Below are 72089 nucleotides of genomic sequence, written 5' to 3' on the forward strand. Positions count from 1 at the left end.
TATTACAATATTTTACAATAAAATAAAGTTTATCCAAAATGATTTGGATAATTCTAATTGATACAACTCAAAGTAGAAATTCTGGAACTGATCTGTTGTAATTTTCACACTATTTGAGGATCTAGTTTCTAATTGTTGCCTTTAAATCTGGTTTTGTTGTTGTTTCTTGCTCAAATCCTGCCTTTAAATCTGATTTCTATTCACTTTATAAGTTTTATGAACTTATCTCACTTATCATCATCTATACATGAAAATTTAATCACTTTCTTGTATGCCTCATCTACCTCAGTGTATTTTTCAAAAGTAGGCTTAGTTACAAAGAGATGGTGAATTTCATTTGAAATAAATAAATCATTTTCTATGCCTTGGAGGAAAGTTCTTCCATCAATAATTCCTTTTACTTTAGAAAATTTCGAATTGTCTATTGCTATGTCATGTAATTTCTACTAATAATCTTCCTGTTGGATCAACTGCTGTGAGAATCCCTCAGCGATGGGAATCCTTTTTGTTGGAGAACATAAAAATTTCTATAAAATATTTTGATATGAACTTCTAGGTTATGACATTTATTCTATAATTGTGGCATCTAATTTATCTTTGTTATCACTTTTCTCACTTAAAGGACTGCATCAATCTCGTCTTCAATTCCATTGTCTTCAAGCTCGTCTCTAGTTTTTGAGTTCAAAACTTTTATAATCCTTGTTGCCTTTTCAGGTCTATGGTCTAGCTCCTCTTTGATCTCTGCAATGTCTTCTTTTTCTTAATGTACTAGTTGTTCCTATTCAAATATAATCTCTATAGATGTCCAAAAATATGAAAGGGATGAATGTATATCTAGCCAAATCTTTGCCTTAGCTTCTGACAGATTCTTTGCATTGGTTGAATCATCCATGTATTTCTCAAGCTATTTTGTAAGATTGAAATTCTTTTGCACCTCTGAAATGTATGCATTTTCTAGCTTTAGTTTACTATCTTCTACCCTCTCTTGTGCTTCTTTAAGTTTCTCAATTTCAATATCCTTAATGATAAATATCACATAGCTTTATAAATCTCCTCAGTGGCATCTTGGTTGGCTGACCCTATTTTTGCTACAGAAGTTCCAACAAGGACTTGCTGCTCTCTCTCTCCTTCAGATTTTTTTCCCTCTCTTCTTCCATTTTCTGAATTTTGATGTTCTGATAAATGATCATACCCAACATATTCTCTTTTTCCTTCTCTAATTTCCCTACTTCCTGAGCTTGAGGATGCTCTGTTGTAGGAAATCTCAATTGTTTTCTTAATGCTTGAATGCTTGTGTTTCTATTCTTAATAATTTCTTGAGCAAAATTAACATCATTAGGATCTAATCCTAATTTGATCACAATATATTCCAAAGATTTTATTCTAGTATCATTTTCTAAATATGGCATATTTTCTAATTTAAGATGAGAATGAAGATTATTTAAACAAGCTTGTAACTTTGAAGTTGTCATGGTAGAACTTGTCAAGGAAGAATAAATCATATCATCAACTTGTTTGTGTAGATCAATCTGATCTATGGGATGAATTTGTTTTGTGTCAAAAGAGAACACCAAAGTATTTTAATCCTCTTTTGTTCTTGGACTTAGGACCTTTGTATCAAGAAATTCTAATTGAAATTATCCTCTGTGAGGGTCTAATGCAGAAAGTAGCCTAGTTTGAGTAGTTGAGGTTGCTTCCAAAACTCAGAATAGGTACAATCTTTAATATTTCATTATTTTTCTTCATTTATTTGAATATAACAAAGATAATTTTCTCACTAGAAGAAGGGGAAGCATATGTATCATGAATTGTCTCTTCAGTTTGTCGCAGAGAAAACACAGGCTCGCTTGATAACATAACTGTTGTAGATACCTGTTGGCTCGATTCGGCTTGACCCAGTTTTGGCTTGTACTTCGCACCAACAAAATCCTTAGACACCAACCCTTTCGGTAAGGACCTACAACCAGATGACAGTCTCACTCGAGGTGCCTATGGGTGGTTGCAGAACCTACTTTCTGTAGCCTTGAGGGACTGTGCGAGGTGGCTTTTACTTGACCTTTCTGTATTTTACTTAGTCTTCTCACATACACATCACTACTGCGTGGTATAAATTAACCACTTAATTCTTCATAATCAGTCTAACATAAACATATCATAGAACAATATAAACTACACTATCATAAAATTTACTTGCAATCATTACTTCACATAACAGATAGAAATAAAACATAACAATACATATGAATACAAAATATTGCCTAAAACTTATTCTTATTTATTAAGATGAATCTCTACAATACATTCACCTTCTCGGCCTATGCACACAGTTGTAGGTGGTCTGCGCACTAAGCTGCAGACCCTTCCAAGGTCTCCGCGCACTTAGCTACGGAGCCTTCCCTTAAGGTCCAAAACATAGACTAAAAACAGAAGATACAACCACTTGTGTTCATCGACTCTATCATGTCATGATCTTTGACAAAGCATTACATCTCTTTATATACACTACATTGCTACAAAACAATGGTCCACATACCATGGGCTCAACAAGACAATCACATAAAACCTTGACACATGTTACAAAATGAGGGGCTTCGACCCACCTCGAAGCCCTTAGAACACCATGTGTTAAATATAACTTCATGGTAACGCGCACTCCGCTCCTTAAATGCAGAGTCTTTAACCAAAACTGGATCGCGTTGGGCTGCGCCAACAATACCTTTGTATTTCTGACCTCTGATGATTCTTCTTCTGTTTTCTTTGTCTTTCTAATCTTAAAAACTCTAAATTCTACCGATTTATAACCTGAACCAGTAGGAGACATACTTTCACTTGGTCTCTTTAAATATTTCTCTTAAAGTCTTGGATTTTCCAAAGTTGTTTGACTAGAAATTGGTTCTTCAACCTCTTGTAAAGTGTTCTCATCCCATACCTCCTGATTGGCATATTGTTCAATTTCTGGTCTTGAGATATGAGTGTAAGGAGCATGTTTTTTCTCAACTCTAATAGATGAAATCATTCCCAAAGGGTCATAAGTCCTACTGAAACTGGTCTTAAACTTCATTTGGATCAATAAATTTTCCACCTCCGTATCAGCTGCCCTATTATTTACTATAAATGGAACAATTTGAGCCTTCTGCTTTATGGATACAAAATGGATCTCATCCATGTTCAAACTTTTTGTTATGAATTCTAGAGAAAAAATCCTGATGGGAACAAAAACTAGTAGTTTGTATAGTTGTAACTCAGAACCATAAACTCTAATCTCTATGAACTTCTAATATAAGTATCAGGCTCCTACCTTTGACTACTCACTCAGATGTAAAAACATTTTAATTTCTATTGATATTCCCAATACAACATCACTGCTAAGTAGACACAATGACAAATATAGAAATTGATCTACAAAATCACTGAAGGAGTAATATTCTGAAATTCTTCTAACTAATGAAGTCCAATGAATAACAACTATGGCTTTCCTTGTGAGTGAAGATTTTGAAGTGTCATTTTGAACCTTTCAGAATGATGATATAAAAATTAAATACACCAATACATATTGATGCTTAAAAGATCTTTCTACACTAAACTTAAAAAATTGTTCATGAATGGTGTCTGAAATAAATTGGGAAACATTGAAAACAACAGAGGGATTTTTATGAGGTGAAAAGACTAGAAAAAAAATAAAAATAAATAAATAAATAAATAAATAAAATAAATAAATAAAAAATAAATAAAAAGAATAAAAAGAATAAATAAATAAATAAAAATAAATAAAAATAAATAAAATAATAAAAAAATAAAAATCTTGAAATGACTTTATCAACCCACTCATCACTCTGGTAAGCTAAAAGACAACAATACATAGAAATTTCTTGTCTAGACATTTATGGAAAGGTTCCTGAAGAATATGGTGGATTACGACGGGGTAACTCAGAACCTTGAGGCATGAAAGACTCAAATATACTAGTTCGTTTCTAAAAGGTGTGCTTCTGGTAGATATCCATCAATGAGTCAACTGAAAATTTATGAAGGGAACTTGGTGGGTTAATTTTCAAGGCTTGGCGAATAGATTCAGGAGTTATGGAGAACAAAGATTCACCATTTCTGGCTACAATTTCCCTCTGACTAGGTAGATAATTATTTTCACACTAGTTAATAAACTCAGGGAAATAATAAGTACATGGGAAAAAAATTGTGTTAACATGGATTCCCAAAAGATGAATTCATCACTTTCACCTTCAAACATCTGAAATGCCAAATTGTGGAGTTCATATAGGTCGAATTCACATTTTGTTTCTATGATTTTGAAATCGATATCTACCAGAGGGAATTAATCCTGATTAGGGACAAGAGGAAGCATGGGATTTTAAATAGATATTTTAGCTTTTCCCTTCTGGCTATCCATTTCAAATTAAAAGAGAACAAAGGATTAAGATTGCCTAGTGATTTGCTGACTAATTGAAGCACTTGAATGTGAAATTCATAAATCTGTTGTTGCTAAACACCTATGCAATCACTATCCAAATGAAGGAAAACGATAGGTGGATGAAGGATAAATTGTTTATCAGACACTTTGGAATAACCGTTATTGACATTAATTCTTGGCACGTCACCAAGAAACTATCGGGACATTATTGGGAAAAAATAAATGATTTTAACGATTAAATTGTTAAATCATCAGGAAAATAATGGGGAGTCAATTTTGCTAGTTGTTTTTACATGTATGAGTTGACGGTTTAAACGAAACATCTTTACAGACCCCTCCCTTAATTAAATTTGGGGAATGTTGGGGATTCCCACAATCTATCGTTGCATGTTCATTTGGGTGAAGACAATCTAGGTCGTTGGAAACTACTTGATAGATAATGCCATTGGCGACATTATTTAAATAATATTTAAACAAATTTTATTAATGCCTAAAACTTAATTAAAGTGACATTAATAAACATATGTCAAATTTTATTACAAAGTGTGAATAATTTTGTTTTTGTTTTTGTTTTGAAAGCTATACAATTAAGGAATAAATTGCCTAGGCAAAAATAATTACAACAGGTGCATGCCATCACAACTTGTCACATCAAAACCAATGGGCATCAAACACCTTTGGAGGTATAGAGCACGAACACACTACAATACATAAGCACTAGACAGATGAGCATTGGTAGAAGTTACACACCGCTTAGATCTAATAGCGGGAGTGCCCACAATCCAATAGCTCAGGGCACCTTGCACCGCAAGGTCGCCCAGATGTTATTGTTGGTGGAGGGTGCAGAGAAGATACATGTCAATCCCGAATGCTTTCTACATACCTTTGCGAGCTTCAAATGGCATGGTATGGACCATGCAAAAGGTGGTTGGTAAGTGGCATTGTCGTACTCCATGTTCACTCTAACATTGCCTAGTCATTATCCACGTGTCTGCACTATACACTTAGCTAGCTTCCCCATGTCACTTTCCATTTCACTCACCGGGTCAGCCTCCATGTCATCATTCTTCATGTCCATCCACCATCCACGTGGCCCAATCCCACCTCAAGCCCATGTCAACCCGGAGTCATATAAATTTGGACCAACCTGCATGTTGATAGATCAGGTGGTGGTGGGCACTTCTCATTTGGCGGTCTTCATATCTCCACGTCACGAACTTGTGCAAACAATAAGGTGAGGGAAGGGTGTAAAAGGTGCTATGTGTCAGCCCCTCATGTGCCCCACATACCCCCGCAAGTTCCAAATACCCCTTCCCACACCACACGAAACACTGTCATGTGGCTTTACACCCATGTCATCCAAGCATGTTACCTGTCTAATCAAGTCCACCTGTTGTCCAATCGATTTTCATCCAACATGTCACACCTACTGAGTGATTATAAACTGTCAGCATGCCACGTAGATGGACCCACTTTTCGCTGACATAAACATGATGTTATCTAACTTTTCCTACCAAAGAAATGCTCACAAATGTCATGTGTTGACTAGTAAAAGGGACATATAGGAGCCCACTTTTGGCATTCTCCTATTGTTGCCACTTATTATAACTACTACACACCTACGACTTTCAAATTGCCAAATTTAGTAAAATAGGAATGTAAGTCACGCAAATTTAACTTGTAAGTTGCCTCTCTTTATGAATTCTCCTTGTCAGAATCCCTATTCTACAAAATTTATAGGAATTTAAGCCATTTAAACCCTAGCCTTGTCTTGCAAGAGGAGCAAACTTTGTTCGAAGGAAATTCATCTCTTAGGAAAAAACCTCATAGACTAGTGGAATTAGCCTCATAAATTCATTATTAGGGTGAATTAATATTTTAATTGCTAAATTCCTACTCCTTAAGCTAGGAAACCCTAAGCCTATTACTTGTGTGTGCGTTGCCATTCTCATGCTCAAAGTTTGAGGAGATTTTCTCACCAACCCATCACTCATACTTTGTGACATGTGTCCTTTTTGTATTTACCACCTTGATTCTCAGAATCACTCTTTTGTTCATTCTTAGTTTGTTGATTAAGCATTTTATTCAACCTACTACCCCGTCAAATGGCTTCTTCATCTATAGGGTGTTATGTGGACATAAAGGGAAAAGGTAAATAAACATGTTGATATGATGATGGCATCAACAACCAGGATCTGCTTATGAAAGTTTTTGAGCTAAGAAATTCCATTCTTACAATGTTTTAATAGTTGATGAGTCACAATGTCAACTTCCAAACCAAAGGCAAGAACTACAATTAGCTAAGATTAAACTTAGGCAAGGGAGCATATATGGAGGCTAGAAACTGAGATGGATTTGTTGAAGAAAGAATACTCTAACAAGCCTTCATTCAAAACAATAAGAAGGGTAGTATGGGGACACATAAGAAGGACAATGGATAAACATTGGAAGCATTTGTAGTTTATTCAAGAGATGATAGAGATTGTGAGGAGGGAACATAGGGATATAAAGGCCATTGAGGAGAGCGTTGGATATTCACCTACCAAGGCTAAGGTCATCATGGAATCCCTGAATCAGGTACCAAAGGAAGAGATCACAAAGGTAAACCTTGATTGGTCTGAATGGGTGACTAGGGCCAACTAAATACTAAGGAACAATGAAATGGTGATGATGGCTAAGGAGAAAGTAAAAGCCTTAACATATGAGGTAGAAGGTTTCAAAAGAAAGTGTGAGGTGCTTCATCAAATTTTTTTTCCAACTTTCTTTGATGAGGAGGGGAAAATGTTTCCAAAAGAGTCCTTCATGAGACTTCTGGCTACAATCAAGGAAGATCATAGAAGCCTCAGAGGAGAAAGTTGCATCCTTCCACGAAATGGTATCATGAAGTTATATAATGATCACTACAAAGTTTTGTTCATGCTCAAGAGTATATTCAAGGAGTGGGGAAAAATTGATTATGAAGATGTTACAAACTTGGAGGGGGCCATCATTGAGGGAGGACCCTAATGGATTTGTACAAATGGGCCCCCCAACAAGGATTGACCCTAGAATTTTAAGTAGCCTCAGTAGAACCTAGCTCGAGTGCAAGGATCTCTGTGCACCAAACCAGACTTCACCAATCAGCAATGGCATCGACACTCGCTTCAATATTAGCACCACCACCATCACTATCGACACTGATGATAGTGCACCCATAATAGTTTGAGGCCCAGGTAGCGCCCAAATTTGAAGGGACTCGCCCACAACCAGGAGATTCTTCAAGAAACTTCTAGAAGAAGTTGGTTATAGTATAACTAGAAATTTTGTAACAAATCTTGGTGGTATTTCAAATACCACTAGTGTTTAGGGTGTGGTGTGAGTCCTTGATAACCTATATATAGGCCTCATTTTTGTAAATTGTAGGGGAGAAATTTTGGTTGTAGGGAAACTCTACCAAATTTTTTAGTGAATTGTTGGGAGGTTTTGAAGCTATTCCAAGGAATAATTTTCTAGTAACTCTTCAACCGTGTGTACCTTCTTATCACGTATTTAATGACAACCATGTCATATTTTGAATTTTGCTACATATGAATACATTTTTGTGCATTTTTCATGGAATTTTGAGTTGTGAACCTAATCTGTTACGTGAATTGTATATGAATGATATGGAATTGTTTAAATGAAATAAATGTTGGCATTAATATGATGATTTAATTTGGTTTTGCAAGGTTTATCAAGGTTTTTTGAAGAGCACCTTGACCTCTTCGATATTTCTTACAAGGGTTTTACAAGAAATGGAAATTTTCAAAAATTTGTGTGATCTAATGGTTGAATTCTTAATTGCTCAGCTATGCTCCATGCTTTGATTGATTTAATGGAATTCTTAATTTATCATTTAAAATGATTCCATTTTGTTCTCCATTTTCCCTCCATATTCTACATTATAAACTCTTCATTTCAAACCCAAGGGTTATGAATGCTCCAACCCAGGATCAGTGGAAATGAAACCCAACAAAATACATTTAATGTTTGATAGTTTTTCCCTTAACCTTGATTCCTAAACATATTTCTAATTTGTAGAAACTTGAGATAAATTTGAAGACTATTCATGCATATTTTTTAGTAGTCTCTTTGAAAAACACATCATGTTCAATGTTGAATGTGAATGAGTAATGGTGATATTAATTATGTTTGATTAAATTATATACATTTAACATAGAGAAACTTAAATTTGTACAGAGATTTTATTCAATTGTAGGATGTCCATTGCAGAGTAATAAACATAGAGAGGAGGCAAGCGAGACATTAAGCCAAGCATGCGAGATTAGGCCTTGGAGATTCGAGATTATGTATTTAAGAAGCATGGTGGTCAACTGTGATATGAGGGAAGCTATGGTTGCCAAGTGGAGGGCGTTGTCGTTCCTCAATGGAGCAAGCGACTGAGGCTGGACATGCAGCACAGTCCAGGGAAAAAAAATCAATATTAACCACAAATGAAATATTGTAATGTCAACATCTAACACACACCATATTGATAATTAAAAAAAAAAAAGAATTAAGATGAACATTGAAATATTTTATTTATGATAATTATTCAAATATTTTTTTAAATGTTACATGTCAACCCCATATTGAGTATAAAAGGAATTACACATCTCCCATCATATTTGTAATTGTGTAAGTCCAAGTAGTATATCAATTATTTAAAAAAATAAGTTCTAATAATTTAGAGACTGGAAAAAATATAAATATAGAAATTTGTGTGCTATTAATTTGTAAACAAATATTGATAATTATAAACATGTGAGTAACCTCTCCTCCTGAACTAGGAAAAAATTAGATATGAGAAACTCTATATTATAGAGTAATTTTTGAATGTAATGTGTGTGTGTGAACACATGCATGTGTATTATGTTTTCAATCTTTCTTATTTGGTATCAGAGCACATGGTGTTAAATTAGAGGGTGTGGTTGTTGTGAGTTGTGTGTGTGGTTGTTGCAAGTTGAGCCAACAATCAAGTATAATGTTATAAGCAGGTAGTGTTTGATCTATTTTGAAGAACGTGATCTCAAGCTCTAGTTAGCAGAGATATTTTGTCCCTCCTATAAATTGATCATACAACCTATAGATTTATGGTCGTGGACAATCAGTCTTTGTAACATTATGTTCCAGAAAGTTAGAAAATAGAATGAACCACTCTAACAGGTAAGCAGACAAAGAATGGCCCACATGCAGATAATGTCAAGGAATTAGATCTAATTTCTTCCCTTGCTAATTGCTTGAATCTCATCGACCTTCCCATCAGGCATGACAATATTGATGAAGAACATAGAGGGTGAGTACTTTGGTCTGGAGGATGAGGTCATTTCACGTGTGTTAAAAGTCTAAAGGAGAGGAGTTGAGTTCCGTAGGTGGAGTGAAACTATGAGTGCAATTTTGGAGCATTGAGTGTTGCGTTGAGCCCCTATGGAGACTATGCCAAATGATTTATTTTATTTGGATGGGAATTTTGGGAAATCGTTTCACTTGACACCGTCCTACATATAAAGAGGAGCATTGGCCTATGCATTGAAGTTGTGTTGAGTACGAGTGCATATTTGTTGTACCCTATAACATGTGAGGTAATTAAATGGTCATCAGATTATGTGTCATCCATTTTGATGGCATGATGAGGCCATGCAAAAGACCATGTATGCTTGAGACTATTTAGGCTAGTCATGTAATGTATTTGTCGTTAGAGGAGGAGTTGGTTGCACAGGAAAGTGGTGTGTTTCCTTCACAAAGAAATTGAAGCATTTTTTTAATCGCAGAGGGGGAAACAATAATTGCGGAAAGGTACTTCAATGTTAAAGTTTAAAAAGCATTTCAGGTTAGTTTTTAATATTTTGTTACCATGGGATTCATGGTTTTAGAAAAAAATAGTGGCTTAAAATTTTATCCATGGAAATTAAAAGTACAAATGCAATTAATGAATAAAAATTTGAAAGGCATAATGAAAGGCACAGAAGTGGCACCTATAGATGCCAAATAGTTATTTGAATGGGAAAGTAGAGATTCCAAATCTAAGTCCATTATTGAACTTGTTCTGTCATATTCACTGTTACATCATGTCAATCTCACTAAATCATCTAAAGAAATATGGGAACACTTGATTCAACTGTTTGGTGCAAAAGCTACAAATGCAAAATTTTCCATAAAATTGCAGTTATTTAGACTTAAAATGAATGAAGAGACATCTATGTCTAGTCATGCAAATAATTTAATGTCTCTTATAAGATAATTAATCGAAGTTGGTGCTAAGGTAGAAGATGAAGATGCAAAATCCATCTTATTGAATAGTTTACCTTCAAGGTTTAGCAATGTCATCTTCGCCTTAACCCAAATGTCTTCACATACATTAGATGAGACAATTGCAACACTTTTGGGAGAGGAAGATAGGCTAAAAACAAAGGATACAAAAGGAAATTCTCAAATAGTAAATGCATTATTTTCAAAGACAATGATGAGAAAGAAAAATGCAAATAAAAGTGAACTTGAATGCTACTGTTGCAAGAAAATTGGCCATACAATGTGGAATTGTAAAATCCGTGCCAATGACCTGTTAAAAGCGAAGGTAAACGAATGAGTGAACATAGCTACAGATGAATATTCATTGAATTCTAATGATGATGAGTTTAATGAAGAAATTGAACCTCTCAAACTATTTTAGAACAACTACAGTTGAGTGAAAAGGCTCAACATGGATGGTTGTCTAGATAATTTGGTAGTTGTGGATCTGGGGAGGGATCCCTCATTGTTGAATATGTGAGGATGGTCTTCTAATCAGGTTATGTGACAAACTTGGGACGTTGTTTGGTAATTAACTTCGGGAGATTTGTGATTCGGGGGTTCAGGAGTGGAACTCTGGAATCCAACTTGCCGACTACACCATTACGAGGGTTATGAGACAACTTGATGGAGCCGATGTTGATCTGGAAACTGTAAACCATTTAAAGAATGATTATGCATTTTGTTGTCTACGGGTGGTTTCAATAAATTTTCGTAGTGTAAGCATTAAGGGAAGACTTAGAGTTAATGCTTACATTCTATATCTAAAAAGTTGGTTTGTGAGTTGATGGTTGAGAAATTCTCTCAACCTCTCCTCCTAAATTAAGAATAAGTTAGATGTGAGAAACTCTATATTATAGAATAACTATATTATAGAGTAATATCTTAATGTAAAGTGTGTGTTTTAATGTGTAAAATATATCATGTTTTCAATTGTTTATATATATATATATATATAATTTTATTTTTGGAGTTTTTAAATATCTCTAAAAAATAAATATATATGAAAAAAAAACTATAATATATATTTTTTAAATACAAAAAATTATAAATATTTTATTTTACAATATTTTGTTAAAAAAAATCCTCAACATATATTTATGAACCTTCCTTATAACATATGACAAAATTGTCTTTTTAAATAGACATATTAAAATTATTAATATTACTAATTTTTTAAATAATATTTAAAGAGTCCAGCATGACACATCAATTATAATTAATTTTACATATAATTGTATTTTTTTTATTTAATAATTAAATATAATTAACATGATTATATGTAAAATATTTAAATTTTAAATATCTATTAAAACAAAATAAACTTTACAATTGTATCTCTAGCATAAATTTTAAACTTCAAATTTAATAAAAACTAAATCCTTTATAACCCAAATGATTTATACTTTAAAATGAAAACTCCCAAAACATATTTAAACAACTCTAAACTTACACAACTACTTCGGTTCACATTAATATACACAAAATACCTCCCATTTATTTACACTAAACTAACACTTTATAACCATGAAATATAAAAGAAAAAGAGTATCACATCCATCGCTATAGTATCTCAAAACAGCAACATGAATGACATTTTATACTATGAAATATAAAAGAAAGAGTACCTCCTCCATCTGTGTAGTTTCTAAAGAAGAATGAGGAGAATCCATTTATCGTGCTCAAGTTGATTGGATAGCCACTTACTAAATACACAACAAAATAGTAATAGTTTCTGCACCTACTACATCTGTCTACTGAAGAACAAAATAGTAATTTCATCTACATCTGTCTATTATATCATGAAGGACAACAGGCATGAGCAGAAGACTACATGCGCTTCGTTAAGTAGATCGGGTACCCATCTTTAAATATAATACGCGGACGACGGATTATTGCTTCTTTCCATCCAAATGCTTTCTCCCATCTGCCATATTTAACAACAAAAAAAGGGATCAGAGGTCACACATTCTTTGAGATCGGTTGCAGAATCATTGATCAATTAGTACCTGAATTTTGTCACGAGATGATGTAGAAACACTGCGATTTGTATTTTGGCTAATTCTGATCCCAGACAATATCTAATCCCCCCTCCAAAAACTTGAAAATCACTTTTGTTGCACGTCCTTTTCTGATTATAATATCTCATAAACCAATATATTAATGAGTTCCATATGAACTATAGTATAATGATTTTCTGATCCAGTACACAATAATGATATTATGAATGAATTTAACAAAACGCACCTCCCATCTCCATGGATTAAAAGATAAGGGTTCAAAGTACATAGATGGATCAAGATTCACCGGTGAAGTGCATGCAACAACCCTCCAGCCCTTGGGAACGCGATATCCTGGAAATTATTCCATTCCAAAAGTAACGAGAGGTTAATATAATTAACTAATTATATAGCATATTATGTCATTTGAATTATATGTAAGTTTTAATATTATATAGCTATTTGGGAGAAACCAAGTTCTAATTTCTAACCGTTGATTTTTGTTTCCTCTATGCATTCTCGAAACAAATAGGTGCCTATGTTTGATACGCGCAAAGTCTCCGTTATTACCTGCTTATTTTCAACATTGTGTTATGACCATTCATAATCATAATCAAAACTTTAGTCGTTTCCCGTCGAAACCTATAATTAAACCTGCACTTGTCCCACGATATATATATATATATATATACTAACAAACAAACAAAGACAACATATACTTACATTTGTTGTGAATGTCATCGATTTATAGTCCTCCCACGTTAAATATACTTCTCCTCTGCTCTTTTTCTCCCGGAGAATGCCCTCATGTTCTTCCTGTTATGTCGTTGAACATTAGCATCTCAAGATCGTCCTCTTAATATATAAAAGTGGATTCAGACTTTTTGAGTTTAAGTTATCGGGGATTTCTGGATTTTTCTAAAATTAGATAGAAATAGGTGAAATTAATTATTTAACTTCACTTACATACATTAATCTTAAAATATCTCAAAAATCTACATTCTAATATAAAAATGACTGGTTTAAAATGCTTTTATCTTATCAATTATAAACTACTTGAAGAAAATACGGCAGAGCCAAGAAGGAAGTCACCCGTTACCCTCAATTCGTTGAGAGCCCTGGGTGTTTCAGTGAGATATTTGACAGCCATGGTCATTGCTATTGAAGTGGTGTCATATCCAGCAAAGAGAAAACTGAACAGGAAATCCAAAGCGACTTCATCGTTAAAATGCTCTTTGTCTTCAACGGCCATCCCTAATACTTTGTCCAGGAAATCCTCCTTAACAATTCTTTTCTCCTTTTTACGTTCCGTGATAACATTCCTCAGAGCATTTAATGCCTTCTCTCGTCCCTGCCCACGCCAATGATTTTTTTATTTTTTTATTTAGGTTTATAGTGATAGAAGTTGAAAGAAATTATGACTTTAATGTTCTTGAATCACAGCACTCACATATCATAGCCAGGAATGGACAACTAATTTAACTATATTAACTACCGACATGGACCCACCAGACAAATATATTATAGCCACTAATTTAACTATATTAACTACCAACTTTGACCCACCAGACAAACCTCAAGTTAGAAGCCATATGATGGAACATGGAGATAAACAAAGCAGGAATGTTTCTTAGAAAGCATAACAAGAAGAGAATTAAAGTGCATTGTATTATGTTCAAACCTTCATACTGTTGGTATAAGGTGTGCCTGGAATTCTGATTGGGAAGGAGAATAATCCTCTCGTAAACTGTGAGTAACTATTCAGGAGCTTCTGCGCCTCAGCACTTCCAGAATCCAAACCAAGGAGTTGTTTCATCAGGATGTTGAATGTTATCTGTGGAAAGCATAAACAAATTTCATAATGGTCAGCTCAGCCATCTAATTCATTTTTGTTGAGAATATCAGATTATAATGATAATTTACTTTTAAATTTAATTTTAAAAAAATAATGTATTTAAGATTACTACACAAAGAATTATTATATTTCACCCTTATTTATATTTGACACAGGATAGGCCTCACACAACTATTTGATTTCTAAAATTTACTAATAAATATAATAATTCACCTTTCCGGTTTCTTCATTCATTTGGATAGTATTACCCTCCTTCCATGTGTCCAGGCTTTCTATCACTTGCTTCTCCACGGCCTGTAGCAAAGTGGCAGTGACATTTTGAGTACCCATGAGACTCATACCTAATTTTCGCAGTTTTAGGTGCATGGGACCGTGGGATGCGAGGATATTATTCTTCCCTAAAATGCTCACAAATGACTTTGGATAAGCGCACTCGAACAGCCGGCCTTCGTTTAGGAGAACAAATTGGTTTGCTTCTACGCTAGTTGTCATGATGGTAGGCTTCCCAAATACGTGGGTTTTGAATACGTCTCCATACCTGTTCATTAATTCAATACACACAAAAAATCTATCCATTATATCTCATATGCACAGCAGCATGAATAAATAAAAATAAATTGAAAAAGAAACAAAGCAATATGGGTCCAACAATGCAGGACTAGGGGGAACTAACTTTGATACCTTGAAATTCTTTTATGAAGGAAGGGACCAACATTGGAGGACTGGGATGGAGAAAGATATTGCAGAGTTTCTCCAATGAATGGCCAACCCATACTGCCAGGGGGCAGCTCTGATTTCTCTCCTAATTTTCCTTCACGAATTTTGCCATTTTTTGACATAAACCAAACTGCAGAGGCTGCAGCTGCCAACCCGGATGCTATCACTACTCCCCACCAAATCATGATTGTAGTTAATTACTGTAAGTGGAGTACTGCTAGTTCGATTCTATCGATAATATTGGGCTTCCTTCACTACTTAGGGCTCTGCAAATGATTCGGGTGTAGGTCAGAATGGATTGAGATATGATTCGGGTATAGGTGAGAATGGATTGAGATGGGTATTTATGGAGAGAAACCTTGAATTTATGAAGATTATTTTAGTGGGCGTGACTTTAGTTTGATATCAGTTATGCAGTGCACCAGTTAACCATTGTTCTAATGTCAATGGTGTGTATCACCGAGGTTGGTTAACAAAATAGAGACCCACACCATTTTCAACGATCCAAACGCATGGATACCAAGATGTTGAGAACTTCGAGGTTGAGCTTTCTCATTCCTCTAAAATTAAAATAATCGAAGACGCAACTTTTTGATTGAATCGATTAAAATTAAAATAATCGAACGTGCAACTTTTTGATTGAATCGATTAAAATTAAAATAATCGAACGTGCAACCTTCTGAATGAATCGACTAAATTTAAAATAAAACACGCAACCTTCTGATTGAATCGATTAAAATTAAAATATATATTTTTAATGGTCAATGAAAGGTTCTAAAGTTGGGATACATGGAATCAAGACAAACATTACTATAACATTAAAGTTGGGGTACATGGAATCTCGAGAAAGGACAAACATTACTATAATGTTAAGGAGTTGTTTTTAGTACATGGAATTTTCAGAAAGGACAAACATTACTATAAAATTAAAGTTGGGCACATGGAATCTCAAAAGATAAACATTACTATAATATTAAGGAGTTGTTTTTAGTGTGATTTTTTGGAAGTTTTTTTGGATTTCTTAGGTCAAATATTTCTAAAATCTCACAGGAATTCATTGAAATCACAAATTTGATGGGTAAACTTGCACAATAGAAGTGTTTTAAAAAAATTTCAGAACGCTGAATCCATATGTACAGTCAAAAAAGTAGTTTAAATAACCCAAATCAAGATTTCACTACAATTTGTTCTACCAAATTCTAACACCAAAAATTCCAAAAAATCACACTAAGGGATAAAGATTTGGGTAGTCCATTCTTTTTAGACTTTTCATGATTATAAAAATGCTTATATGATTTTTTGCATGCTAAAATTTTAATGGAAGGTTGTTCTAAAGTTGGCGGTACATGGAATCTCGGTAAATGACAAACATTACTATAACATTAACCGATAAACATTTGCATGGTCCATTCTTTAGAATTTTCATGATTATGAAAATGCTTATATGATTTCTTGCATGCTAAAATTTTGTGTCACTTTAACAAGGCGATTCCTATTTCCAACCCCATAGAAAAGTTATTGCCCCTGACATGCGCCCTCGATAGCCCCGTATAACACGCCGTTTTTTTTTCTCTAGTCATGACCGTGTGCGTGTTATATCTGGCTATCGAAGGCGCATGTCAGGGCGCAATAACTTTTCTATAGGGTTGGAAATAGGAATCGCCATCTAACAATAACCCACTTATTATACGTACAATTAGACATGTTGTCGAACAATGAGACATTTATTATAAGTGCAAAGAGGCAGAGTGTCGTCATGTTTTATTTTTTTGGGTTCCGTTTCAAAATTGCCATTTATTATAAGTGCAAAGGCGCACAGTGTCATTATGGTTTAATTTTTTGGATTCCGTTTCAATATTGCCATTTAAGAAGTTTAGTATCAATGCACTATCAATTTGATTTGTGATTTTATGACTGGTATATAATTAATAATAATTTATATTATTTGGAATATAGTTACTTTTTATATTTTGAGAGAATTAAATTAAATACTTTTAATTATGTGAAATATTGAGATGTTTGTTTTATTAGAGATGGTGTTACATTGTTATCGAATCATAAATGTAATATTTTTTTTTTTAATTCTGATTTTTTTCTCGTAAAATGTGCACATTAATTAGCTATTAAACTTTGGATTATTATTGGGTTTATTCATTACTTAAAAGGTAAACTTGTAATTATAGATATTTTATAATAAAAGATTTTCACGAAATAGGTATTGCATATTCTCTGTATCGCATATACAATGTATATAATTCATATTCAATAGATTAGTGAATTGTTATGGTTGGCATAGATGATTATAACCTAAGTCCGCATTGAATCAGTGGTTCGAATTTTCTCGATGTGCCCTAATCCTCTGCCAAGTGGCATGGAAAAACCTTGGGATTGGTAAAGTCTCAGATCCATGGTCTCAATGATTACGTTTCGAATCTACGGTCTAGAATGAAAGGGGTAGTTTGAGGTAATTTCCCTCCTCTCCGACGCCATGAGGGTCTCATTCTTGTTGTTCTTTCTGCCAAGGATCCTCTACAACCATGGTGGCAGAAGTGTTGCCATGGAGGTGTCTTTTTCGCATTTTCATACCTAATCTGGTAATTTTCCACCGTCTGACTACAAAGTTCTAAGTTTCCTTTGTTTATTTCCTCGAGTTTTTAGTACCCCTGGAAGTCATGCTCAAAATAAAAGTATTGAAAGGTATTTGTTGTGTTTTCAAGTATAGTTAACAAGTTCGAATTTGATAGGATAGAAGAAAGAAAGAAAGAAAGAAATTATTTTAACGTCCACGAGGCTAAAGATAGCCTATGGGACAGATTGCTTCTTCATCTGCTTGATGTATGCGGCCCTTTTTCTGTGAAGCTTTAAAATAAATGTTCCCGGCTTCTTGACAAACCCATCGCTAAATAGATTATTCCAAGAGCTAGTTGCCAACTATATATATATATATATATATATATATATATATATATATATATATATATATATATATATATATATACTTTCCCTGTTGTCTTTGAAGGCCTCACATTCTAAAATAAAATGTTTTTATGTTTCCACTTTTCCGGAAGAACAAAAATTGCATACTCTTTCCTCTCACACTTCCTTTGGCCTTTTCCAATGCACTGTTTCACAACGAAGTTGATGAGAATTAGTCCTTAAATGAGAAATAATAATTTTGGCTCTCCAAGAGATATTGGCCTCTATGTATGTTTTTGGTTGATGACTATGAGTGGGATTAAACACTTCAATATAGTAATTTTTATTTCTTCCTAGCTCCTTATCCCAAATACGCTTGTGGAACTTTTCCATAACAAAAGTTTTTATCTCTTCGTTGTTTATGGAACACACGTTCAAGAAAATACCCCATTTACTAAACCATTTGTTATTTTGTTGCATCCAAGTTTTTTTTCTCTTACACAATCTACTATTAAAGACAACCTTAGGTCATCTACCCTTTTCCATTTGCTCAATTTTTTTTAAATACCTTATGAATCGCACCATAACAATTGCTTCAATAGGAGAAGTTCGTGTTTCACTAAACAAGATATCATAAGGAACTGCATTTTTAATCTTAAATTTGTTTGTAATCAAACACTTCTGGATTTCCTTAATTTGTCTCCACTGCATGTCGAATGTACCGCTGGCCCATAGTTCACAACCATAGAGAATCACCGGAATCACTAGAAGCCAAAAAAGAGTTTGAGTGGTTTTCTAGTCCCATAACTCTGCCTCTCTACACCTATTTTCAAAAGCATAAAATTCTTTCCAACCCCCAAAGTCCTTTTCTTTCTACAACCATTCCAACTTAGATTTTTGTTGAAGTCAATTCTGAGGTATTTGTAATCCGCAACTTCTTCTAGAATGTTGCCTTCAAAGTAGAACTTATGTTGGTTATGTTTTCTTTTCTTAGAGAAGACCACCACTTTCGTTTTGCTGATATTGACTTGCATCCCCACACTTCTTCAAAAATGTTTAAGGCATAGTAAGTGTTCTTGCAAACCAAGAGCCAATTTAGCAATCAGAATAAGGTCACCTGCATACAAAAGAAACCTTATAACAAACTTGTCCAAATAGATACCATCACCCCCTTATGAATTTAACCACTCCTCAAACTTGTCGATATATAAACCAAAAAGGGTAGGAGAGAGCGGGAAACCTTGCTTGACCCCGATATCACTTCTAAAACTTTCAGAAATGCCTGCTGAAGTTCTAATTTTGACTTTCACCTCTTCATACAGCCTATGCACAGTTGTTCTCAAATGTTTAATAACCCCAAGTTCCTACATTCTGTTCCAAAGCTTATCCCTAGGAACCGAGTCAAACACTTTTCTAAAATCAAGAAAGCAAAAAAAGACTTCTTCCTTGTTCTCCCAAACTTTTTCGATGATGTGCCTTAAAGTTATACAATGATCAACTGTGGAATGTTTAGGTCTAAAACCTGCTTGCCCTTTAGCACGTTTATCTCTTTCTTCTGTGCACTTGCTAATTTTGTTTTCTAGCATGCTTCCAAATAGCTTTGCAAACAAAGGGTTTATCATGATGTCCTATAATTAGAGGGATTATTGACGTCACCCGCGACCACTCTTGAAAAGAGGTATTGCCGGACTAGTTGTCCAATCTGTGGGGAGCGCTTGTTGTATGATGTTGTTGAAGATTTTTCTAATGTGAGGTGCAAAAATCTTTGAGCCCCACTTTAGATATTGTACTTGGACTTCAACTAAGTCTTTTGCTTTTCCAACACCCAACTTCTTGATACCCATCTCTACCTCTTGCACCGTGAAGAGTTCAGTATAAGTGTTGACCAAGGGGGGAGGGTCAACCTTGGGAACATGCTCACAGAGTTGTCTTGCATAGTCAAACCATTTAGAAGCTGTAATATTATTTCCAATATGTATCTTTTTTGGTTGGACCTCCTTCCAAAATAATTTGGGATTATTTTTCCCAAGGAAGATTAGTTCTTCCCTCCTTGAAACCATGAAATCAACCTTTTTCTTGCTTAATAACTTCTTGTAAGCTTTGAGCTTTATGCTATCCTTGTTTGACTCTTTCCACATTCTCCTTGCCTTTTTGCATTCCTCGTCAAACCAAGCATTAACCGGAAAGCAATTCGTTTAAGACTTCTTAATTTTTGCTCTTTTGCATTTTGCAAGTGCACATTGAATTAAATGTGTTATTTAATGACTATGAAGGCTGTGAATTGTAATTTTCTCCTTCTTGAAGAGCCTCTCTAGCATCATTTTGAAGGTATTACAATTTTCTGGGGTTAAAAGATGTCTGTCCTGTGAAAGATTTTGTTAGGACATGCTGAATTTTTGACTCTAATTGTTTCTTTCCAATCCAAGAGAAACATAAATAAATTGGCTTGTGATCTGATTTCAAGTCCCGCAGCTGATCCACAATGAAAACTTCCCCCATTTTCTCACACAAACCATGCGAGCAAATTACATAATCTGCCACACTTGCTCCATTGTCAGAATTGCAAGTGAAATTACTGGACTTTTCCCATCTAGTCAAGCCATTACAAATGACGAAATCAAAGGCCCTACATAGAGTAAGCAATCGTTGACCAAAGAGATTGCAACCCTTGTCCTCTGAAATTCTTTCCCATTGATGATTACTTTCTTCTGTAAGCCAAATAGGGCCACAATCATCTTTACAACAAAGAAAGCTAGCTTGCTTACTTATAGTGCTAGCATTGAAATCACCCACTATAAGGACTTCACGTAGCTGTGAATATGTTGCAATATCCGCTTTTAAGGTTGCAAATGGATCTTTGTGGTCAAACCTTCTACTTTTGTAGATTTTTTAAACCTGCGCGCAAAATAGCATGTTGCAATTTTGATGTGGTTTCCATTTTCTGATATTTTAAACCAAATGAATTTCTTATTTGAGTTTTGTTTTTCTAACTGAATGAGACGACCTTCTTTCTCCCTTACTAAAATCATGATACCCCTGTGCCCTTTGTCATTCGTTGATGCCTTGTTCCACACTTCCATCTTACAGTATCCTTCAAATAGAGGTGTCTTGCACCCTTCATGCTCATGTGTTTCTATGAGGCAAATTATGTCTCTATCTTCAGCAATAGGCCCTAACCTAGGTCCTCGTCTCCATGGGTAAGCTCTGCAGTTCCAACAAACCAATCTTAAGGAAACCTGTGTATGACTTGCTATTTATTTTGACATGCAAGACTCACATTTGAGTCTTTGTCCCTGCTTTCCCATACTATCCTTGCTATATGATAGAAATTAGAATGAAAAATTTTCAATTTGAAAAAAAATAGTCAACATACATCTTAAATATTGAGAAATATGTAATTTTTTTTATGTAGCAGCGATTGTTTTTACTCATTTTCTTTTCATTAATTTCCAAATTTAAATAATTTCTATTAATTTTAACTAATATAAACAATTTTAAAATTACGATAATTAAAAAACACTCCTCCCTCCAAAACTTATCTTATTTTCAAAACTTTAACCTAAAATTACTCCCAAATTTTAAAATCTATCTAAATTCATTTGTTAATTAATATATATTTAAAAATTAAATACTAAAAATATATTAAATTTCTTATAATAAAAAAATATTTAAAATTTCATAATTTGCTTATTTCACGATCCAAATTGTTTCTTTTCTTACTTTCTTAACTTTCCAACTTCAACGCGCAAATTATTTCTGTTCTTACCTTCTCAACTTTATTTACAGTGAAATTTCTAAACCCCAAAGACTATAATGAGATTAAAAATAAAAAAATTGCGATACTGCCGCCGCTTATTTTGAATTTATCGCATAAAATCTGAACCCTATCTCCTTTCAGGTTAAGCTACTTTATCAAGCTTTTGCCGAACTATTCAAAATCGAATTGCCAATGTATAACGAATGTAAAAATCTTCTTAATAGAGCTCTGCATCTTAATAGCACAAGGCTTAAGAGGTAATTCCGCACAAGGGTACACTTGTGCAACATTTTACGGACAGTTTTTGGGCAAGTGAAACGAAGCTGGGATTTTTTGATGGATTGAGCTTAGAAATGGAGGCACGGCAGGGGAGGGGTGAAATCCCCTCCTTTAGGGATGTTATGGCTGGTCATTCTGGCAGCAGTAGCGGGAATGGCCGGATGGCAGAAGCAGCTGATGATAACCCAGTCATGGGGCACCAGTGGCAAGCAAGGCTGGTCAATAAATGCCTTCCAAGGGCACAGAAAAAACCCAGGTATGTAATTCCGAATAACAAGTTGGAGAATTATCGTTGTTATATGAGAGACCATGCGTTAATTTGTAAATTCATAGGGTATTGGCCTTCTGAAAGGGATCTCCTGAGATGGATCCAACAGAGATGGAAACCACGAGGCCATATTGATCTTAAATTGGGTGCTAAGGGGTTCTTTACAGTCATTTTTGCAAATTTACAGGACAAGGAAAAGGTTTTTGAAGAGGGACCCTACTTTATGAATAATGCGGGACTGTTTACACGGTATTGGGAGGATCGATATAATCCTGCTGTAGAGCAAATCAAGGCTGCCCCGATCTGGGTTCGACTCTTCGGGTTACCAGATGAATTTTGGGATCCAGAAATATTAGAAGGAATTGGAAATTCAATTGGCACTTTTGTCAAGGTGGCTGAGACCACGAAAAGGGGTAAATATACATCGTATGCTAGGATTTGTGTGTATATGCATATCTCAGCCCCTTTACCAGAATTTATTGAGCTTGAGTATCAGGATGAACTTTGGCAACAGCCTATTGATTATAAACACATACCGTTTCGCTGTAGACGATGTCACGTTTATGGTCACCTCGCAAGGGATTGCCCACAAAGTAACGAACAGACAATGACAAAAGATACACCGGATGGCATTCGATCACGTGAGGGGATAGTAGGGGAAGCATCTGAGTTTCAAGAGGTGCAGAGGAAAAGGAGACCTCCTCCTGGGAACCTTAAAATCCACACCCAGGAACGAAACACAATACCTGAAAGTCAAAATCAGTATAATATTCTTCAAACACAGGCAGAAGAAGGAACTCAGGGTAAGGATCATAGTGAAACCAACCTAATTGTACAGGACCAGGAGATCAATGTGGTTGCGCCGATGGAAATCATTAAGGATGGCAAGAGGAAAAGTCGAAGCCCAAGTCGAGAACCGGAAGGAGAGGACGGAGCCCGAGATGATAAACCTGCCGATCAAACTCAGAAGGGGAAGGAAGCTATCAAAGCAGTGGGTTCAGAGGAAGAAATAATAATGAAGAGGTTACTTACTGATTGGAAAAAATTGGACGAACGGTTCATTCCAGAGAAAGAGAAACAATTATATAAGGAAACCTTTCAACGGTATAAGGAGAAGACGGCTGGCTGTTTAGAACCTAGGTTGGTGCATGACACTCAGGACTCCCAAACTCTGGAAGGAGATAGTCAAGGTAAGCCCGGAAGGAAAAAAGGTAGACGAACGTTGAACGAATCCATTCAAGCAGTGGGCGAGACTTTGGTAAACTCCGGAAGGGTGATACCTCTGTCCGAGGTATTTCTACAAAATCCTCGAAAGTTTTAAATGATTGTTTTAAGTTGGAATATACGGGGACTTAATAGTCAAGGGAAACAGAGATATTTGAAGGAAAGAGTAAAGAAAGACAAGCCAAGTATTATGGTAATTCAGGAAACGAAAATGGAAAGTCAACAGATGGAAGAAATTGTTAAGAAAATGAAACTAGGATATGAGGTTATGGCTCTAGATGCAATAGCGACAGCAGGGGGATTGGCCGTTTTGTGGAATCCAGAGGAGGTAATTTTTGAGCATTGGTATTCTTTTCCTAGAATACTTTCAGGTCTGTTTCGCTTAGTAGGGATGGGGGAAAGAATTTTGTTCACTGGGGTATATGGGCCTCATAATCATAGAGACAGGCAGGCTTTCTTGAGGAACCTCCATACTATGAGAAATCTTATTCCGCATATCCCATGGATGATAGGGGGGGATTTCAATCTAATTAGGCATTTAGGAGAGAAGAGAGGAGGGGTTAGGAGAGAAGATTCACTTATGGAGGAGTTTAATGATTTGATCAGGGATATAAGATTAGTCGACATACATACAATCAATGGTGTACATACTTGGAATAACCGGCGAGGAGGACAGAGCCAAATTGCTTCTCGACTGGATCGATTTTTATTATCAGAGCAAATTTTGAACAGAGATGTGCTCATTGAAGCTAAAATTCTCCCTAGCATTGGCTCAGATCACTGGCCCATTCGGTTGGAGGTAGATATTAAGCAGTTCAAAGGGAAAAAACCTTTTCGCTTTGAATCTTTTTGGCTGAGGGATCCCCAATTTGTTCAGAAAATGGAAACCTGGTGGAATCAATGCACTAGTCGCTGAAAAGGGAGAATGGATACTGTCCAGCTAAAGCTTAAGGAACTCAAACAACAAATCAAAGAATGGAATCGGAAGGAATTTGGGAACATTCTGGAGGACAAGCAGAGGTTGGAAGGAGCAATGGAGAATATCCAGCAAAAAATAATATTGGACGGCAGAGATGAAGCCACTAGTAGAGAGGAAGGATGTATAATAAGCCAGTTAGAGGAACGCCGTAAACAAGAGGAGATTTTATGGCGACAAAAATCAAGGGTACGGTGGTTAAGAGAAGGTGAACGGAATACAAAATTTTTTCATCAAGCTATGATTCAACATAAGCAGCGGAATAGAATTTTTTCTATCAAGAATGCAGCGGGAGAAAGAGAGGTGGAGCAGGTTGGTATTGAAAAGACTCTAGTGGATTATTTTAGGGGGGTGCTCACAGAAAATCAAAGGGATAGAAGGGAGGCCATCAATAATATCTGTAGAGACATACCAAGGATAGTTACAGAAGACCAAAATAAGGCATTAATGCGGGCAGTCACTATGGAAGAGGTAGAAGAAGTAGTGATGAACATGCCTAAAAATAAGGCTCCGGGACCGGATGGATATACAATTGAATTCTTCCAGGCAAGTTGGAACTTTATAGGAAAAGACATACTGGAAGCGGTGGAGGAATCAAGAATCAGACAGCAAGTATGGCCAGGTATTAACTCAACTTTCTTCACCTTGATCCCTAAGAGTACAACATCTGAAGAACCACAGGGTTTCAGACCCATAGCCCTGTGCAATGTAATTTATAAGATTATATCTACAGTGATAGCGAAACGGTTGAAACCTCTCCTACCCACTTTGATTGCGCCTGAGCAGACTGGGTTTGTGGAGGGTAGGCAAATTTTGGATGGAATAGTGGTATCCCAGGAAGTGATACATTCTTTAAAACAGAGGAAGAAGAAAGGGATGCTTATGAAGCTGGATTTATCTAAGGCATATGATCGTTTGAATTGGGATTATCTAAGAGCGGTTCTTGCAGCTTTTGGGTTTGAAAACAGGTGGATAGCTTGGATCATTAACCTGGTCTCCACTCCGAACTTCTCAATATTGATTAATGGGATACCTTCAGATACGTTTAATGCCACCAGGGGTATCAGACAGGGGGACCCAATCTCGCCGTTCCTGTTCATTTTGGCTATGGAAGGATTAAGCAGGAAAATTAAGCAGGAGGTCAGGGCACGAAGGATCAAAGGCATTCGATTATGGGGGGAGAATCTAATCATAACACATCAACAGTTTGTTGATGACTTGATGTTGTTTGGTGAAGCGTCGCTAAGAGAGGTAAGGGGCTTCAAACATGTCTTAGAAGGTTTTATGAGCGCTTCAGGTATGGCGGTTAATAACGATAAATCTTGTACTTTTATTTTTAACTCACCTGAAGCTGTTAAGGCCCATTTAACTCGTGTGCTAGGCTTTCGACAGGGAGAATTACCCACAAGGTATTTAGGCATTCAGTTAGATATTAATTCAACGCGTATAAAGAATTGGCAAAGTCTAGTTGATAAGATCCGGAAAAGATTGCATAGTTGGTCGTTTAGAACGCTGAATTTAGCAAGTCGGGTTGTTCTTTTAAAATCAGTTTTACTATCCATTCCTATATACCCGTTGTCAATTATGCCTGCCCCTAAGGGAGTTTTCTGTAAATTAAGGGAAATCTTCGGTAAATTTCTCTGGGGGGGACCAAAGCAGCAAAGAAAATGGACCTTGGTTTCATGGCAACATGTAATCAGGAGGAAAGAGGAGGGAGGCCTTGGTATCAGGGATTTGGAACTAGTCAATAAGGTTTTAGGGGCGAAGTTATGGTGGCGATGGGTGCAGGGGGGTGTGGATATCTGGAAACGAATCTGGAATCAAAAATACAATATGCCACGCTCAGTGGCAGGACGCCTCCGGGTAGCAGAAACTCCAAGAGGGTCACACATCTGGGAACTAGCAAGAAATAACAAAGATTTGGTTCGGGACTTCGCTTTCTGGGAAATCCGTGAAGGCAATTTAGCGAGGTTCTGGACGGATGGATGGCAACAACGGGAGAAGCTGGAGAGAAATCCAATTTTACATGACATTCAAGTTGGAGCGCAACAGGAAGGAATGGAATATGTTAAGGATTATTGGAGACAGGCAGATTTGAACGAAGTGTGGCGAATCTGGAAAAGACCGCATGAATGGGATGAGAGAATAAATCCGGAGACTCAACTAGTGTATATCAGAGAATTAGATTCGAGGAAAATTAAGATAAGACCAGGCAGTGATATCCTACGATGGGGTAAAGCAACGCAAGGTATGTTCACAGTTAAAGAAGCTTATTACTGGTTAACGAAGGAGGACAGAGTGGATGACCCAGCGGCTTGGAAAAAGATCTGGGACGGTAAATGGTGGCCCAAAGTCACAATTTTCGCATGGTTGGTGTGTAGAGGTAGGATCTTGACGTGGGATAATATGCAGAAACGCGGAATGATTGGTCCATCTTGGTGTTATCTGTGTAACAAGGAATTTGAGACCCAGGAACACTTGTTGAATAGATGTCTGTATATTCAGAGTCTGTGGGAAGAACTTCGGGTTCTCTTTGGTCACCTGAATAGGGATCCTGACAGTCTTAGGAGTACCATTTTACAATGGGGAGCGGGGAATTTTCACAGTAAACTTGTTAGGAGAATATGGAGTCTGGCGCTTGGTTTTGTAATTTGGGAGGTGTGGAAAGAACGAAACCGCCGAATTTTCAAAGGCCGAAGCTGTCATGAAGCAAGAATATGGGATGAAGTTTGCCGGTCGATTAAAGAAACGGTCCTATCTGAATCTTGGGGTGAGGAGGATTGGAAACTAAATGTGGAAGAGCAACGAATAATAACCAAATTGAACATAGATTTTACGATGTTGTATCCCAACACTGATAGGCGTAATAGGTATCGTATGCAGAGCCCCAATTATTTTCGCTTCCCAGGAGATAATCAAATTAAATTGTCCTTCGATGGCGCATCAAAGGGCAATCCTGGGGAAGCAGGATGGGGTGGTATTTTCCGAGATAGTAGAGGGGTTTCACGATGGGCATATGCTGAATGGGGCGGGGAAATGTCAAATAATGAGGCGGAGCTCTGGGGGGTCTATCATGGACTTCGAATTGCTGTAAGGAATGGATACCGAAACCTCGATATAGAAGGCGACTCCCAACTTGTGATTGAAATGCTAAGGAAATTACAGAGGGGCAAAACATGGGACCACGTTGCCAAGAGCTGGAGGACAGCTGCAATTATACAGGATATCGAAGGCCAGATGAGGCTGGTAGATTATATTACACTCAATCATGTTTTGCGGCGAGGGAATAGGGCGGCCGATTATTTAGCCAATTGGGCATGTGGCGAATCGACTCGGGTGATGGATGGTAGCTGGGGTGTGTTACAGGAGGATCCACGGTGGGCTGAGTTGGCAACCATCTTACGACAGGATAATGATGAGGCGATCGGGCGTGACAGGACTGCTTAGCTACCTTCCCATAATGATTCGGAGGGGAAAAGAACGGATCATTTATGAAGACATCGGGGGGATCAAGAACGAAGCTGTCAAAATTCAAATATGGCAGAATGGATATATGCAGACATGGGAAGAAATGATCATCCCAAGGCCGAATGCAGGGCGGGTACTGAGGTGGGAGTGCGGTGGCGTCAGGAGGACAGGGAGCGTATCACATCAGGGTCTCAGTCCTGAGACGTGTAATAATGAGCAGGCTTGGAAGATAACTAACACTAACGAGGGAAGGTGGTCGACCGGAGTTATAATGCTGCATGGAAGCGTTCTATTCTTGCATGCCTGCAGAAGAAGCAAGATAGTCCTTATTTCTGAGTGTAGGAGATCGGGGATAGGGCTTTATTTCAGCCTGTACAAAAATCAAGAGCGGGTGGGAGGTTCGGCGCTTTTGTTGGAGCAGAGTCTGGTGGAATTGGGACCGCCTAAGATAAGAATTGTGAAATTGTTGTCTACGAGTATGGCCGCCGATCCAGCCAGAAGTGAGGGTAGGAGAACGCGTAGTCAGGGGGTAACTATGGAGGAGAAAGGGAAACAGGTGGCCGAGGAAACGTTACGGTCCATTTACCTGGACATCTCTGAAGAGTCGGAAGAGCAAGAAGGAGATATAAGGGAGTATTTTGTAGAGGAGACACAGCGGCCGACCTCGGGAGGAAAGGTCGGAAAATGGATGAGGCACTCTGCTTCAGTGGGTGCCAGGGAGGCTACGGAGGTTGATTCGGAGGATGATGATGATGAGGAGGATGACGGACGACGAGGTAGAGGTCGGGGCCGAAGGGGTCGAGGTAGTGCGCGGGGTAGAGGGAAGTCAGCAGGGTGTGGAGGGAACCGAGCTCGCAGAGATATGTATGAGGAAGGTTTACGCAGTGGGGTTCCAGGTAGGAAGCGAGGTAAAAAGGATATGCGGAGGAAATTGCAGGAAGCCGAGGACGCCTATACAAATGAAACCCATCGTAATATTCGGAGGATTATAGATCACTTGGAAGAAGAGGCACTGCAGGATCAATCTGACCCTGAGATGGAAGATTGGGAGAATTTTCTCCCTGATCCGGGACACACCAGAGGGAGGATGTCCCTTTATAAGCAGTCACTGCATGTATATTGGGGTATGAAACGTTTACTCGCCAAGGCAATGGAACAAGTAGCAGTTGAAATGGTGGAGCTTGCTCAAGGAATGCCTAACCTGAAAAGAGAACTGAAGAATATACAAATGACCCTTCTTATGCAGGACAGGAAGATGGACCAGCTGGTCCAGTTGTTTAAAGATAGTGGAATAGCGGTTAAGGCAGAACCTGAAGTCCAGACTGATGCCATGAAGCAGTAGCCTATGCAGCTGTCGATAGGAGGTTATTATATGACTTTTTTGTAATTTTGATATATTAGATGGATTTGTATACAGTTATGCACAGTATGATTATGTTTCCAGCTATGAATAGTATGTTTTTAGGCAGAATAGAGGGGTTTTTAGTCTGGTTTGATAAACTGAACATATACTTCTTTTGGATGGCGGTTATATACTTTCGAAGGCCACCCGGTTTCCCTGCTGGGCGGGTGGCGCCCTGTATATGTACATAGTTTTTCTTATAGTAATAGAATATTGCCTCAGCTTACAAAAAAAAAAAAACAAAAAATCGAATTTCCAATTTTCGTATTTTTTTCTGCAATACAAGGGAATTTGGTAACTAGGGTTTCAAGGGTAGCGGAGGTCACTCGCAGTCTCCAAGAGCTCCCACCTGGGACCATGGTTCAGTTAGAGTTTTGGATATGTCAGAGACATGTCGAAGCCGACCCTATTACACGTATTGCCTAATCGAATTCGCTTCTCTTATATCATTTTCGTTACAACAAAATCTTGGTTTGTTTGGTAAGGGAAAAATGAATGTACAGACACGTCCCACTGGAGAAAGAATTGGGACTTCCTGACAGGTAAATCCCCTTTGCCATCTGTTCAATTCCTGTCTTTTATTTACTATAGAGGTTGTAATATTGACTTCTGCTCTCCCTTCATAGGTCAGGGTTTTCAAAAAAACTTGAAGAGCACAGGACTTACTATCATTCAGTTTACATTTGGCTTATATTCAGCTCACAATCGGCTTTTCGTTGGGAACTCCTACAACTCATTTTTATGTTTCCTCCTAGGGTTTATTTAAGGCTGAGGATTTATAATATCAGTGCCTCTCGCCTAGTTCTATTGTACATTGTCTCAGGGTTCTTACTGTTAAGAAAGAATATAATATATAGGGTGCCTTCGGCTACCTTCTTACCATTAATTTAACTGTAAACATAAACTTACTCTTATTGACAGAGTCGTGGCTCTTCCGTTGTGTCTGTACATGCAAATTTTGTGTTTGATTATATTATTAAGATTTCATATTGCTCTACGCTTCCTCTACGGTTCCATATGAATATCCCTGAGAAAAGTGCATTATCAAGACAATTGTGGACCAATGTCGAATGGATAGATGCTTTTTTTCGTGTAATGCTGATAATTTATGTTTTTACATTGCTCTTCCTAAATTCTCAGAACTTGAATTTTCAATGTATTCAGTTGTACACATATTTAGAGTTAGTAAGTTTTTTTTTGTTAATTCTTATAAATTAACACAATCATATTGGTAAATGTAAGTTGATATGCTATGTATAGGTATATATGAAACACGTGTACAACTATATTTATAAATTACGCCAATAAACTTATATCAACCACATTAATAATTATTATTAAATATATCTTTTTAATTAAAAACTAATTATATATAATTCTTAATAACTATATATAATAACAACCCTACTATAGTTACTTGTGATGATGATGATGATGGTTAACGTCAGCTCAGACCAAATAATCGTCTATCAGACCTAAAGAAACAAATTATCTATTTTGATTTAAGATTTTATTCCTATGCTCAAAAAGCTTGGAGAGAAGCCTTCCGAGCTCACTATAATTTTGACATTGTAAAAGGCTAGGAAGGTCAGTATTGTAACAAAGATTGTGAAACTGAGATCTAATGTGGTTATACGCGGGGCACTCTAAGAGGAAGTGGTTTTCATCCTCGATGTTCCTATTCTAACATATATGGCAGATCCTTTCCGTCCATGGCGTTTTAGGAACTGCCCAACGCCCTGTTTCACTATGGAGCTCATGAGAATTCGTTCTAATCTTTGCTATATTAATTTTCTTCTTTGAGCTCGTTAAAATAGAGAGATACTTTTGATCTTCTAGGGTGGGGTTGATGACCTTCTTATAATAAATTAATTTTCTTTTAGCCGCTAAGTCTTTCTCACACCACATTTTTTCTTTGAACTTAGAAGTAACAATATCTTTAATGTTATTTATGTTTTACAATGCATCATTTTCCTTGATCTCCCAATAGTTTAACCAGGCCCTTGTGTCTTTATGCCACCCTCGATTGAGCCTTAGGTGGTTTTGGCTAGAATTTAAAGCTAGCTTAGGAAGTCTATGATCGTCTATGTTACTGATTTTGTGCTTGTACAACAGAAACCTAAGCATAGCTAGGCTCTCAATAGGGGAAAGACCCGCTTCTATAAGGAGAATAGGATAGGGTGTATTACTTTTAATTTTCACGTTATAAGTTATAAAACGCTTCTGGATTTGCTCAATCTTTCTCCATGATTCTCTAGAGATGGTGCAACTCCAAACCTCACAGCCATATAAGATAACAGGAGTGACTAAAGTTTCAAAGAGGAACTTCTTTTTATCCCACATTACAAGGTTTGCTGTTTTACAATTATTTTCAAGACCAAAGTAAGCTTTAGTTGGAAATAATTAATTCCTAATTGTCTATGGTTGTACTTTTCTATTTGAGGAGTTTGTTCCTATGTAATAGGAATTTAGTTTCTCCTAGTTTAGTGTGTGGTTGAGAGATTCTCTCAACCACACTACTGTACGTCTAAGATAGCATTCCTATCTTGAGACTATTGATTGTATAAATATGTGTGTAAACAATTAATAGAATATATTTTGAGTGACTGCAATTTTATCTTGGTATCAGAGCCTGTTAGGGCCTGGCCCCTCCTGGGCTTGGCCCTCCTGGGCTGGGCTGAGGAAATAAGAGTATTTTTTTTTAAGTTTGTCCATTCAATCGGGCAGAGCTTGGCTGAGCGTAGGCAAGTGTTTTCACTATGTGTTTTGTGGAAGATTGGAATTGTTGCAGTTGACTCCAGTTGTTAACAAAGCTTCCCAGACGATCACGGTGCAGGCGGGGGTGGTTATCCGAGATCTACTGGACGAGGCCGCTAAGGTGGGCTTGACATTCCCCACCTCTACCTCGTGGGAGGGAGTGACGGCAGCCGGGTCTGTGAGCACCGGTGCCCATGGCAGCAGCCTTGTAGGCAAGGGCTCCGTCATCAATGAATACGTGGTGGCCATGCGGTTGGTCGTCCCTGCGCCTGCGTCGGAGGGTTATGCGAAGGTCATTGAATTGACGGAGAAGGATGAAGATCTGAGGGCCGCCAGATTTGCTCTCGGAACTCTGGGGGTCATCTCCACGATTACCTTCTCTCTGGAGCCTATGTTCAAGCGCTCCGTTTCGTTGACGTTGGAGGATGACGCTGGATTAGAGGATCGTCTCGAGAGCTTCCTGAGAAAATATGAGTTTGCAAATATTTACTGGTATATTGGCCATGGAAAGGCTCTCATGGGACAAATCGATAGAGTTTCAGTAGAGACGCCTGGAGATGGGCTGCTGAAGGGCTCCTATGGGCCCACTACGGTGGCTAGTCTTGAGGCCGGCACTACAACCTTCGAGGCCATCCAAGCAAGCGAGGACGCAAATAAGCTGTGTAACTCGACGGGGGGGAATATGAACAATCGAGTCCTCAGTGGCGGCGGGTTTCTGAACGATGGAAATAGTTTCACGGGGTATCCCGTGGTGGGGTTCAACCATCGAATGGTTACCTCCGGCGGATGTGAAAAGTACCATGAGAAGTACGACAATGACGCAAGTTGCACGCCCACTCAGATCCTAGATAAGAACGAGCCCATCTGCTCCTGGGATCGCCGAGCACGCGGAAGATTGACGTTCGATCTGGAAATCAGAGTTCCCCTCTCTCAAGCTCCAGAGGCCATCAAGGACCTGAAGAATATAAGAGCTTTGAATCCCCAGGCTTTGTGTGGGCTCGAGGGGTCGGGAATCGTTATGCGGTCACTTAAGAAATCGGAGACAGCTTATTTGAGCCCCGCGGAGGATGCTGTGACATTTGAGATAATTTACTATCGCTCTCGGCAGGCCTACGTTCCCACATGGGATATGGACGTTTATCAAGAGATTGAGCAATTGCTGATAGAAAAGCATGGAGGAGCCCTGCACTGGGGAAAGTCCGGGGGTTACTTGTTCCAGGGATTGGCGGCCAATACTTTGAATTTGCAGCAATTTTTGGCAGTGAAAAATAGGCTTGATCCCGATGGCCTCTTCTCTAACGAATGGACTGAGCGTGGATTCACTGCCAGATCGCAGGCCAGGACTGTTCAGGACTGTGTGTGGTGAGCGTGGATTCTATCGAGGAGAGACATGATCATACAAAGAATACTCATTGCAGTATGGTGAGTGGATCTGCTGAATTCCGCCTCGGTTGGCAGTTGCGTGCTGGTGAGCTGCAGAGGTGCCGTGCCTTGTTCGTGGTGAAAACTGCGTGGAGGTTGTTCGTGGTGAAAGCGGTGGTGCAGTGGTGGCTGTAGTGTGGCCTTTCGTGGCTCGAGCGAAGGAGCCCAAGGTCAAGGAGCTTGACCCTGCGACTGGTGAGGAGTCACTTGTCGCGATTATCACATTACAATTCAATGCATCAGGGTTTCCTTTACGCATGATTCCAGCTAGAATCGGCCTTCTCGGGGCTTTAGAGGCCTCGACTTGCAAAACTCGACGTTGGGGGGTCGAATCCGGCAGGCGTTGGGCGATCTTGCAAACCTTCGTAGTCTAAGGTTATCGCGAAATAATCTTTCGAGCGAAATACCCAGCAAGCTGGGAAAGCTGGTTAAGATCGTGTTTGGTCGGCTTCCGGAATCCATCTTACCAGTGAAAAATGCTTGGGATTATTCCGCATTTGTACGCACACATTGATTTTTGAATCTAGTTCCCTTGGTGGCTATGCATACAGCGATGACCGTTATGGTGGTAGCAATGGCTACAGAAATAACTCCAACAATTACGAATCTAGTTATGGGAGCTCACGGAGCAATGGTTACAGATCTGCTTCTGGTGATTATGATGGCCAACAGAAGCAGGATGAGGAAAAGGTGGGGAATGGTAAGCCTGTTGCAGTTCGAGATATGAAGCCTGGAATGATACTCGATATGATCCCACATTGGCAAAGGCTGCTGGAACGGTTTCTGGCCAGCCGTCCAACAGGTGCTGCAAAGAACAACAGAGAGAATTTCAGCAGGGCAGGATGGCGGTGAGCGAAAGTCTGGAACAGGTGAAGGATCTCATCGAAGATCTAATGGGGTAATGGTAATCTTCACAATATTGGTTCAACAGATCAATATAGAAACAAGAATTTAGGGCTGGATGGCCCTTCAACATCAAAAGAAGTCCCAGACAGTGACCGTGGGCGAGCTGGGAGTTCATCCAGGAGGGCAGTTGCTTCAAGCAGGCCGACTACAGCTGCTGAGGTGGCGTAGTGTGTGAGTTCCGTAATTGTTCGGATCTGTTGCTCATGGATCGTATGTTGGTGCTGGACGTGGATCCCATCGTAGTGATTGAAGCAGCAGCCTAAGTTGCAATCGCAATCCCTGTGCGAGTTTCCCCTTCATCTCCTATGCCTACCAATCCAGAGGGGGATGCGGCGTGTCAGTGAATCCGGTGGGGATTCACCGACTTGGGACGCAGAGTAGTGATGAACCCGCTTGCCTTCGTGGGTACGTGAGAGAGATGATTTCTGCGTCAGGAGTACTAGCTGTGTGAGATTTGTGGGCAGTGTTCTGTTGAGTAAGTTTGGAGCAGCCTGTGGTAAGCTGCGTGTTTGTGAAGAAGCGTGGAGCGATCTGTTGTCAGTAATCTTACATGGATCAGATCGAACGCAATGTGTTGTGATCTTGGATCTTCACACAACAACAGTGTGGACAAGGTTTTGGGTGAGCTGTTCAGAAGCGGGGGATTCGGTCGGGTTTACAAGGCCGTTTTTCCCAGCGATGGCTCTATTGTGGCCGTAAAATGTCTTTCCGAGAACGGCAAGCGCAACATCCTGGAGAAGACCTTTGAGGCCGAGCTCGCGGCTATTGGGCAGCTGCGGCACAAGAATCTGGTGTCGCTCAAGGGCTGGTGCTTTGAAGAACAAGAACTTCTTTCGGTTAACATGGAAGTTTTTTTTTTTTTATTTCTTGGAAATTTGTATACATATTGAGATTCGCGACCTCAATATGAAGTTATTTTGTTAGAATTCGCGACTCTAACAAATGACAGGTTAAGCATTGAGTTCCAAGAAGTTATTTGACAAGAATGCCCAAGATGTGAACATGAACAGATGAGGCAAAGCAGCGGTGACATCAGTTATGGTGGACAACAAAGTAGATTTGTTTGAGTTAGTGTGGAATAGACTCCCTAGCATGTTGTAATAATCATTGTATGTACCCAGAAACTCCAAATGTTGAAGTATGGAATGTAAGCCTTGTAAAGGCATTTGAAAGTTCGTGGTGATCTTAAAACCACTTTGTAATGGTTTATGGTCAGCCTGAAACCATCTTTTGTCACTGAAAGCGAGGGTTGGTGGTGAGCCTGAAACCATCTTTTGTCACTAAATGTGAGGGTTGGTGGTGAGTCAGAAACCATCTATATAGTCTTTGTGACTGAAGTGCCTTTGTGGCCAGCTTGCCTTTGTGGTTGAATGGTTGGTGGTGAGCCAGAAACCATCTATATAGTCTTTGTGACTGCAGTGCCTTTGTGGCTGAATCGCCTATGTGGCTTCAGGTGCCTTTGAGGCTGGCATCGTGGATGTCAATATGTTGTTTGACAAGCTCGCCTTTGTGGCTATGTTGAGCTTTGGCTGAGTTGAGTCAGCGTGCCTTTGTGGCAGTGTGTACACGGGAGCTTTGTGCTCGTAGGAGTAGGTGGACTGCAGAACACCTGGCTCGGACTCAGATGATTTTTTCTGAGTAGAAGGGGATTGGCGTTTTTCGCGCTAACAGCAATGCCAGGAAGGCCAACTGGCGCGTGTGTTAGGCCAATAATCGTGCCAATGGGTGCGGGTTTTATGTTCAGGATCGCGCCAATTCACCTTCAAAGGGATCCGCGGGATCAGAGAAGTTGTGGATCTGTCCGAGGGCGGCAGATTGTGTTTTTGGAGATTTTGTACATGCAATTCCCCTGATGGTGGTGGATTTGACTATTATGACAAGTAGTCATTAAGGTGGGGAGTTGGAAATAATTAATTCCTACTTGTCTATGGTTGTACTTTTCTATTTGAGGAGTTTGTTCCTATGTAATAGGAATTTAGTTTCTCCTAGTTTAGTGTGTGGTTGAGAGATTCTCTCAACCACACTACTGTACGTCTAAGATAGCATTCCTATCTTGAGACTATTGATTGTATAAATATGTGTGTAAACAATTAATAGAATATATTTTGAGTGACTGCAATTTTATCTGCTTTCCACCCCCCATTAATCCTTTTCTCAATGCTATGGTTCCAGTTGAGCTTGTGATGAATATCAATTTCCAGGTACTTGTAAGAATACACTTCCTCCAAGTTATTATTGTCATACATAAAATTAGCGTAAGTGTCCTTCTTGGATTTGATAATCATAACTTTTGTTTTGTCAGTGTAATATATTTTAGTTTCATATATGGTTTATATTTTCTTTATATATATATAACCAGAATATAATTAATATATAACATAATAATATATAAAACAATTCTAAGTATCTGACAATTTGAATACGATTATTCATTAGGTTTGAGATTATTCATTAATTTTTTCTCAATAAAATTATTTAAAAAAAAAACTATGGTTCTTCCCCACGTCCCCCTATCACCATCTACTTGTACCATTTACTCATGCAGCTCGTGATAAAGGAATTTTAATTCTTGCAGCTACTATTACCATTTTCAACCAAAAGGTTTCCTCCAATGCATCTTGAAGGAAACCTTGAAAAAACACTAGGTAGATAAAAGGAAGGCTACAAAAGATTTTTCACCTTTCTTAGCAGATAGAAGTAGAGAAAAGCCCTTTCAAATCTTTCCAGCAAATCCTTCAACAATTCCAACAACCCAAGTGCTAAGAAAGAAATGCATGTATCCACGGAGCCTTTGATTATAATAGATGGAACGGTAATGAATAATAAGTACAATAAATATTTAATAATGCTCAAGATGGAGTAGGGATTCCTCAAGGTTACAAGCGAAGATGGAGTGGGAGAGTTATTCTATTATTCTCCATGTTACAATCAGAGATGGAGTGGCAGAGTTATTATTAAGAGCATGAATGGTGAAATTCATGGACACCTGTTTTTTGGAGTTATTATTTCCATTGGGGATTACTGGAACGATTGCTGGAATGGTGACATTGATGGACACTTGTTTTTTGGAGTTATTATTAACAGCGGGAAAGAGTGAAATTGATGTACAATTTAATGAAACCACATACAATTGTTATTTCAAATTGGATAGGTCACCAATGGTTTGAAAGAGATGAGTGAAATTGATGTACAATTTAATGAAACCACATACAATTGTTATTTCAAATTGGATAGGTCGCCAATGGTTTGAAAGAGATGATCATCTTATTCGGAGATAATTAAATCTAAAAATATCATATACTATACTTTCATATCTAAATTTTAAAATGGTAGAAAAATCTTTCATCACTATCACTGTCCCTTTTATCACTCAAAATTTTTAATTAATTAATAATATACACACTATCTCTCTTATCACTCAAATTTTTTAAATAATTAAAAATATACACACTATTAACTTTAACCTTTATTTTCATTTAATCTTACCCTAAATTAAAAGACAAAAACAAAAAACAAAAAAGATAAAGCAAAATAAAATAAAATTATCAAGAGTGTGGGATTCTCAAAATTGATAATGTATATTCATGGTAGAAAAAGTAACAAAAATATCATACCATTGGAAAAACAAAACTAAAATCACCCACACCAAAAAGAAGAAAAGAAAGCCCACCCACTTTTCAATTTCAGACAATTCGTCATGGTTCTCAGGTTCTCAATTCCAAACAATTTTTTAAGTTTCTGAGGTTCTCATTCCTAGAAAATTCGTTAAGGTTTGAAAGCAAATCAACTCAGAAAATAAAAACAATTATCATGCAAGTGAATGAAGTGTATTGGATTAAAACTCATCCAAGTCTGTCACTGAGTTATATAGTGTAAGTCATCGGTGCATATCAGGCCGCCTGGAATTTTTTCGCGAAGTTTGTAGGTTAAATACCCGCCGCCCATCGTATCGTGAAGGAAGGGGAGGGTATACCTGCGACTGTGTAGGGGATATATAAAAAAGGGTTTAGTTAAGATTGATTAATCATTGTGAGAGGAGGTCGAACGAGGAGTTGCATCCATCAGGAAGAAACACAACTACAAATAGTCATAACGTTTTATCTAATCCCATGCTTTAGTATATGGAATTCACAACATTTCAAACTACAAAGGTCCGTTAGATTTAAAGCATTATAATTAAATTATAAAATAATCAAAGTCGTTGTTTCATTTTTCAGAGTAAACACTCCAACCCTGTGTATATAAAACAAAATCTTCAGAAGCTTTTACACATCAATTTTAAAGTTTATGGTGTTTTTTGCACATCAATTTAAGAGTGGCAACAAACAAAAGTATCGAAAGTTATAACATAGAAATAAAATATTAAATATTTTTAATTAATTTTTTACATTCTTAATTTTTAATAAACTATATTGGTTTTAGTAGATATTAACTATCATCATTATATTTAAGTTCACATAAACTAGGACTTAAAGTTCAATTTTCTTTTTAAAAATAGTCAATTTAAAACTATATTTTGATTCTCAAAGTATAAAATCAATTTAAAGTTAAAAAAGACTATTTCATAAAAAACAATTTTTTGAAAATAAATATTAAAATGATTTTAATTCAAGTTTATTTAAACCTTATTTTAATCAACAAAAAATTGCTAGCATTAATGGAAAAAGTTAAGCTTTCCTATGTTTAGGTGTTTGTTGCTTTAGAATAAGATTGACATCCTATTTGATAGGGAGCAATTTAAACCACCAGTTAGTATGAAAGCCTATATATTAGAGGCTCATCTGACTCATTGTAATAGTGTCTTGTATGAGTGTTTGTACACTCTCCAGGTACCTCACCTGGAGAGCCATTTAGGTAATATATATTCATATTTTATCATGGTATCAAAGCTTCAGGGTTGTCGATCCTGTAAGTTGAGTGAAGAGCTCGACTGAGGCGAAATCGTCGCTTGGATTGGAGGACTAATCATTTGATCGGTCGTTGCAGATATTTGGTGTCCAGTGGCGAAGACCTTTGCAAGTCCGTGTTGCTAACAAACATCGACCCTGTCAAGAACAAACCTGCATGTTTGAGGAAGAGTTGCTGCTAACGGTGAGTTTACCATCTAAGAGGAGGCTGCAAGGAGGAGGCCGAGGAGGTTGGACTTGCCCAAAGGCTGCGAGGAGAATCGTAGCTGGAAGATTGGAACGCCGTCGTTGTTGGATGCCAAGGTGAGGAGGTCGAGATTGTGGAAGAAACCGACTGTGTGTGGCTGCATGGATGATTTTAGGAGAATGAATGTAGCTTATCACTGGCTTTCCAACCTTGTGAGAGTCCCCGCAGATCTTCAGAGGAGGAGACCTCGGTCCCTGCAACTCCTTCCCACATTTTCCTGAGATCGTTCGGTGAGAATTCATGATTATAATATTCAGAACCTACTGAGCAAAAGTTAATACTATGAAAGTTATATTCATCGATTCACAGGGAGAAGAAAATATGAGCAATCCAGGTAATGTCAATGCAGCGTCATCTCAGGGAAGACTTCACTGAGGTCTTCGCTTTCACCATCCACATTAAACACGTAAGTCCGGTCCATATCGGGCAGAATGCTTATGCTTAGCCATTCATGTACACAAAGAAATAAACTCCTCTGATTAAGCAATAGACTTGTTGCGGTCTTCTTTCCATTACCATATCACTTCTATGGGTTGCTATAAAACCCCCAACAGGTAGTTCAGGAATCGGTGGGGGCTTTCAATTTCCATAAGGGCTTCATAATTGCACATGGAAGAAAAGTGAGTAGGGTCAGAAGATCCACTAGCCTTGGGTGCAATGTTTGCCTAATAGTTCGAGTCTTCTCTGGCATTTGGCGGCTCCACACCTGAAGAGGTACTGGCCATTGTTACAAATTATGTAAAGATTGTTGGCTTTCGAAAGACTTTCAGTCTAACTAAGTTGGTGAGCATTAACTATATAAATTTCTTTTTTTTAGAATATAATTTTGAATTCAATTCCTTTTGTGGTATTGGGGAACAATTGGATATTTTGTCAATGAGGGTTAAGGATGTGGTAATTGTGGACCTTACTTTATCCAATTTCATATTTTCTTTGAATCACTAGACTAAGCATTTGGACAACAACGATCAGGTATTGCTGCCAACAGATTTTTCCTGGAAATTTTATTGTTTGAGTAACCTAGAAGGTGCAGGTTGTGGAGATCTCAAAACCAATTGGGTAAATTTCTCTTCTAAGTTATTATGAAAATGCGAAATTTCATGCTGATTTGAACCCATCTTCAAAAATATGTGCAACATAATTAGATATTGATAGTGTTTCCAGCTTGTGAGAGGTCGTTTTGTTGCTTGTCGCTAGAGCCGAGGGCACTAAGACCTCCGTGGCACAGAAGCCATAGTCTACAAGGTTCTATAGTTAAAGAGTTGCTAAAGGGAGAAGTTTCCACCTGCATGGTAACGGGGTTGTTGGAGCTCATTAGAGGATCGTGTGGAGTCGAAAAGAAATCTTGAAGCGAGATAAGCTGGACTTTAACAACTTGTATATATTTTTATATATTTTTTATTCTAATGATGATGATTTTCTCATGTGGGCATTTGGAAGCATTAGCATGGGTAGTATGTTCGACTCAGAAAAAATTTCAAAAAAATAGTGTGGTTCTGTTGATGACCACAAGAATTAAGAGGCACAGTCTGTTGTGCAAGATCCTGAGATTGAAGACTCACGCATTGATATTTAGGAAGGGTGTGAAGAGGAATAAAGTGTTGAAGATCAATTGGACAAGCCACATGAAATTGATTGCAAAGACATGGCAGAAGAAGACAAAGCTGGAGAGCATTTAAATTTAAATTGTGATGATCTCATTAATATTTCTATGCGTGCAGACATTACATCAATGAATGATGAAGACATCATAACTGACTTTCATATGGTTGACACCTGAAATAGTGAGATGGAAAATTCTCCTATCCAGCCTATCATAATCTTGAGAAGGGAAAGAATAAGAATTCATGCTTTCCATCACTAGCGAAAAAATGAGGTGAAGATACAACACTACCTCATAGCAAAGAAAGTGAAGATGAAGCCTCATCCACGAATGAACAAGTATGGGCTTTGATACAAGAAGACAAAAATGAAAGCTCTGTCTTTTACCATTGTAAGCCTAACTGAGACTGAGACGAGCAAGTCTCGTATGTCATTTGAGTTTTTTTAGTGAACTCTTTCTCCATTAAGGGGGAGTGTTAGCATTAATGGAGAAATTTAAGCTTTCCTATGTTTAGGTGTTTGTTGCTTTAAAATAGGATTGAGATCCTATTTGATAGGGAGTGGTTCAAACCACCAGTTAGTATGAAAGCTATATATTAGAGGCTCATCTGACTCATTGTAATAGTGTATTGTATGAGTGTTTGTACACTCTCCAGGTATGAGAGCCATTTAGGTAATATATATTCATATTTTATCAAAAATTACACACACACACACACATAAGTAGAATAAAAGAAAATAAAGTGATATATATTAAGTGGAAGAAAGAAAAGTAAAGAAAAAAATGAATTAGGTAATATATATTCATATTTTATCAAAAATTACACACACACACACACATAAGTAGAATAAAAGAAAATAAAGTGATATATATTAAGTGGAAGAAAGAGAAGTAAAGAAAAAAATGAATTATTAAATCAAAGAATATACTCTTTCTTTAAATCCATTGATTTTATTCTATATGATTTAATTAAATGGTGAATTTAATAATGAGGGATTATGGACTATTTGTATATAGTATAAAGTGATTATATTTATTGGAAAATAATAGAATAGAATATTTAATTAAATGGTGGATTTAATAATTAGGGATAAGCTTTTCAAATTTCTTCAAATGTTAAATTTTTCCTTACTAAACATTATATATAAAGTAAATTATGAAAAAATAGTGAAATTTAAGTATGTGTAAATATATGCAATTTTATGAAATATTTTGATATGGATAAAGAAAGAATGCTTTCAAGATAGGTACAAAAATATTCAATAATATAGCTTGTAATAGTTGGTACAATGAAAAATATAAGTCAAGAGAAAAGAAATTATTAAATGTCAATTGAAATGACGAGATTCATAAATGAGTGAATGCCAAAAAACTTATGCATACTGGAAATAATCTTTCTTAAAAAAAATACAAATTAATTGACATTGTAAATTTTCATCCTAAAAGAATGTGAATATAGTTACATTCACAAAGTTTATTGCTAGGGAAAAAATTAAAGATTAAATGATAACATATGTTTTCTAACTTAATAAGAAAGAGATTAAGGAAAATTTCTCCTTTCTAACTAAATGTATAATAGGTTATTTTACAAAGGAAATTTAAAGAAGTGTTAAACATGTAGTTAAGAGAAAACACCCTTTATCTTCCTAAGTTAGTTTTTAACTTACCAACACCTATTATTTAGAATTGGACACACGTTACCAATGCTTTGAAATGGATGATCATCTTATTCAGAAATACATCTTTCCACTACTATGTCAAGTGTATGTGTAAGGTGTGTGTTACATTTTGTAGTCTTCCCATTATGGTTAATCCTCATAGGTGTCAATTAACAAATGGTATGGTAAATTTTTAATGGAGCTTGGAAAAAAATAATTTAAACAAGGTTTAATCATGCCATTTCGATATGCAGGGAAGTTAGTGGTGTGAATTCAATCCATTGATATTGTGGCAACTACTAGAATATACTGGAATCTTTAAATTCAAACCATCCAATCAATTGTTTTGATTAGTAAAATCATTAATGTGGTTGATATACGTGGATAGGCTTATTTCAACCACATTAATAATTATTATGGGTATTTTTTTAAACACCTACTATTTACTATTATTAATAACTATATAAATATTAACAATCAGATTATTTATATATATATATATTATTATATTAATATTATGATAATAATATAAACTCCTAATAATAATAGTAATATTAATTAATAATAAAAATAGCTCATAAAAATATTAGATTATCATTATATTATTAAAAAATATAATAATATAATTATTATTATATTATTATAATAATTATATAAAATTATAAAAATAATAATAACCATTATATTATATTATTATTATAATAATAATATAATTAATATTATTAAAATAATCGAACACACAACTTTTTGATTGAATCGATTAAAATTAAAATAATCGAACAGACAACCTTCTGATTGAATCGACTAAAATTAGAATAATCAAACATGCAACCTTGATTGAATCCACTAAAATTAAAATATATATTTTTATTGATTAATGAAACACGCAACCTTGATTGAAGGAGTAACCAAATTCCAACATGAAAATTTCCAAAAAATCACACTAACCTATAAAGATTTGGGTAGTCTATTCCTTTTAGAGTTTTCATGATTATGAAAATGCTTCTATGATTTTTTGCATGCTAAAATTTTAATGAAGGTTGTTCTAAAGTTGGCAGCACATGGAATCTCGGTAAAGGACAAACATTACCATAACATTAACTGATAAACATTTTTGTGGTCCATTCCTCTTTTAATTTAGAATTTTCATGATTATGAAAATGCTTATATGATTTCTTGCATGCTAAAATAGTTAATTTTTATATTTTGAGAGAATTTAAATTAAATATTTTTAATTATGTGAAAGATTGAAATGTTTGTTTTATTAGTGATGGTGTTACATTGTTATCGAATCATAAATGTAATATATTTTCTTCTGATTTTGATTTTTTTTGTTAGTAAAATGTGCACATTAGTTAGCTATTAAATTTTGGATTATTATTGGGCTTATTTATAATTGATATTTTATAATTAAAAAATTTCACGAAGTATCAGTATTTCATATTTTTTGTACTACACATACAATGTATATAACTCAAATTCAATAGATTAGTGAATTGTTATGGTTGGCATAGATGATTATAACCTAAGTCCGCATTGAATCAGTGGTTCGAATTTTCTCGATGCGCCCTAATCCTCTGCCAAGTGGCATGGGAAAACCTTGGGATTGGTAAAGTCTCAGATCCACGGTCTCAGTGTTAGGTTTGAATCTACGGTCTAGAATGAAAGGGATGGTTTGAGGTAATTGCCCTCCTCTCCAGCGTCATGAGGGTCTCATTCTTGTTGTTCTTTCCACCAAGGAGCCTCTACAACCATGGTGGCAGAAGTGTTGCCATGGAGGTGTCTTTTTCGCATTTTCATACCTAATCTGGTAATTTTCCACCGTCCGACTGCAAAGTTCTAAGTTTCCTTTGTTTATTTCCTCGAGTTTTCAGTACCCCTAGAAGTCATGCTCAAAATACAAGTACTGAAAATATTTGTTGTGTTTTCAAGTATAGTTAACAAGTTCAAATTTGATAGGATAGAAGAAAGAAAGAAAGAAATAAAGAAATTATTTTAACGTCCACGAGGCTAAAGGTAGCCTATGGGACAGATTGCTTCATCATCTGCTTGATGTATTCGGCCCTTTTTCTGTGAAGCTTCAAAATAAATGTTCCGAGCTTCTCGACAAACCCCTCGCTAAATAGATTATTCCAAGAGCTGGTTGCCAACATATGCACATAGCTTTCCCTATTGTCTTTGAAGGCCTCACATTCTAAAATGAAATGTTTTTATGTTTCCACTTTTTCGAAAGAACAAAAACTGCATACTCTTTCCTCCCACACTTCCTTTGGTCTTTTCCAGTTCCCTGTTTCACAACGGAGTTGATGAGAATTAGTCCTTAACTGAGAAATACGAATTTTGGCTCTCCAAGAGATATTGGCCTCTATGTATGTTTTTGGTTGATGACTATGAGTGGGATTAAACACTTCAATATAGTAATTTTAATTTCTTCCTAGCTCCTTATCCCAAATACGCTTGTGGAACTTTTCCATAACAGAAGTTTTTATCTCTTCGCTGTTTATGGGACACATGTTCAAGAAAATACCCCATTTACTAAACCATTTGTTATTTTGCTACATCCAAGTTTTTTTGCTCTTGCACAATCTGCCATTAAAGACAACCTTAGGTCATCTATCCTCTTCCATTTGCTCAATTTTTTTTAAATACCTTATGACTCACACCATAGCAATTGCTTCAATAGGAGAAGTTTGTGTTTCACTAAACAAGATATCATAAGGAACTGCACTTTTAATCTTAAATTTGTTTGTAATCAAACACTTTTGGATTTTCTCAATTTGTCTCCATCATGTCGGATGTACCGCTGGCCCATAGTTCACAACCATAGAGAATCACCAGAATCACTAGAAGCCCAAAAAGAGTTTGAGCGGTTTTCCAGTCCCATAACTTTGCCTCTCTACACCTATTTTCAAAAGCATAAAATGCTTTCCAACCCCCCAAAGTTCTTTTCTTTCTACAACCATTCCAACTTAGATTTTTGTTGAAGTCAATTCTGAGGTATTTGTAATCCTCAACTTCTTCTAGAATGTTGCCTTCAAAGTAGAACTTATGCTGGTTATGTTTTCTTTTATTAGAGAAGATCACTACTTTCATTTTGTTGATATTGACTTGCATCCCCACACTTCTACAAAAATGCTTAAGGGATAGTAAGTGTTCTTGAAAACCAAGAGATGATTTAGTAATCAGAATAAGGTCACCTACATACAAAAGAAGCCTTATAACAAACTTGCCCAAATAGATACCATCATCCCCTTGCGAATTTAACCACTCCTCAAGCTTGTCGATATATAAACCAAAAAGGGTAGGAGATAGTGGGAAACCTTGCTTGACCCCGATATTGCTTCTAAAACTTTCATAGATGCCTGCTAAAGTTATAATTTTGACTTTCACCTCTTGATACAGCCTATGCACAATTGCTCTCAAATGTTTAGGAACTCCAAGTTCCTCCATTATGTGCCAAATATTATCCCTAGGAACCGAGTCAAACACTTTTCTGAAATCAAGAAAGCAACAAAAGACTTCTTCCTTGTTCTCCCAAACTTTTTCAATGATGTGCCTTAAAGTTATACAATGATCTATTGTGGAATGTTTAGGTTTAAAACCTGCTTGCCCTTTAGCACATTTTTCTCTTTCTTCTGCCCACTTGCTAATTTTTTTTTCTAGCATGCTTCCAGATAGCTTTGCAAACAAAGGGTTTATCATGATGGTCCTATAATTGGAGGGATTATTGACGTCACCCGTGACCGCTATTGAAAATAGGTATTTCCAGACTAGTTGTCCAATCTGTGGGGAGCCCTTGTTGTATGATGTTGTTGAAGATTTTTGTAATGTGAGGTGCAAGAATCTTTGAACCCCACTTTAGATATTTTGCTTGGAGTTCAGCTAAGTCTTTTGCTTTTCCAACACCCAACTTCTTGATACCCATCTCTACCTCTTATACCGTGAAGAGTTCAGTATCAGTGTTGACCAAGGGGGGAGGGTCAACCTTGGGAACCTGCCCATAGAGTTGTCTTGCATAGTCAAACCATTTAGAAGCTATAATATTATTTCCAATCTGTATCTTTTTCGGTTGGAGCTCCTTCCAAAATAATTTGGGATTATTTTTCCTAAAGAAGATTAGTTCTTCCCTCCTTGAAACCATGAAATCAACCTTTCTCTTGCTTAATAACTTCTTGTAAGCTTTGAGCTTTATGTTATTCTTGTTTGACTCTTTCCACATTCTCCTTTCCTTTTTGCTTTCCTCGTCAAACCAAGCATTAACAGGAAAGCAATTTGTTTCAGACTTCTTAATTTTTTCTCTTTTGCACTTTGCAAGTGTGCATTGAATTAGATGTGTTATTTCATGACTATGAAGGTTGTGAATTGTAATTTTCTCCTTCTCGAAGAGCCTCTCTAGCGTCATTTTGAAGGTATTACAATTTTCTGGGGTCAAAAGATTTCTGTCCTGTGAGAGATTTTGTTGGACATGCTGAATTTTTGACTCTAATTGTTTCTTTCCAATCCAAGAGAAATATAAATAAATTGGCTTGTGTCTGATTTCAAGTCCCACAACTGATCCCCAATGAAAACTTCCTCCATTTTCTCTCACAAACCATGCGAGAAAATTACATAATCTACCACACTTGCTCCATAGTAAGTATTGCAAGTGAAATTACCAGACTTTGCCCATCTAGTCAAGCCATTACAAACGACGAAATCAAAGGCCCCACATAGAGTAAGCAATTGTTGACCAAAGAGATTGCAACCCTTGTCCTCTGAAATTTTTTCCCATTGATGATTACTTTCTTCTGTAAGCCAAATAGGGCCACAATCATCTTTACAACAAAGAATGCTAGCTTGCTTACTTGCATTGCTAGCGTTGAAATCACCCACTATAAGGACTTCACCTAGCTGCGAATATGTTGCAATATCCGCTTTTAAGGATGCAAATGGATCTTTGTCTTCAAGCCCTCTACCTTTGTAGATTTTTGAAACCTGCGACGTAAAATAGCATGCTGCAATTCTGATGTGGTTTCCATTTTCTGATATTTTAAACCAAATGAATTGCTTATTTGAATCTTGTTTTTCTAACTGAATGAGACGACCTTCTTTCTCCCTTACTAAAACCATGATACCCCTGTGCCCTTTGTCATTCGTCGCTACCTTGTTCCACACTGCCATCTTCTAGTATCCTTCAAATAGAGGTGTCTTGCACCCTTCATGCTCATGTGTTTCTATGAGGCAAATTATGTCTCTATCTTCAACAATAGGCCCTAACCCAGGTCCTCGTCTCCATGGGTAACCTCTACAGTTCCAACAAACTAATCTTAAGGAAACCTGGGTATGAATTGCTATTTATTTTGACATGCAAGACTCACATTTGAGTCTTTGTCTGTGCTTTCCCATACTGACCTTGCTATATGATAAAAATTCGAATGAAAAATTTTCAATTTGGAAAAAAATAGTCAACATACATCTTAAATATTGAGAAATATGTAGTTTTTTTTATGTAGCAGCAATTGTTTTTACTCATTTTCTTTTCATTAATTTTCAAATTTAAATAATTTCTATTAATTTTAACTAATATAAACAATTTTAAAATTACAATACTTAAAAAAAACACTCCTCACTCCAAAACTTATCTTATTTTCAAAAATTTAACCTAAAATTATTCCCAAATTTTAAAATCTATCTAAATTCATTTCTTAATTAATATATACTTAAAAATTAAATACTAAAAATATATTAAATTTCTTATAATAAAAACATATTTAAAATTTCAGAATTTGCTTATTTCACCATCCAAATGGTTTCTTTTCTTACTTTCTTAACTTTCCAACTTCAACGCCCAAATTATTTCTTTTCTTACCTTCTCAACTTTATTTACAGTGAAATTTCTAAACCCCAAAGACTACAATGAGATTAAAAATCAAAAAATTGCGATACTGCTGCCATTTATTTTGACTTTATCCACAAACTCTCTACGCATGTGGATATCCCATACATGTGGATATCGCATGAAATCTAAACCGTATCTCCTTTCAGGTTAAGCTACTTTATCAAATTTTTGCAGAACTATTCAAATTCGAATTGCACCAATTTTCATATTTTTTTTTGCAATACAACGGAATTTGGTAACTAGGGTTTCAAGTGTAGCAAAGGTCATACTTAAAAACTGAGAATCCAGATTCAAATTATTAATCAAATACAATTACATATATACAAAGTGTTGTCTTAAGATAGGGAGACTATTTTAGACACACAATCTGTTGGTTGAGGAAATCTCTCAACCACACACCAAACTAGGAAATGGATCCTAACTACTAGGAACAGACTCCTTACATAGAAAGAATCACAACTAGAGACAAGTTGGAGTTAGATATTCCAACACTCCCACTTAATGAGTACTTGTCTCGATATCAATTTGAAAAATCTAGTTGTGGTCAAATATACCAAAAAAGAATATGTTGATGTCCATATAAAGGAGCAACCATCCACCGGAATGCATGGGTACTAACCGCTGCAACCACTAGTCTTGTAGGATGTCCTTCGCATACATGGTTCTTCCAACCATTATAACTACACACCTGTACCTGTACCTGTAAATCCCCCTCCATCATTGTTAACCCGGGTTTTGTCGGATTACCCGTAACCATGCTCTGGGTTTTAATGGATCACCCTCAACCATGCCACCAAGGGCTCTCACTGTTAGTGGTTTTTAGATTACCACAAACTGTATGGGGATACACAAGCCTTACAAGGCTTACATTTAACACTCCAACTCTGGAGTTATCAGGTACACAGTTTACAAAGACCACTATAAAACACCCTAGACTTGCTTAAATTAAAATGTGTGATATATTATAATCATGAATCTATTCCACAACACACTCAAACTCACACAAACTAGATTGTCTACCATCCTCTAATTTCTGATGCAGCTCCTCTAATGCCATCTTCAGTGTCATATCTTCATCATATCTTGCAAATTTGTGTATTGTTGGAATGACCAGTTCCACAACACACTTAGAATTATGACAATAGTTGGTCAGACCAATGTCACTTCAATAATAACCAAAAATACCATGACATGACATACTTATTATGAAAAAATAGTAGCATTAGCCCCAAAATCAACACGGTATACACCAGGCATCGTTGACAATGCTCTTGCAAGTATTACAACGTATTTAATTTACCCGCCTGTATCAGAATCTCTACCCAATTCCATGTTTTCTCCTCTTACTTAACCATGCAAGCTTATGAGCATAATGTACACGCACTTTCCCTTATTGTCATCAGACCAGACTTGCAAGTCGGAGAAGTTTCGCAAAAAAAAAAAACGCGCTTGGGGTTTCCCTGGGAGTGGCAACATCAGCCTTTTCACCCTCATACAAAAAACCTCCGAGATGTCCTCTGTCACATCTCTCTGCCTTTGCTCGCGCTCGATACGCCTCTTGGCCAGCCTTTGCACATCGTCCCACTCGATCTGTTTCTGTCGACGTGCCAGGTGCCATATCCTCCAGCACATATTTTCGAGTCTGTTGTTACATTCCAGGGAGTTCCACATCGCCACCACCTTTATCCATGTGCGATGGAGATCGGATTCATCGAAACCAGCAACGACTTCCTCCACAAAGTACTTTGTCGGATTAAAACCTCCGCCATCAGCAACTGTAAGCGGAGGTCGAGTCTCGAATTCTGTAAATCTGGCTCCAACATCCAGTATTGCCTCGATATATCCCTTTATCCAATCATTCCCAGCCATTTTTCTTAAAATTAAACCACTCTGCACACGATACAGGTAGTAAAATCCCCTCTCATCACAACTCGAGTTAAAGGAAGACCCTGACGTTGAATCGAACACACAATCTGGATCCACAACATTACTATTTTTCTCACACAGTCAACTCTTTACACACTACTCCATGCTACTCACCTCGACAGGATAGTATCCCAGCAGCCACACCAGGGCCATCGGTTCTGTGGCACCACACACAGATTCACATCCATCCCACTGAGGCTCGGCTCGAAACAATGATGCAACGATTCAAAACACTCATAACAAGATCACTGCTATCCCTCTGCGGCCACGAAAGCACCTGTGTGCAGAACTCCCTCTGCCCGGATCTGATGAATCCAGAGGTTGTCCAGTCCAAGACACCAGCGATGTTTTCCACGCACGGCCACCACTCCAAAAACAGAGCAACAACATTCACATATCAGGCAAAAGTGATGCCACGCTCAGACCAAAAAAATAATCACATGTTTCGAAGGATGATGGAGACTTGAAAACTAAAACAAAATATACTTCTCAATTATTTCCCTCAGCCCAGGAGGGGCAAGGCCCTCACGGGCTCTGATACCAACTTAAAAACTGAGAATCCAGATTCAAATTATTAATCAAATACAATTACATATATACAAAGTTTTGTCTTAAAATAGGGAGACTATTTTAGACACATAATCTATTGGTTGAGGAAATCTCTCAACCACATACCAAACTAGAAAATGGATCCTAACTACTAGGAACATACTCCTTATATAGAAAGAATCACAACTAGAGACAAGTAGGAATTAGATATTCCAATAGTAACTCGCAGTCTCTAGAAGCTCCCACCTGGGACCATGGTTCAGTTAGAGTTTTGGATATGTCAGAGACATGTCGAGGCTGACCCTATTACACGTATTGCCTAATCGAATTCGCTTCTCTTATATCATTTTCGCTACAAGAAAATCTTGGTTTGTTTGCTAAGGGAAAAATGAATGTATAGACACGTCCCACTGGAGAAAGAATTGGGACTTCCTGAGAGGTAATCCCCCTTGCCATATGTTCAATTCCTGTCTTTTATTTAATATAGAGGTTGTAATATTAACTTCTGCTCTCCCTTCATAGGTTAGGGATTTCAAAAAAAACTTGAAGAGCACAGGACTGACCATCATTGAGTTTACATTTGGCTTATATTTAGCTCACAAGGTGCATACGACTATTTACCAATTTCTTTGGGAACTCCTACAACTCATTTTTATGTTTCCTCCTAGGGTTTATTTAAGGCTGAGGATTTATAATATCAGTGCCTCTCGCCTAGTTCTATTGTACATTGTCTCAGGGTTCTTACTGGTAAGAAAGAATATAATATATAGGGTGCCTTTGGCTACCTTCTTACCATTAATTTAACTGTAAACATGAAATATCTTTGCTCTATTAACTGGGTATATTTTTTAGAACTCTTATTGAAAGAGTCGTGGCTCTTCCGTCATGTCTATACATGCAAATTTTGTGTTTTATTATATTATTAAGATTTCATATTGCTCTATGCTTCATCTACGGTTCCATATGAATATCTCTGAGAAACGTGCATTATCAAGACAATTGTGGACGAATGTTGAATGGATAAATGTTTTTTTTGGTTGTGTAATGCTGGTAATTTATGTTTTTACATTGCTCTTCCTCAATTCTCAGAACTTGAATTTTCTTATATGTACTAAGTTGTACACATACTTAGAGCTAGTAAGTTTTTATATGTTTTCAGCATTATCAGTTTGAAGAAAATCTATTTGTTAATCTTATAAACTAACACAATCACATTGGTAAATGTAAGTTGATATACTACTGGTAGGCATATATGAAACACATGTACAACCATATTTATAGATTACACTAATAGATTTATATCAACCACATTAATAATTATTATTAGATGTATCTTGATTAAAAACTAATTATATATAATTCTTAATAACTATCTATATAATAACAACCATAATATAGTTACTTATAATATATTTTAGTTTCATATATGGTTTATATTTTCTTTTTATATATATATATATATATATATATATGAAACCAAAATATGATTAATATATAAAACAATTCTAAGTATTTGGCAATTTGAATATGATTATTCATTAGGGTTTGATATTATTCATTAATTTTTTCTCAATAAAATTACTCTAAAAGAAAACTACGGTTCTTCCCCACACCCCCCTATCACCATCTACTTGTACCATTTACTCATTCAGCTCATGATAAAGGAATTTTAATTCTTGCAGCTACTATTACCATTTTCAATCATTTCCATTTTCAACCAAAAGGGTTCCTCCAATGCATCTTGAAGGAAACCCTGAAAAAACACTAGTTAGAGAAAAGGAAGGCTACGAAAGATTTTGCATTGCTTCTCCTAGATTCTCAAAACTTAAATTTTCTCAGATGTACTAAGTTGTACACATACATAGAGCTAGTAAGATTTTATATGTTTTGAGCACTAGCACTTTGAAGAAAATCTCTTTGTTAATCTTATAAACTAACACAATCACATTGGTAACACAATCACATTAGTAAATGTAAATTGATTCACGGGGATAGGCATATATGAAACACATATACAACCATATTTATAAATTACACCAATAAACTTATATCAACCACATTAATAATTATGATTATATGTATCTTGTTAATTAAAAACTAATTATATATGATTCTTAATAACTATACATATAATAACAACCATAATATAGTTATTTATAATATATTTTAGTTTCATATATGGTTTATATTTTCTTATAATATATATATATATATATATATATATATTTGAAACCACAACATAATTAATATATAACATAATAATAACAATTACTTATTATTAATAGTACTTATTTATATCTTGCCATTATGCTATGTCATATATATATATATATATCGAAAAGAATTAAGACTATAAACCCAAAGATTAATATTATAAACTTGAGAAATTAATATTATGCTATGTCATATATATATATATATATATATGAAACTAAAATATATTATAACTTTATATATATATATATATATATATATATATATATATATATATATATATATATATATATATATATATATAAACCAGATGGATTAATTAATCGAAAGGGATTAAGACTATAAACCCAAAGAATTAATAATATGAACCCTTCGAATTAATATTATAAATCTAAGGGACTATTAAAATTATAAGATCAATTCATTAATAAACCCAAGGATTAATATTATAAACTTGAGGAATTAATATTATAAAAAAAAGGATTAATATTATAAACCCAAGGGATTAAAATAAATAGTTGGATTAATATTAAACCTTATATTAAAAACCCAAATATTATAATCTCAATATTAAACTCTAAAATTATAAATCTAATATTAAACATAATATTAGAAACCCTAGTATTTAACCCCAATATTCTAATGTGACATTGCAACATTGAATAAATTGCAATGAAATCTAACATGGCAACAATCAATATTATATTGATTATCACATTGAGACAATGTTGTCGCAATGCAATGTTTGACAAAATTTTAGACAAATGTGACATTCAACCATGGCCTAGACACAAATTGTCTTAATATGAAAATCAACCATGATCAACTGTTGTCAACAATGGTGAATCAATTTCACTCGTGGTCAACCATGGTCAACCATCGTTAACCATGGTTGACCATGATTGACCGTGGTTGACGACGACTCACAATGGTTTACCATTGTTGACAATGGTTGACCATAGTTTATTTTCATATTAAGACAATATTTGTCTAGGAATATGAACCCTTTGATTAATTAACCCAAGAGATTGATATTATAAACCCAAGGGGTTAATACTAAAACCTGAAGTGATTATAAACCCAAGGGATTAATATTATAAACCCAAGGTATATAAACACTAAGTTTAATATTATAAACCCTAAAATAAACATGGTTAACTGTGGTTTAACATGATTGATTTTCATATTTAGCTAACCTTTGTCACAATGCGACGTTGGACCATCGTTGACCATGGTTGATCATGGTTGATTTTCATATTGAGACAATGTTTGTCATAATGTGACATTAGACCATGGTTGACCATGGTCGATGATGATTGACAATGACTTATCATTGTTGACAACCATTGTTGATGATGGGTTATAATGGTTGATTTCCATATTGAGACAATATTTGTCACAATGTGACACTAGAAAAAGGTGGAACATTGTTGTCCATGATTATAAACCCAACAAATTTATATTTAACACAAGGATTAATATTATAAAACTTATGAATAATATTATACCCTTGGTATATGAACCCTTAGATTAATAAACCCAAGAGATTGATATTATAAACCCAAGGGATTAATACTAAAATCCCCAGTGATTATAAACATAAGGGAATAATATTAAACCCAAGATATTAATATTATAAGCCCAAGGTAAATAAACCCTAAAATAAATATGGTTGACTATGGTTTACCAAGGTTGATTTTCATATTGAGACAATCTTTGTTATAAAGCGATGTTGGACCATTGTTGATTTTGATACTGCGACAATATTTGTCACAATGTGACATTGGATGATGGTTAACCATGATTGACCATGGTTGACGATGATTAATGATGCAGTGAATTCCGCATAACATAACTTAAAAAAAAAAAGTAATTTTCAAAAAATAGTAACTTTTTATTTTTTTATTTTTAAATAGCAATTCTTCATATCAAAAGAAAAATATTACTAGAGTTGATGGTAGGAAGGAGGGGGATTATTTGCCATGCTGATACTGTGTAATATTATGTATTTTTGTGATTTGTAATGCTAATATTGTGTATTATTCTGTATTTTTTGTGATTTGTATACGGTTTTCCTTTGGGCTACATCATCTGGTATTAGAGCAGGTTGATCGCTGGAAGAGGAAGAGGAAGAGCAGGTCTTCCTGATATGCAGAGAAAAATGTAGAACCTTCAAAGGCAAGTTGCAGAACTTACAAACGCACTGATTAACCAAAGAGTAATACGAAGAGAAACGTCTGATGAGGAGACAAACCATGAACATGAAGATCAACAAGTAGAAGAGCATCTAGGGAACCTGACTTATGAAGAGAGAGTGCTCAAGACTCTAGAAGGGACTAGAATTTGCATGCACCAAATTAAAAGGTCTGTTACACTAAAAAATGTCACCATGACTACTTACAGTTAGTATGGCTCAAATAAACAGTCATGCTACCCTCTTAGGCAAGTCTTATGCCTCTGCTATCCATCTCAAACTCAAAGAAGAGAGAAAGTCTTGTAAAAAATGTGTTTATCTCTGGGGTCGCAGGTTCTCTCTAGCCTTACCTGCGGGGACGCTCACAATGTTCACAAAAGTTGCGTCCTTGGACGCTCTGTATGTTAAGGGACAGGTGCGTCCTTCTGTAAAAGGCAAAATGTGCGAGTTTCATCTTAAAAAAGTTACTTGTGGTTACTTCTAGAACTTTCTAGAGGTCGGTTTGATGAAATGGATGCGCCTCCAGTTGGTTCATGTATCCCTATTAAGGAGGAACTTATCCCATCAATAAGGGAGCTATCCCACCCAAAGAGGGGGATTATCCCATTGATGGTGGACCTGAATAACCTCTTTACAGCACTATAAATAAAGGCATTGAGCCAGAGAGAGAGGAGGTTGAAAGCCATACATTTCTAAGGGTAAATGCTGCAGGAATTAGGACTCCCATTTAGAAGCTTGTGAGGAGAGATTGCCATCTTTGCTTGTTCTATTTGGAAGTGGGTGAGCTTTGTCAAAGTAGAGGAAGACTCTTGTGGACCCTGGAAGGAGCTTGCACAACACCAAGGCTTAGGTTGTAATGGTTCCTTTTGATTACCTTTAATGCAAATTGGTCCATTCTTCTCAATAACTTGTTGTTTATGGGTTATTTCATGTACTCCTTGGTCTATATGTTGAATATGCTTTGTTTTATGTTATAATCAGGTGCTATTTAATTGTTTGACTGTTGGTGATTGCAGGTTTTGGAGAAAAGGAGGAGCTCATCCAGATCAACAAAGCTTGGACTTCTACAACAGCGTTTGGACAAAGGTAAGAACGAAACACTTGATTTCTCATATCATAATGCATGTTTAGAGAAGGATAGCTCCAGTTTGTTTTGTTTGTCATTAGAATGTCTTAGACTTCTAGGAAGGTCGGTTGTGTCCGCACTTTTGACTGATTCCGTGTGACAAATTGGCGACTCCGCTGGGGATTCCATGAATGAGAATGACTTTTCCTTTGTATGAACTTTGCTCTGAGAAAATTGATTTATTTTTCTGGTTTTTGACTGTGTGAATTTGTATTTGGGTGGATTAGCTTAGCAGTAAAGTAGATTTAGTTTTTCTTGATTTTTACAGTAGGACGCACCCTCTAAGTGTTGCACAGTGCGTCCCTGGACGCACTGTCGCTGTGTGCACAGAGCGGGCCCGCACCTGTGCTAACGGGTCGCCTGCGTCCCCTACTAAAATTTGAGAAAATTCCATTTTTTATATTTTTTTCCTCTTAGATTTTGCTTTTTCTTAGTTTTTACTGCCCAGATCCATTAGTATCCTGTCAAAGATCTTCACCTGAACTTGTTCCATTGGCATTTCTACTTTAAGCTTTCATCAATTGGGTGTTTTGAGTCTCTTTTTTGAGAAATTCTAAATTTGATTTCCTTTGGTCATTACTTGGAGGTTTGTCTCAGTCTTTTCACAATTTTGCATCTTTTTGCTTCTGTTTTTGCAAAAAAAATTCCTTAATCGCCTTTGAGTGTTTTTATGTTTTGATCTTTGGAACTCTCACCCAATTTTCTCAACTTGCACTTGATTGGTTCTTAGATCACATTAGAATCGTCTTGTGTTTGAGAATTCTCTTGCATAGATCACATTTGCATAATTAGAATTCTCATTTTCAGAATATGAATGAAAAATGTGCATAGATTACATTTGCATACTTTTCATGTGAATTGTGCATAGATTACAATTGCATAGTTTACATTCTGAAAAATCAATCGTAGATTTAGATCAGCTTTCTTTGATTTGAATTTACACAAAAATAAAAATAAAAATTGGTTTGGAATTGATTCGCATTAGTTTTTCTTGATGAAATTAGTGCATTAGAGAATTTGTTAAATTTTCTCTTAATGATCAATTTTTTGCATTGTTGGAAGTGAATGGAAACTCTCTCCTTACTCTAGTTAGGATTCATCGAATTGAAAGGATTGCATTATCATATTCGATTGCATTCAGTTGAGTCGGGTCATAACACCATTGGTTTCATCTCCATTTACCCATTTGAGTAATAACAACCTTAATAACACAGCGCTTAATTAAAATTCATCTAGTAATTTTTACATTTCTAGGGCTCTGAAACACCAACATAGCTTAGGCTAGGGTCTTGGAGTAGGTGAGTACTTAACTCTCCAAGACTACAAAACCAAACAGATAGTTTATCTTGAGTAGAATAAATCCAATTGTTTCAATTGCACTATGGGAAAGCTCCTCTTAAAGGAGAAGCACGAGCTCGTGTCCGAACCAGTGAGGGGATCATTCCCCCCTCGTTGGGAACGACGCCAGACAGTACGTATTACAAACGGTAAACCTCGGATTAACCATTGTCGAGGAGCCAGGGGTCACTTATCGGTAAACCTTGGATTGTTGTCAAGGAGCCGGTAAGGGGATTGAGTTTGCTACTCTGCCCTTGCGTGCTGTCGGAGTTTAGACTATTCCCCCAGGTGTATTTGTTACTGTTGGTGACCTTAGTGACCATAATCTTTAGGGTTCTACTGAGGTGACGGTGGAGGGAAGGTCCCACTGTACCTGGAGCAGACGTCGGTTATACTCACTTGGATTTTCTGGGGGGTTCACTTCACTCGAGACGGTTAAAGTGGAGGAACTTGGTCCAGTCTATTCATTAAGCAGGTTGCCGGGGTAACTGTTCCACCCACCACTTCTGTACTGAATTCGGCGATGTTGGGCTTCATCACCAACTAGTGTTTTCGGTCCGGAAGGCTACTGTTTGTGTATGGTTTGACTCCTAGATTTGATAGCGCGTGTTAATTTGTTTGTTTTTACTTTTAGAGACCATAGGTGTGAATTGTGAATTTTAATTGTTAGGTGTGCATTGTGAATTGTTAATTTTAGTTTTAAGATTGTTAATAAAATTCACTGAAGTTGAATATAATGGCAAATGTTCCGGAATTTATCAACCTAGGAACCCCTCCCAATGAGAATCCTAGTACTTTTCCTTACTTTGGAAATGTTGGTCCTCCTTATATGGCTACTTTGTCATTACCTGGATTTACAATAGGATTACCGATATGGTTATTTTCAACTTTGTTGGCCCAAAGTACTCCAATTGTTCCACCTCAACCGGATGCTTCACCTCAACAGAGTTCACCATCTCAACATCACCAACCTTCTGTTGACCCTTTACCTTCTTCGCCTAATTTTTCTTCCTCCATTTCTTCCTCTTCGCCTGGTAAAAGCCTTGATGCTAGTAACTAGGAGGCTAAGAAGAAGAAGAAAGGGAAGAAGAAGAAGAAGAAGAAGAAGCAAGATAAGAAAGAAGTCAACCAACCAACCATGGCTGTAAGTGTTAGTTGTGTTGAGGAAAATTCCGACATGCACCGTAAACCCAAATACCCTTGCAGGCTTTGTAAGGGTGACCACTTCCTTGTCAATTGTCCTGGAATTCCAAAGGTCTTGGAAGTATGGTCAGAAAAATCTCATCAACTTTCTGTTGATCCATCAACCAGTGATAGTCAGGTTCCTGGGAAAAAGGGTAAAGTTAGGTTTCCTTGTAAGTTATGCAAAGGGAGTCATCAAACTCACATTTGCCCTCACATGGATGAAGCCTCAACATTGTTGGAAAACCTTACTGTTCCACAGCAAGAATTTCCAACTGGTTACCGTAAACTTTCTCCCAACCTACATCCACTGACGGAGTGATTGATCTAAATTCAAGTACAGTCAATCACACTCTTCCATTGGAGAGTGAAACTCATGTCACTCAGGTTGATGATCCGTTAGTTGGTCAAGTGGTCGATTCAATTTCACATTCGGTCGATCACACTTTCCCTTTGGAGAGTAAACTTCATACCGCTCAGGTTCTTCTTGTTACATCAGATTCTTCTATGCCGGGGGGCATTTCACCTGTTTCTACAGAACCCCCTCCAAACACTGAGGTCTTTTCCTTTGACTGGAATAGACTGACAGAACCTCGTCTTCCTTCCTCCATCCCTTTCCAAATCGTTGTCAAGGCTGGTGGTAGGGACATACATCGTACTCAGGTAGATGAAGGTGCTTCTGTTAGTATTTTATACTCAGCTGTTTGGAAAGCTTTGGGTTCCCCTCAGCTTGCGCCTATTACGCAGAATCTGAAAGCTTTTAACAGAACCATTAGTGAACCTTTAGGGATTCTTCCTAAGTTTTCTCTTACCTTGGAAGGTAAAACTGTCTGTATTGATCTTATGGTGGTTCGAGGTCCCTTGGATTTCAATTTACTCCTTGGGCGAGACTATGTTTATGCAATGAAAGTTGTCGTATCGACACTCTTTCGCGTAATGTCTTTCCCTCACAATGGCAGTATTGTGACTGTAGACCAGCTTTCGTTCCCTAGTCTTGTCTCAACTACCAATAATATGACATCCCTAAATGTTCTTGAGTCTAAAGTGGTATCTACCCTGCCACGGGTTAATTATGTGGCAACTGGTCCCATGTTTTCAGTTACCGACGTAAGTGAGCCTCTCACTGTTTGCTCATCTTCCTTTGATTTAGCTCCGGTAATTGACATGGAAAACTCTATGGGATTACTTGAACACGATGTTCTTATCCCTTTTGAGTCCCTTGACATGTGTTCCTTCCCAAGAAGTATTCTTCCTTCGGATGAGGACCTCTTGGAAGACATGATCAAGGTGTGTCCATTGACGTGTCTTTCCTCCAGTTGGAAGCCATGATCAATGTTGCGAGGATAGCTTTTTTTCCTGTATCAACCTCGTTAAAAAATGAAACGGGCTAGTGTGAGGAAAGTTCCTTTTACTGTGTCAACCTCATTTAAAAATGAATCAGTGTAGGTGAGGAAAGTTCCTTTTACTGTGTCAACCTCATTAAAAAATGAATCAGTGTGTCCGAGGAAAGTTCCTTTTACTGTGTCAACCTCGTTAAAAAATGAATCAGTTGATGAGGATAGTTCTTTTACTGAGTCAACCTCATTAAAAAATGAATCAGGTAGGTTTTAGGTCATGTAGGTAGATTGTAGAAAGTAAGTGTGTTTGAGGATAGTTCCTGTTACTGAGTCAACCTCGTTAAAAAATGAATCAGGTTTGAGGATAGTTCATGTTACTGAGTCAACCTCGTTAAAAAATGAATCAGGTAAGAGGATAGTTCTTTTCATGTGTCAACCTCCTTGAAAATGAAACAACTCCCTTTTCAAGTTAAATATTGAAAGTAAACCTTCATTTCATCCAGCCGGTTGAATGCAATGAAGCCTGGGGTGCATGTACCTTGCTTTGCATCATTATGCTAGGGGCATGTGAACTTCTTGAGCATAGTTCCTTGTCTTGTGTCAAGCTCTTTAAAAAATGAAACAAGGGTAGGTTAAATAGGTAGATTGTAGAGCGTAGTCATGAGCATAGTTCCTTGTCTTGTGTCAAGCTCATTAAAAAATGAATCAAGGATTTTAGAGCACAGTTCCTTGTCTTGTGTCAAGCTCGTTAAAAAATGAATCAAGGTTTTTAGAGTAGAGTTTTTGTTAGGTAGATTGTAGAGAGTAGTTATGAGCATAGTTCCTTATCTTGTGTCAAGCTCGTTTAAAAAATGAAACAAGGGTTTTGAGGATAGTTCTTTTCCTGTGTCAACCTCACTAAAAAAAATGAAACAGCTCCTACAAGTCTTTGCGTCATTATGCTGGGGGCATGTGAACATATAACAAGCATAATTTTTCGTTTCAAGCTTGCATAAACATGAAACTGAGTCCGAGCATAGTTCTTTTCCTGTGTCAAGCTCGTTAAAAAATGAAACAAATCCTCCTCTACTTGAATCGAGAATTTGAATAGATCTCGTAGATGTTAAGTTGTATATTTAGGTTAGTTATTTTAGTTTTTTCTTACAGTTTTAGGTCGAGTCTTTCAAACGATCTCGTTCTTGAGCCTTCATTTCATCCACCGTAGTTGAATGAATGAAGCTGGGGGGCATGTGCTCTAGCAGTTACGCTTAGGGGGCATCAAGCACAGTTTTATCTCTGTTTCAAGCTTGTGTAAAAATGAAACTACTCTGAAGCATAGTTTTTCTCTATTTCAAGCTTTTGTAAAAATGAAACCTATCTCGAGTCAATTTCAGTTATTTTCAAGACTCGTTAAACTCATGAAAATACCGAGATTATTTTGCTATCTTTCATTCTCGTAAAACAAATGAAAATGCCGAGATCTTTCCATCTTTTCCTACTCGTAAATTAAATTGAAAGTCGGCCATATGAGTACATTTTTATCATTTTTTCGAACTCGTTAAAACTTACGAAAAAGTGAAAACCATGAGTACATTTTTATCCCTTTTTCGAACTCGTTAAAACTTACGAAAAAGTGAAACCTTGGAGTTCTCTTTTAAGCCCTTTTCAGACTCTTAAAACATGAAAAGATTGTCGAGCGTTTCTTTTACACTCGTTAAAACGGAATTAAAAGACGGTCCCCTTTTAGCTCTTTTCTGACCGCAAAATCAGGAAAAGATTGCCGGGTTTTTGTCGTTTCAAACTCGATAAGGAAATAAAACGACGTGTCCTTGATCGCTTTTTACTTTTCAGGTCAACGACACTATTATGAAAGTACTCCTTGGTCGCAAGATCAAGCGGTTCCCCCAGGTATTATTTTATACTTTTTCGGGCTTGAGGGACACAAATGTACGAAAGAGTTCAACGTGGAGTCTCCTTTAGTTTTTTCAGACTCTCTAAAATTGAAAAACACCGAGTTTCTCCTATACTGGGCTCGTTAAACTTTTACAGTAGAGGACCTGTTCAATTACAAACAGGAACGAACCACTCCTTCCTAGGGTTCGAATTTAAACTAGGTTGGACTCGTCCGAAGGATGAGCTTATAATCAAGCATATGTTATCCTCCTCAAGCTTGTTAAAAATAAAGAGGTACTTGCCAGAAATGGTGGGGGAAAAGAGAGAAGAATGAACCTGTTTGTTACCTTTTGTCTCAAAAGAAACTTTATTACCACTCTTGAACACGACACTTTTCATTCACCTGGGTTGGGAAATCTTTTACCTCACAGTTGATCAAACCACTTTGAAAGTCTTTAACCGGGTTCCGGGGATTAACTTTGAGTTATTCGTCACCAAGCCATCTGTCGTGTCGTTATGTGTTCAAGAGGTCTGCAAGCAAAACTTTCATCTGCAAAATACTTGTCATCCATTTGACCATCCCTGAGTCAGTCCTTACAGCAACATTTCTTCAACTTGAACAATGATTTCGTGTTGCGGGCTTGCCTGCAACGGGTCGCTTTCTATCGACATCGACACATTATCTAGAAAGATGACTTAGGAATCGACAGTACCTTGAAGTCTGCATGCATCAATGGCAGGTTTCTCGCCTTTGACGTCAGTTTACATCATTGACTTTCGATCAAAGGATTCCGTGAAGTGTTCGACATCAAAACATCTATTCACATTTCACGGGTTGTGCTTGGTACTTTGAGAACCATTGACATTACTGGTGGTCTCTCTCACGCTTGTTAACAGTTTACATCATCGACTGGTAATCAAGTGGTTTCTAACATGTTCGACATCAAATCATTTAATCACATGGCTAGAATCGTACCAATTCGGGAAGTAGAAGTGAAGACCCTGGATCTAGTTTCTACCATCCAGGCTGCGAGGAGTTTTGTATTCATTATCTATGTAGACTAATCATAAACAGATGGCTGCGTCCATACTGTGTTTACAAAAGTCTATAAAAATGATGTACTGCAAGATCATTCATGTATCAGAGTAGTTAGTCCATTAGTTAAAGTTTTGAATCTGAGTATGGGAATGCCTACCTCAGTGATGATATAATCTTATACATGTATTTTGTGTTGAAAATTGCAGGTTCCAACCAGGTCATCCATAAGACAATCCTTGAAATGATAAAGCGCTTCACCCTTCCTAGAATTACAAAACCCTAATCTATTCCAGGCTTCGCACTTTAGGGGGCAATCTATTACACTAAAAAATGTCACCATGACTATTTACAGTTAGTATGGCTCAATCAACAGTCATGCTACCCTCTTAGGCAAGTCTTATGCCTCTGCTATCCATCTCAAAATCAAAGAAGAGAGAAAGTCTTGTAAAAAAATGTGTTTATCTCTGGGGACGCAGGTTCTCTCAAGCCTTACCTGCGGGGACGCTCACAATGTTCACAAAGGCTGCGTCCTTGGACGCTCTGTATATTAAGGGACAGGTGCGTCCTTCTGTAAAAGGCAAAATGCGCAAGTTTCATCTTAAAAAAGTTACTTGTGGTTACTTCTAGAACTTTCTAGAGGTCGGTTTGATGAAATGGATGCGCCTCCAGTTGGTTCATGTATCCCTATTAAGGAGGAACTTATCCCATCAATAAGGGAGCTATCCCACCCAAAGAGGGGGATTATCCCATTGATGGTGGACCTGAATAACCTCTTTACAGCACTATAAATAAAGGCATTGAGCCAGAGGGAGGGGAGGTTGAAAGCTATACATTTCTAAGGGTAAATGCTGCAGGAATTAGGACTCCCATTTAGAAGCTTGTGAGGAGAGATTGCCATCTTTGCTTGTTCTATTTGGAAGTGGGTGAGCTTTGTCAAAGTAGAGGAAGACTCTTGTGGACCCTGGAAGGAGCTTGCACAACACCAAGGCTTAGGTTGTAATGGTTCCTTTTGATTACCTTTAATGCAAATTGGTCCATTCTTCTCAATAACTTGTTGTTTATGGGTTATTTCATGTACTCCTTGGTCTATATGTTGAATATGCTTTGTTTTATGTTATAATCAGGTGCTATTTAATTGTTTGACTGTTGGTGATTGCAGGTTTTGGAGAAAAGGAGGAGCTCATCCAGATCAACAAAGCTTGGACTTCTACAACAACGTTTGGACAAAGGTAAGAACGAAACACTTGATTTCTCATATCATAATGCATGTTTAGAGAAGGATAGCTCCAGTTTGTTTTGTTTGTCATTAGAATGTCTTAGACTTCTAGGAAGGTCGGTTGTGTCCGCACTTTTGACTGAATTTGTCACACAGAATCAGTCAAAAGTGCGGACACAACTGACCTTCCTAGAAGTCTAAGACATTCTAATGACAAACAAAACAAACTGGAGCTATCCTTCTCTAAACATGCATTATGATATGAGAAATCAAGTGTTTCGTTCTTACCTTTGTCCAAACGCTGTTGTAGAAGTCCAAGCTTTGTTGATCTGGATGAGCTCCTCCTTTTCTCCAAAACCTGCAATCACCAACAGTCAAACAATTAAATAGCACCTGATTATAACATAAAACAAAGCATATTCAACATATAGACCAAGGAGTACATGAAATAACCCATAAACAACAAGTTATTGAGAAGAATGGACCAATTTGCATTAAAGGTAATCAAAAGGAACCATTACAACCTAAGCCTTGGTGTTGTGCAAGCTCCTTCCAGGGTCCACAAGAGTCTTCCTCTACTTTGACAAAGCTCACCCACTTCCAAATAGAACAAGCAAAGATGGCAATCTCTCCTCACAAGCTTCTAAATGGGAGTCCTAATTCCTGCAGCATTTACCCTTAGAAATGTATAGCTCCAACCTCTTCTCCCTCTGGCTCAATGCCTTTATTTATAGTGCTGTAAGGAGGTTATTCAGGTCCACCATCAATGGGATAATCCCCCTCTTTGGGTGGGATAACTCCCTTATTGATGGGATAAGTTCCTCCTTAATAGGGATACATGAACCAACTGGAGGCGCATCCATTTCATCAAACCGACCTCTAGAAAGTTCTAGAAGTAACCACAAGTAACTTTTTTAAGATGAAACTCGCACATTTTGCCTTTTACAGAAGGACGCACCTGTCCCTTAACATACAGAGCGTCCAAGGACGCAACTTTTGTGAACATTGTGAGCGTCCCCGCAGGTAAGGCTAGAGAGAACCTGCGACCCCAGAGATAAACACATTTTTTACAAGACTTTCTCTCTTCTTTGAGTTTGAGATGGATAGCAGAGGCATAAGACTTGCCTAAGAGGGTAGCATGACTGTTGATTTGAGCCATACTAACTGTAAGTAGTCATGGTGACATTTTTTAGTGTAACAGATTGCCCCCTAAAGTGCGAAGCCTGGAATAGATTAGGGTTTTGTAATTCTAGGAAGGGTGAAGCGCTTTATCATTTCAAGGATTGTCTTGTGGATGACCTGGTTGGAACCCGCAATTTTCAACACAAAATACATGTATAAGGTTATATCATCACTGAGGTAGGCATTCCCATACTCAGATTCAAAACTTTAACTAATGGACTAACTACTCTGATACAGGAATGATCTTGCAGTACATCATTTTTATAGACTTTTGTAGACACAGTATGGACGCAGCCATCTGTTTATGATTAGTCTACATATATAATGAATACAAAACTCCTCGCAGCCTGGATGGTAGAAACTAGATCCAGGGTCTTCACTTCTACTTCCCGAATTGGTACGATTCTAGCCATGTGATTAAATGATTTGATGTCGAACATGTTAGAAACCACTTGATTACCAGTCGATGATGTAAACTGTTAACAAGCGTGAGAGAGACCACCAGTAATGTCAATGGTTCTCAAAGTACCAAGCACAACCCGTGAAATGTGAATAGATGTTTTGATGTCGAACACTTCACGGAATCCTTTGATCGAAAGTCAATGATGTAAACTGACGTCAAAGGCGAGAAACCTGCCATTGATGCATGCAGACTTCAAGGTACTGTCGATTCCTAAGTCATCCTTCTAGATAATGTGCTGATGTCGATAGAAAGCGACCCGTTGCAGGCAAGCCCGCAACACGAAATCATTGTTCAAGTTGAAGAAATGTTGCTGTAAGGACTGACTCAGGGATGGTCAAATGGATGACAAGTATTTTGCAGATGAAAGTTTTGCTTGTAGACCTCTTGAACACATAACGACACGACAGATGGCTTGGTGACGAATAACTCAAAGTTAATCCCCGGAACTCGGTTAAAGACTTTCAAAGTGGTTTGATCAATTGTGAGGTAAAAGATTTCCCAACCCAGGTGAATGAAAAAGTGTCGTGTTCAAGAGTGGTAATAAAGTTTCTTTTGAGACAAAAGGTAACAAACAGGTTCATTCTTCTCTCTTTTCCCCCACCATTTCTGGCAAGTACCTCTTTATTTTTAACAAGCTTGAGGAGGATAACATATTCTTGATTATAAGCTCATCCTTCGGACGAGTCCAACCTAGTTTAAATTCGAACCCTAGGAAGGAGTGGTTCGTTCCCGTTTGTAATTGAACAGGTCCTCTACTGTAAAAGTTTAACGAGCCCAGTATAGGAGAAACTCGGCGTTTTTCAATTTTAGAGAGTCTGAAAAAACTAAAGGAGACTCCACGTTGAACTCTTTCGTACATTTGTGTCCCTCAAGCCCGAAAAAGTATAAAATAATACCTGGGGGAACCGCTTGATCTTGCGACCAAGGAGTAATTTCATAATAGTGTCATTGACCTGAAAAGTAAAAAGCGATCAAGGACACGTCGTTTTATTTCCTTATCGAGTTTGAAACGACAAAAACCCGGCAATCTTTTCCTGATTTTGCGGTCAGAAAAGAGCTAAAAGGGGACCGTCTTTTAATTCCGTTTTAACGAGTGTAAAAGAAACGCTCGGCAATCTTTTAATGTTTTAAGAGTCTGAAAAGGGCTTAAAAGAGAACTCCAAGGTTTCACTTTTTTGTAAGTTTTAACGAGTTCGAAAAAGGGATAAAAATGTACTCATGGTTTTCACTTTTTCGTAAGTTTTAACGAGTTCGAAAAAATGATAAAAATGTACTCATATGGCCGACTTTCAATTTAATTTACGAGTAGGAAAAGACGGAAAGATCTCGGCATTTTCATTTGTTTTACGAGAATGAAAGATAGCAAAATAATCTCGGTATTTTCATGAGTTTAACGAGTCTTGAAAATAACTGAAATTGACTCGAGATAGGTTTCATTTTTACAAAAGCTTGAAATAGAGAAAAACTATGCTTCAGAGTAGTTTCATTTTTACACAAGCTTGAAACAGAGATAAAACTGTGCTTGATGCCCCCTAAGCGTAACTGCTAGAGCACATGCCCCCTAGCTTCATTCATTCAACTACGGTGGATGAAATGAAGGCTCAAGAACGAGATCGTTTGAAAGACTCGACCTAAAACTGTAAGAAAAAACTAAAATAACTAACCTAAATATACAACTTAACATCTACGAGATCTATTCAAATTCTCGATTCAAGTAGAGGAGGATTTGTTTCATTTTTTAATGAGCTTGACACAGGAAAAGAACTATGCTCGGACTCAGTTTCATGTTTATGCAAGCTTGAAACGAAAAACTATGCTTGTTATATGTTCACATGCCCCCAGCATAATGACGCAAAACGAGGTACATGCCCCCCAAGCTTCATTTCATTCAATGAGGTGGATGGAATGAAGCTTTACTTTCAAGATCTTGGAAAGACTTGTAGGAGCTGTTTCATTTTTTTTAGTGAGGTTGACACAGGAAAAGAACTATCCTCAAAACCCTTGTTTCATTTTTTAAACGAGCTTGACACAAGATAAGGAACTATGCTCATAACTACTCTCTACAATCTACCTAACAAAAACTCTACTCTAAAAACCTTGATTCATTTTTTAACGAGCTTGACACAAGACAAGGAACTGTGCTCTAAAATCCTTGATTCATTTTTTAATGAGCTTGACACAAGACAAGGAACTATGCTCATGACTACGCTCTACAATCTACCTATTTAACCCACCCTTGTTTCATTTTTTAAAGAGCTTGACACAAGAAAAGGAACTATGCTCAAGAAGTTCACATGCCCCTAGCATAATGATGCAAAGCAAGGTACATGCCCCCCAGGCTTCATTGCATTCAACCGGCTGGATGAAATGAAGGTTTACTTTCAATATTTAACTTGAAAAGGGAGTTGTTTCATTTTTAAGGAGGTTGACACATGAAAAGAACTATCCTCTTACCTGATTCATTTTTTAACGAGGTTGACTCAGTAACAGGAACTATCCTCAAACCTGATTCATTTTTTAACGAGGTTGACTCAGTAACAGGAACTATCCTCAAACACACTTACTTTCTACAATCTACCTACATGACCTAAAACCTACCTGATTCATTTTTTAATGAGGTTGACTCAGTAAAAGAACTATCCTCATCAACTGATTCATTTTTTAACGAGGTTGACACAGTAAAAGGAACTTTCCTCGGACACACTGATTCATTTTTTAACGAGGTTGACACAGTAAAAGGAACTTTCCTCACCTACACTGATTCATTTTTAAATGAGGTTGACACAATAAAAGGAACTTTCCTCACACTAGCCCGTTTCATTTTTTAACGAGGTTGATACAGGAAAAAAGCTATCCTCGCAACATTGATCATGGCTTCCAACTGGAGGAAAGACACGTCAATGGACACACCTTGATCATGTCTTCCAAGAGGTCCTCATCCGAAGGAAGAATACTTCTTGGGAAGGAACACATGTCAAGGGACTCAAAAGGGATAAGAACATCGTGTTCAAGTAATCCCATAGAGTTTTCCATGTCAATTACCGGAGCTAAATCAAAGGAAGATGAGCAAACAGTGAGAGGCTCACTTACGTCGGTAACTGAAAACATGGGACCAGTTGCCACATAATTAACCCGTGGCAGGGTAGATACCACTTTATACTCAAGAACATTTAGGGCTGTCATATTATTAAAAAATGAAACAGCTCCCACAAGTCTTTCCAAGATCTTGAAAGTAAAGCTTCATTCCATCCACCTCATTGAATGCAATGAAGCTTGGGGGGCATGTACCTCGTTTTGCATCATTATGCTGGGGGCATGTGATCTTATAACAAGCATAGTTTTTCGTTTCAAGCTTGCGTAAACATGAAACCGAACCCGAGCATAGTTCTTTTCCTGTGTCAAGCTCGTTAAAAAATGAAACAAATCCTCCTCTACTTGAGTCGAGAGATTGACTAGACCTCATAGATGTTAAGTTGTATATTTAGGTTAGTTATTTCAGTTTTTTGCATAATTTTCGTACAGTTTTAGGTCAAGTCTTTCAAATGATCTCGTTCATGAACCTTCATTTCATCCAACTGGTTGAATGAAATGAAGCTGGGGGGCATGCGCTCTAGCAGTTACGCTTAGGGGGCATCAAGCACAGTTTTCTCTCTGTTTCAAGCTTGTGTAAAAATGAAACTACTCTGAAGCATAGTTTTTCTCTGTTTCAAGCTTGTGTAAAAATGAAACTACTCTGAAGCATAGTTTTTCTCTGTTTCAAGCTTTTGTAAAAATGAAACCTATCTCGAGTCAATTTCAGTTATTTTCAAGACTCGTTAAACTCATGAAAATACCGAGATTATTTTGCTATCTTTCATTCTCGTAAAACAAATGAAAATGCCGAGATGTTTCCGTCTTTTCCTACTCGTAAATTAAATTGAAAGTCGGCCATATGAGTACATTTTTATCATTTTTTCGAACTCGTTAAAACTTACGAAAAAGTGAAAACCATGAGTACATTTTTATCCCTTTTTCGAACTCGTTAAAACTTACGAAAAAGTGAAACCTTGGAGTTCTCTTTTAAGCCCTTTTCAGACTCTTAAAACATGAAAAGATTGCCGAGCGTTTCTTTTACACTCGTTAAAACGGAATTAAAAGACGGTCCCCTTTTAGCTCTTTTCTGACCGCAAAATCAGGAAAAGATTGCCGGGTTTTTGTCGTTTCAAACTCGATAAGGAAATAAAACGACGTGTCCTTGATCGCTTTTTACTTTTCAGGTCAACGACACTATTATGAAAGTACTCCTTGGTCGCAAGATCAAGCGGTTCCCCCAGGTATTATTTTATACTTTTTCGGGCTTGAGGGACACAAATGTACGAAAGAGTTCAACGTGGAGTCTCCTTTAGTTTTTTCAGACTCTCTAAAATTGAAAAACACCGAGTTTCTCCTATACTGGGCTCGTTAAACTTTTACAGTAGAGGACCTGTTCAATTACAAACAGGAACGAACCACTCCTTCCTAGGGTTCGAATTTAAACTAGGTTGGACTCGTCCGAAGGATGAGCTTATAATCAAGCATATGTTATCCTCCTCAAGCTTGTTAAAAATAAAGAGGTACTTGCCAGAAATGGTGGGGGAAAAGAGAGAAGAATGAACCTGTTTGTTACCTTTTGTCTCAAAAGAAACTTTATTACCACTCTTGAACACGACACTTTTCATTCACCTGGGTTGGGAAATCTTTTACCTCACAGTTGATCAAACCACTTTGAAAGTCTTTAACCGGGTTCCGGGGATTAACTTTGAGTTATTCGTCACCAAGCCATCTGTCGTGTCGTTATGTGTTCAAGAGGTCTGCAAGCAAAACTTTCATCTGCAAAATACTTGTCATCCATTTGACCATCCCTGAGTCAGTCCTTACAGCAACATTTCTTCAACTTGAACAATGATTTCGTGTTGCGGGCTTGCCTGCAACGGGTCGCTTTCTATCGACATCGACACATTATCTAGAAAGATGACTTAGGAATCGACAGTACCTTGAAGTCTGCATGCATCAATGGCAGGTTTCTCGCCTTTGACGTCAGTTTACATCATTGACTTTCGATCAAAGGATTCCGTGAAGTGTTCGACATCAAAACATCTATTCACATTTCACGGGTTGTACTTGGTACTTTGAGAACCATTGACATTACTGGTGGTCTCTCTCACGCTTGTTAACAGTTTACATCATCGACTGGTAATCAAGTGGTTTCTAACATGTTTGACATCAAATCATTTAATCACATGGTTAGAATCGTACCAATTCGGGAAGTAGAAGTGAAGACCCTGGATCTAGTTTCTACCATCCAGGCTGCGAGGAGTTTTGTATTCATTATCTATGTAGACTAATCATAAACAGATGGCTGCGTCCATACTGTGTCTACAAAATTCTATAAAAAATGATGTACTGCAAGATCATTCCTGTATCAGAATAGTTAGTCCATTAGTTAAAGTTTTGAATCTGAGTA

The 72089-nt window shown here is 36.9% G+C and overlaps 4 protein-coding genes and 1 pseudogene across 4 annotated transcripts; 3 read left to right on the forward strand and 2 right to left on the reverse strand.

The window, feature by feature from the left end:
• Window positions 1-12391: 12391 nt before the first annotated feature.
• Window positions 12392-15627, reverse strand: LOC149205117 (cytochrome P450 87A3-like). Its single transcript, XM_089397311.1, has 9 exons — window positions 15266-15627; window positions 14798-15122; window positions 14411-14563; window positions 13829-14080; window positions 13453-13545; window positions 13221-13299; window positions 12977-13083; window positions 12739-12860; window positions 12392-12656 (listed from the first exon to the last, which is right to left on the reverse strand). The coding sequence occupies exons 1-9, from the start codon at window positions 15484-15486 to the stop codon at window positions 12560-12562; spliced, it is 1449 nt and encodes a 482-aa protein (XP_089253437.1). The 5' UTR covers window positions 15487-15627; the 3' UTR covers window positions 12392-12559.
• An 8329-nt stretch (window positions 15628-23956) lies between these two features.
• Window positions 23957-24661, forward strand: LOC149205118 (uncharacterized). The gene has a single exon (XM_089397312.1). The coding sequence runs from the start codon at window positions 23957-23959 to the stop codon at window positions 24659-24661; it is 705 nt and encodes a 234-aa protein (XP_089253438.1).
• A 9-nt stretch (window positions 24662-24670) lies between these two features.
• On the forward strand, window positions 24671-28168 carry LOC149205119 (uncharacterized). The gene has a single exon (XM_089397314.1). The coding sequence runs from the start codon at window positions 24671-24673 to the stop codon at window positions 28166-28168; it is 3498 nt and encodes a 1165-aa protein (XP_089253440.1).
• A 1918-nt stretch (window positions 28169-30086) lies between these two features.
• Window positions 30087-34844, forward strand: LOC149205120 (L-gulonolactone oxidase 2-like). The gene is made up of 6 exons (XM_089397315.1): window positions 30087-30133; window positions 30218-30347; window positions 30513-30683; window positions 32383-33710; window positions 34322-34572; window positions 34702-34844. Exons 1-6 carry the CDS (start codon window positions 30087-30089, stop codon window positions 34842-34844), a joined length of 2070 nt encoding a protein of 689 aa, XP_089253441.1.
• Window positions 34845-50316: 15472 nt separating this feature from the next.
• On the reverse strand, window positions 50317-50838 carry LOC149205121 (putative sucrose-phosphate synthase 2 pseudogene; annotated as a pseudogene).
• Between the last annotated feature and the right edge of the window lie 21251 nt (window positions 50839-72089).

Source organism: Pinus tabuliformis, chromosome 1_2, assembly GCF_031772625.1.
Source record: "Pinus tabuliformis cultivar Carrire ecotype Pingquan chromosome 1_2, CPIR1, whole genome shotgun sequence".
Classification (NCBI taxonomy): domain Eukaryota; kingdom Viridiplantae; phylum Streptophyta; class Pinopsida; order Pinales; family Pinaceae; genus Pinus; species Pinus tabuliformis.

What these genes read in the sequence shown, in the direction of transcription:
- LOC149205119 (XM_089397314.1), top strand. Translation starts at nt 24,671, where the DNA reads ATGGATACTGTCCAGCTAAAGCTTAAGGAACTCAAACAACAAATCAAA.
- LOC149205117 (XM_089397311.1), bottom strand. Translation starts at nt 15,486, where the DNA reads ATGATTTGGTGGGGAGTAGTGATAGCATCCGGGTTGGCAGCTGCAGCC. An exon ending in CTTCATAAAAGAATTTCAAG is followed by an intron (nt 15,123 to 15,265) that starts GTATCAAAGTTA and finishes ATTAATGAACAG; the next exon opens with GTATGGAGACGTATTCAAAA. An exon ending in GGGCTCTCAACGAATTGAGG is followed by an intron (nt 13,546 to 13,828) that starts GTAACGGGTGAC and finishes ACGACATAACAG; the next exon opens with GAAGAACATGAGGGCATTCT.
- LOC149205120 (XM_089397315.1), top strand. Translation starts at nt 30,087, where the DNA reads ATGTACAGACACGTCCCACTGGAGAAAGAATTGGGACTTCCTGACAG. An exon ending in GGATAGATGCTTTTTTTCGT is followed by an intron (nt 30,684 to 32,382) that starts GTAATGCTGATA and finishes GAATTGTTGCAG; the next exon opens with TTGACTCCAGTTGTTAACAA. An exon ending in ACTGTTCAGGACTGTGTGTG is followed by an intron (nt 33,711 to 34,321) that starts GTGAGCGTGGAT and finishes CTATGCATACAG; the next exon opens with CGATGACCGTTATGGTGGTA.
- LOC149205118 (XM_089397312.1), top strand. Translation starts at nt 23,957, where the DNA reads ATGGAAAGTCAACAGATGGAAGAAATTGTTAAGAAAATGAAACTAGGA.